The sequence below is a fragment of the Chenopodium quinoa genome, unplaced genomic scaffold, assembly GCF_001683475.1.
Source record: "Chenopodium quinoa cultivar QQ74 unplaced genomic scaffold, ASM168347v1, whole genome shotgun sequence".
Taxonomy (NCBI): domain Eukaryota; kingdom Viridiplantae; phylum Streptophyta; class Magnoliopsida; order Caryophyllales; family Amaranthaceae; genus Chenopodium; species Chenopodium quinoa.
The window spans coordinates 2,898,045-2,970,133 of NW_018744858.1; the positions used below are offsets into that span (position 1 = coordinate 2,898,045).

Consider the following 72,089-nt stretch of genomic DNA (forward strand, 5'->3'; position numbering starts at 1 on the left):
CAACCCCTTCTATCAATATACAATTATACAAAGTAGAGAGGGACATTCCCTTTGCAACATAGGAGCTCATCATTGGATGCCCACATCAACTAATGCCTTGTTTAGTTTATCTTATTTTTACGTATTTTACATCATATTAGAAAAAATAAGTTTAAATTAGATAAAATCAGAAAAAATAAGTTTAATTTAGATCATATCAGAAAACTTTTATGTGTCGTAGCTTTTTATCGCTAAATATTGTATCTGATCTGATCACATCAGATCCGATGAGCAAAAATAAGGTGAACTAAACAAACCCTAAGTTTTAGTCTAGTGGTAAGAGTTTGATTCCATCATCATCATTATTATCGTTATCGTTATCGTAATCATTATCATTATCATTATCATTATCATTATCATTATTTGCTCATGTGACATCTAATCTGTTCTTCTCTCCTTTGTTGACATCTACTCTGCCTGCTGATAACTGTTCTGCTTTGCTCTACTCTGCTCTGCCCTGCTCAGTATTAATTAGTAATTAATTATTAATAATAACGATAACGATAACATCAACTACTACAATATATAACAACAACAATTGCAACAACAATAATATATAATAACAACACAGCTCAAACAAGGCCTTAAAGGTTATGGGATTAAATCTCACTGGATGTTTTGTTAGGGTGAGGATTCCCTAATCATTTCTCCTCACTTGCAATGAGTCTGACTTGCTATGTTGAACTAGTTGCGTCTCCACCCCACTGCAACCCCCCCCAGCAACTGCGTCTCAACCCTTCCCCCTCCTCCATCAGTAGTGTCGACCTAGCCCTCTCCTCGTCGGCTAAGTGTAGCCGAAACTCCCCCCCCCCCCACCCTGACCACAATTCCGATGGCCTTCTCCACCCCGCTCCAACCCCCTTTCCCCTTTCTCTCTTTCCCTCCCACCGCTAGTCCGCCACACCCCTGACCATTCTAGTTTCGAGGTGGATGCGTGTGTGGGTTCCAATGCTAAGATGGGGTTTTGGGATGGATGTGATGGTTTCTAATAGGGTGCAATGGCTAGGGTGTTATGGTTTCTAATAGGGTGCGATGGTTTATTATAGGGTGCGATGGCTAGGGTACAATGGTTTCTAATAGGGTGCATGGGGTTTTGGGGAGGGGGGTGCAGGCCAATGATGGTATAGAGGAGGGAGATAGAGGTTTCAGCAAGCCGGCGCGAGGTGGGGGTTGGTTCTGCACAATCAGCAAGGGAGGGGGTCTAGACTGTGGTGGTTGTTGGTGGAAGGGGTCTGTACAGGGGGGAGGGGGTATTTTCACAAAAAAAATTATTAAATAATTTAATTATTTTTTAAAAGATTCAAACCAATCACAATGTGACACGTGTGTGGTTTAATCTATTTAATAGGTTACCAACTGGTTACATTCTATTTTGGGCAGATGACCGGCTGTCAAAGGTCTTTTTATTTTGGAATGATCAAAAGGTCGTTTTATTTTTGGATGACCGACCAAAGGTCGTATTATTCTTGACAATTTTTCTTTATTATTATTGTTGTTGTTGGTCTTGTTGTTGTTGTTTGCAACAATTTACATAGTATTGTTAGAATGAATAGAATTGAACCGAACTAATCCAATAAACCAAATTGAACAATTGATATGTACTAAACTAATTAATCTGATAAATAACACTAAATAGTTTATTTTTATGGAACTGAACAAAACTTGAATTGAACTAAATCAGGCCTGATACATAAATCCAAAAGGAAGGTCCAATACAATTATCCAACAATTAATTATGGATCATGCATGTCTTTATTTATGATAATACATCTCGTGTAATGTTGATGTTAGGAAATTATGTGCATTAAGGCTCCGTTTTCTTCACCTTATCCAAATAAATTTCAATTAAATAATTTAAGTTCAATGAAAATTAATTTCAGTTTAGTTTAAACAAGTTAAGTTGAGCAAGAATAAGTTTAGTTTATTAAAAATAAGTTTTTAATCAATAAAATCCGGTAATTTTAATAATCATATATAATACGTTATAGATAATTCATCACAACAAGTAAAAATAATTCATTTCTAGATTTCGGTAAAAATAATTCTAAATCAGTAAAAATAGTTTATTTTCATGGAACTGAACTGAACTAGAATCTGGACTGATACATAAATCCAAAAGGAAGGTCTAATACAATTATCCAATAATTAATTATGGATCATGCATGTCTTTATTTATGATAATACATCTCGTGTAATGTTGATGTTAGGAAATTATATGGATTAAGGCCCCGTTCTCTTCACCTTATCCAAATAAATTTCAATTAAATAATTTAAATTCAATGAAATTAATTTCAGTTCAGTTCAAACAAGTAAAGTTGAGCAAGAATAAGTTTAGTTCATTAAAAATAAGTTTTTAATCAATAAAATCCGGTAATTTTAATAAAAATATATTATACGTTATAGATAATTCATCACAACAAGTAAAAATAATTCATTTCTAGATTTTGGTAAAAATAATTTCAAATCAGTAAAAATTTTATTTCAGCAAAATAAGGAGAAGATAATATGACTTACATTATTATCTTCCTCTAAATCCTGTTTGAGAGTTTACTTATTCAATAAGTCTTGTGTAAGGCGGGTGTACGTTAATTTTATATAAAAACGGTCAATTTGAGGGTAACTTTAATTATATTTATGGTAACTTTAACCCCTTAATGGATAACTTAAAATTTGCCGTTGATTTGAATTTTAATTTAATGTGTAATTTCTTATAGATTCATGATTACATACTATAAAAGCTAATATGATTAATCTAATACATTATAATTTTTTTGTAAGATAAAATTTAGTACTAGAAAAAAAATAATTTTTGTAGTATAAAGGGTAACTTCAAATACTTTTAAGATAAGTTTAACCAGTCTTACAATAAATTAACGTGCACCTACCTTTTTGGAGAATTAGTGTTACTTATTGCAATTATCTGATTTAATTTTCACAAATAGTTATCATTATGCTTGTAGTTTGGTTAGCTTCATTTCATATGTGTCTGGTTACACCGTGTGACCGAGGTTACTCGGTTAGGGGTTACTCAGTTGGTCAGGAGTTACTCAGTCAGGGGTTAAATTATTTGCCACATGTTGCATGTTTATTGGCCCAAAAAAATGAAAATAAAATAAATTAATTAAAAAAGACCCAAAAAAAAGAAAAAAAAAACCCAAAAAACCACTAGCCAATAGCCATCCCCTTCCCCGACCGACCATCCCCCTCCTCCGGACCACCCTCTTCGATCCAAACCCCACAATTTCGACCTCCCTCCCTTCCCTCACATCGAAAACATTCCCCGGTCTCACCCCATATTTATTTGCGTTTTTCGGCATATGGAGAGAGAAAGGGAGGGTTTTGGATTTTAGGTGATTTCGGGGGTAGGGAGAATGAGGGGAGGTGGCTTCGGTAGCTGGGGTGTGAGATAAGGGAGGTTTTGCGGGGTAGGGGAGGGGGAGGGGACGGTTTCGGGGTGGGAGTTTTGGTTAATGGTGGCTATGGGGTGGCAGTTTCGGGGACGATGGTTTGATTATGAGTTGTTTCGGGGGTGGGGGAGTGAAGGGGCGATTTCGACAGTGTGGTTGTGGAGGAGGGATGATTCCGGTGGTGCGGCGGGGGAGGGGATGGTTTTGGGGGTGAGCTGGATTCGGGGCTGCTGGTGGTGTGCTGTTTTTTGATTTTTTTTCCTCTCATTTTATTTGTTTTGTTTTTCTCTTTTCGTTTTTTATTTTTTGGACCAATCATGCCTCGACACGTGTTAGGTAACTTAGAATAAGAGGTCGTTGACTTTCGTTGACCGATTTGAGATTGAAGAAAGAAAACGCATGTGAAAGTTGATACTATTGCAGAATAATCGAAAGTTGGGATTATTTAAAGTAAATCGGACACAGTTGGGATTATTAAAGTGTATTTTTTCTTTTATATATATATATATATATATATATATATATATATATATATATATATATATGTATATATAAGAAAAAATATAATTAAATTTATAATATTTTTACAAGTATGATATTGGAAATATTAGTGGTCAAATTAAAGTTGTGTATTATAAACTGCGTAAAATGTAAATGAGAGGATAAAAAAAAGGATGGAATAAGTAATCCCAAAATCAATAAAATTGAACTCATACATAATATGATGTTCGTTTTTCCTTCCATTTCATCAACTCCCGATCCCTTAAAATTATTCTATAATAAATAATGATATCTTTTTTCTCAAAACAAAAATTAAATGAGATCTTGCTTGCTTTGCATTGGATCGTTGCTAGTGATTCAACTTTTAGTATGAAAAGATTTACTCCCTCTCATAATAATTAACACATTTGACTTTTTTTTTCACATTTATGTATTAAGTTTGACAATATTTTTTAAAAATTTTATATTAATGTATTTAAAACAAATTTACCATGAAATATGTTGTTAAATAAGTATTAATAAAAAGTTTGATAACCAACTTTTTAATAATTTTCTCACTAACATTAAATTATATGTATTTAAGATTAAATGTGTGCATTGACATCATTAGCGGATCTACATAGTAATAAGGGGTAACATGTGCTACCCCTGAAATTTGGCATAAAAGTTTTAAAACTACATATTTATACAAATTGTTAACCATTGCTGTAGTGGTAAAAGGAGAATCGCTTAAATAGGGTTTTGCGGCAAGCACATCAGGGGTTCGAACCCCATTGTTTCTATTTTTTCTCTTCTTCCTTTTCTAAGTATTTTTACCCATCTTTCTAAATACTTTAACCTATCCTTGCTCTTTGTTCCAAATCAAATTTTTCCCTATAACCAAATTTTCTAAGTATTTTTACCCATCTTTCTAAGTACTTTAACCCATCTTTTTAAGTATTTCTTTAACTATGCACATGTATAAGAAGAGCATTAATAAGATTAAAAGCAATTTAAAAGTTTCCATTACTCTTAATAAAGATTCTTTTTCGATTTTACAAGTTATTTACGGAGTATGGAGTATTTTATTAACCGTAATGATAATTTAGATATAAAAAGGAGTACAAAATTACTAGCATTAATTATAATAAAATAAAATAAAATAATTTGATACTTCATACTATTATGCAATTATTATTATTATTATTATTATTATTATTATTATGTATAATATATCTTAGTAATTGTTATCGTCAATTAATCCGAATGTACTAACACGTAGCATTGCATCAAAAAAATCACTCGGTTTATTATTTTGCTAATCGTTTTTGGGAATTTTTCAATATGAATTCCTAAAATAAAGTTCGGTTTTAATTTTAGTTTTAAATGTTCTTAAACAACTACGTGCGACTGCACTACCTCTGATTGGAAATTCAGGATCCGCCACTGATTGATATGTCAGCATATGTGCCAAATTTAACAGTGTCAATTATTCTGACAAAGAGAGTACAAGTTTTTTAATGTAGTGAAATAAAAATAAAACCACGTAACAAAGATGTAGCAGGGTTACTAAGGGAGATAAATTGTCCCAAACTTGCTTAACCTCGTTGTGGCCTTCGTCAAGGGATCCTCTCAGAGTATTTGTTTGTCCTTTGCATGGAGGTTTTATTAGCAAAGCCTCGTAGAACAGAGAGGCAGTAATTGTTTCGGGGACTCCGTATCTTGAGAGGAAGTTCTTTTATTTTGATAGAGTATAAAACATAATCATGAGCCTCAACCATCAGCTTAAACTTTTGGTTGAATTGGTCCTTTAACATGATATCACAGCTTTACGTTATTGATTTAGCTTTTGTAATTTTTCTTTATTATTTTTAGAAATTAAATTCTTGTTCACCGTTCCCACTGTGCTGCAATTCTTGCAATTAATTTCTTGGTAATTACATTGAGTTCTAGCCCCCTGTACTTTGACGAAGCTTTTAATCCCCTGATTTTTGTTTCACACCATGACAAAGGACAAAGAAAAAACACCTCCGCCACCACCACCACCTCCACCCTAGGAATACCATCTCACTCTTTCCGTCAGTAACCTCAAGAACGCTATCCCTTTAATCTTTGACCGAGAGAAAGTACAATATTATTCAATTAGGTCGAACTTTTCGAAGTTCATTGCCACGCCTTAAATGTTCTTGACCATATTGACTCATCTATTCCTCGACCTTCCGAGGTTTCCTCATCAATGTGGCTCCGTCTTGATTCCGTTGTCAAGCAATGGATATATGGGACTATTTCAACCGATCTTCTTCACTCTGTCTTGTGCAAGGGTGACTCGGCTTAGGCTTTCTGGAACAAATTGAAGGACCTTTTTCAAGATAATAAAACTACAAGAGCAGTCTATCTTGAGAATCAGTTTAATTCCCTTCACTTGTCCAATTTTTCTGATGTTAACGCATACTGTCAACAATTAAATCAAAGTTCTTGAAGGATCAATTGGCCGTCGTGGATCAACCGGTGTCGGAGCAGAAATTGGTTATTCGTCTTGTCTCGGGGCTCATTAATACGGACTATGACCAGTGGCGGACCCACGTGTAGTCATAGTGGGTCCGCGGACCACCTATTATTTTATAAAAAAAAAAAACACTATGTCTTAAGGATTTAGCTTGCAACCTAGTGGTTTTTTTCCCATCCTACCACTCATGAGACGTGGGTTCAAATCCCATTACTCACAATTTTTTTTTTTTTTTGCTTTAGAATGAAAACATAAGTCAGAACCCCAATTCCCCCAAATTAAAACCCTAAGTCCCAAACTCACCTAAATCGAAATCCCCAAACTTCAGCAACCCCGTCGCCGTTCACCGCCTCACCGGCCGTTTTTCTTGCTCCTTCTCAACTTCTCACCGTCGCGGCGTCCTATTAGCTTTAGTCCGTCACTCCGTCAGGCGTTGAGGCGTAGCATGAGAAGACTGAGAACAGAGGCAGCGTGAGACTTAGTTCAGTCCATTGCCCGCAACCGCAGCAAAACCACTGGCCAGCAACCTCGTCGCCGACCTCGCCAGCAACTTCAGTCGTCTGTCCCGGCGTCCCGCAACCGCAGCAAGGCTCCGCTCAGGCGTGAGTGTGAGGTCTTCATTCCGTACTCCGTGAATTCAATTTTGTTTTGAGGTTAGTTTTAAACTTTTAATTTACATAATTACATTGCAAATGATTAGATTCTATATCAAATCATCAGTTTAAATGTTTAATTATCAAAATTATCAGATTATATGTATATCACGATTCACGAATTTACTGTATGAGTTGTTGTTTTTTTTTTTTTTTGGTGAAATTTCTTGATTTTATTAGAGCTTGATTATTTGTATGACTTTATTAGAGCTTGAATCTTATGACTTGATTATCGTCACTTGATTATCAGTATGATTTTATTAGAGGTTGAATGTTGTGATTTGTGAATGTGAGTTGTGGCCGATATTTGACCATTTGAGCCCTATTATTTTATAGTATTATTTCTGTTTAATTGATAAATGATAATAGTTGTCCAACTTGCTTATTAGCTATTGAGAATGGTGATTGCTAATTTGGAGATTTTGGGTTGAAGGATGGATTGAAATTGAGGTTAATGAGCGTTCTTTTGATAATATTATTAGTTTTAATAACTTTGAGAGAACCCTACCTTCTTGTATGATTTATCTAATTCAACATTTAACTTCAATTTCAGAATGAAAAGAAAAACAACTCGAGATATTTCAAGTTTTTTTACTAAAAAAGTGCGTACTCTAAATCCTCCTCCTCCACAAAATGATACTCCTCCTCCACAAAATGATACTCCTCCTCCACAAAATGATTTACCCTTTCAAGAAAGTGAACCAAGTTCTCCTTTACATCATGCTAGTGAACAACATTCTTCCCCATCTCACAATTTCCCTCAAAATGAAGATGGGCAATCTTTTCCCCAAGGTGGTTCGGATCCTAGTGCTCAAATTGGTGAAGGAAGGTTAAGTGCACTTGATATTATTAATCAAATTGGTGATGGATGATATTGTAAATCGTTATCAAAATATGAAAACTCGTCGAGAGCAATTGTAATAAAATTAATAATTTTTTAGTTGTAATACGAATTTGCATTACTTTATGAAATGAACTTTTTTATGTAATTTTTTTTTGTTCATTATACAAGCTTTGACTTTTTTTTGATACTTTATGCGGTCGATGGACAATGATGGGACCACCTATTAATCAAATCCTGGATCCGCCACTGACTATGATACTGTAGCCACAATTATTCAACAAACGGAACCCCTTCCATCCTTCGAGACTGCACGCTCTTGTCTCCTTTTGGAAGAAACAAGTCGGTCCAATGACCAAGGCACACAAGCTTCATCGTTCGTGGCTCAACAATCCGCCGGTAACAATACCACAACCACTACCGCCCAGCCAATCACAGCAGCAGCAGAGGAATGGTGGCGACGACGACACCAGCAGGGGTGCTGGCCAAGGACGTGGTCGTGGTGGTAGCAACAACAAAGGAAAGGGGAGGGGTCGAGGTCGTGATAGCAATCAGCATCAACAACAATCAAATCCACCCATACTTTTAAAGTGGAATATTTCGCGCTGGTATTAGGGGTCCATGCTACACCACACTTTAAGCCTAACGGGCTCTCGTGTGAGGGGGCGTGATAGAGTATAAAAAATATTCTTGGGCCTCAACCATCAGCTTAAGCTTTTGGTTGAGATGGTCCACTAACATGGTATTGGAGCCAATGTGACATAGAGGTCACCAATTCGAATCTCATCCACCCCTCACCTTTAAGTGGAATATTAAGAGCCGGGTATGAGAAAGTCCCATGATGCATCCACACTTTAAGCCCAACGGGCTCTCGTGTTAGACGACGTGATAGAGTATAAAACATAATCTTGGGCCTCAACCATCAACATCAGCTTAAGCTTTGGTTGAGATGGTCCTTTAACATATTTCTCATCTTTTTTTTTCGAATGATTTGTTGTTATTTTCCAAGTATCTATGAGCTAATTGATCGATAACCAAGCACATGTTAATGCTCTTTTTTTTTTTTTTCTTGTTCAAATCAGAGCCTTTTGTTCATGAATTTTTATTTAATTACTGAATAAGAATAAATTGCTCCGTTTTTTTAAATAATAACCGCAACAAATTTAAGGTAGTAAAAGACATTTTTTTTTCTACTAGTGTTAAACATTTAGCTTTTTAGTAATAACATACACTCAGCTCAAACCACAACAAATTTAAGGTAGCAACTATTTACCAATGCAAACACTTTTATAGAACTCAAACCGCAACGAATTTAAGATAGTAAGTATTTACCAAGCACTTTTATACAACTAGTTATTTACAACCAGCTAGCTAGCTAGCCAAACAAGATATTACAACCAATTAATCAAACCAATTAATATCAATTAATCAAACCAATTAATATAACTACTTATACTCCCTCCATTCCTAAAAGAGGGTTACATTTGCCCTTTTTAGCGTTCCCCTTTAATGGTTACGTTTTGATTATTTCTTAAAATAAAATAATAAATTTTTTTTACACATTTTCCAAATACATACATATTTTTCATATAACTATCCCTATTTATCAAAATATTTACATATTCCCAATATAATTATTCTTATTCTAAAAATATTTACGTACTCTCAATACAAATATTCCTATTTTTAAAGTAAATTTAATGCTTGTTTTCCGTTCATGTATTTTCCTTATTAACCATAAAAAACCACCACACGGAACCTTATTTCGGAACGTGGAGTATCAATAAACTAACAACTAGGGAATTACGGAGTACCAAACAACTAAACATTTAAACAAAGCTTAACTTTACTAGAGTATTGAAAGGAGTAATAAAAATCCACCTTGATACGTGGTAAATTAATTAAAAATTTGTGAAGTTTTTAAGTAGAAGGGGAACAAAGGACCATAAATTTGTGTTACATTGTCGGAAACAATTGGTGGTAGTCATTAGTCAAATCTCATGCTAATCTAACCATGATTTATCTGTTTAGACTTTATATGCTTTTTTCCCATAGAGCCACATTACAACATTTTACATTAACTAAGCAACAACCAATAGTAACACAACACGTGTCCAACCAGTTGCTATCTGGTTGTTGGCGAGTCAGCGGTCTAAGCAATTAATCAGAATCATTTCCCTTCAATTGCGTCATTATTGAGTAGTTACTCTTTTCTAACCTTGGGAAATGTTTTATTTTCTTTCTTGTTATCATCAATTTATTACACTGATTTTCTTCAAAAAGCTTCATGTTATTTGCTTGTTAATTTCTCTTAAAAAATTGAAATCATTGCATGGAATTATATATCCAATTAGTTGAAAATTGTTTATGAAATTATATGGAAAAAGGAAAAGGTGATAAATATTGGCACAGTCACTAAATAAACAAAAGAAAATTGATGAATTTTGTAAACACATATAATTGTAAGTATAGAGTAAATTTCATATGAGATAAACTTTTTGAACTTTTCTAATTAGAAATCAAGAAGAACAAATAGGATTGAAAAGAGTACCCATTAACTAGCTAGATTTAATATATAATATAAATAGTGATAGAGAATATAAACTAATCTTGGATTTTAGCCATCAACATTAGTTTTTTTTTATTGAGATGGTTCTTTAATATAGTATCAGAATCAACGTAACACAAATGTTACGTGTTTAAATATCATCCAACCCCTACTTTCAGAGTGGAATATATTAAGCAATGGGTATGGTGGGGAACATGCCTTATCTACATTTCAAACCCAATGGGGCTCTTAAATGTGATGAGGCGTGATAGAATATATAAACCAATCTTGGATTTTAACCATTAGCTTAAACTTTTAATTGAGATAGTCTTTTGACATATAGGAATATAATATTGCCAAATTTGTGATTTTTAAAAATTTGAGTAGTCATTTTTTCGAAAGTTCTTATTCTATAACATATACTATATGGCCATTTGCACACAAATTTAAGCATAAGGAGAGATAGTGTCTATGTAGCAATTATGTGTAAGAACTAAAACAATGAGTAAGTATTCCCTCAATTCCTTTATTTTTGCCCCATTTAACTTTATGCGGTCTCCAAGACACATGTTAAAACGTGTATATCTCCATTTTCATACGCGTAAAATTTATAAACACTTGATATTAATCAAATTTACAATGAGACGAACCAAACAAGATCCCACATGACTATATTTCCTTTTGTAGAACAACGGGAATTTATGGTCAAAGTTTTCAAAGTTTAACCCATATTTTTGAAATGGGGTGAAAAATTAGGGGCAGAGAGAGTATAAGATAAAAAGTAATGAGTGTGTACACCGGGTTTTCTTACTCATCTTTCTCTTACTTTATTCACCGTTTTAATTATTTTGGTGAGTAAGTGATAAGTCCTATATTATACTTCCTCCGTTTTTTTTACTTGACTCGCTTTGACTTTTACACTATTTACCACTCCTCTTTTGACCGTCTTTTGTGAATAATATATAAGGAAAAACATATTCATGTGGGATATGTTTGAATTCGTCTCAATAAGTACTATCATAATATATAACTTTTATAATTTTTACTTATGGAGAATTAAAGTTATTGATCGTTAAAGTTTTGCATTGACAAGCGTAATAAAAGAAACAGGTCAAGTAAAAAAGAACAGAAGAAGTATGTGTTTCTAAGGTCTTTTTAGCTATTTTCAAGTACGGTTTTATGAAAAACTATTATAATAATAAAAATAAATAAAAATTAAACTTTTTGTTTAATTACAACTGTTAAAAGTAATAACCAGGGGCATCATCTGTGTCATACACTAGTTGGAGATTATAAGGGGATAGAATAATTACTACGAAGAATATCTAAGCTACTATTTTACCATCTTTTTTAAAAAAGGAAAATGATATACATAGCTCTTAGGGCTACATATAAGAAGCTAAAAAAGGAAAAAAAAACAAATGAAAATATAAGATTAATTACACTAATTTGCGCGTAATTTTGTCATGCATTTCTAAATTAATACCAAATAAAAAAGTTATTAAATTCTTATTCATAACCCTAAGAGGTTACATATAGCATTACTCTTTTTTTAAAAAAAACTTTATCTATTTTTTTTATTTTTACACTCACCAAACTCTCTTAGAAAAAAAAGAAAAAAAAAAGGCCCTAAATACAACTTTTAAGATATAACTTTCAATGCTGCAGTATTTATCCAAAAATAGTGTTAATTTTTACTCCTAAGAATTATGAAGTTAATTGAGCTTATCTCAGCTAAATTGAGCCTATACGAAATTTTATGAAATTGGTATGCTAATTAAAATTTGGGGGTGTTTGATTAGTGGCTTTTGAAATGACTTATGATTGTTTTTATTTGGTGAAATAGCCTAATAAAATAATCATGAGTAAACAACCTTTTCATCTTGGAGAAAAATTGGCTTAATAACCACAATAAAAAGAAAAAGTTGTTTGGAGTTGATATTGGCTTTTGGATTATAGGTATAATTAGCTAATTAATTAATTATTAAGAATAAGAAACATTAATTCACTATGAATTCTAATTATTGGTATTGTTAAATATAAATTGACATAGTTATAGGCATAAAGCCAAAAACTAACAATTGAGTTTACCAATTTTTTTTTTTTTTATTTGGTCAAATAGCAATGACAAACTAACAACCAATAGCCAATTATCACATTTTCTAATTATAGTTGTAATTTGAACTAAGTTATACCTTTTTTCTCCTTTACTGTATTTTACTTCACTTATCTACACCGATGAAGTAATTATATAAATTATGATCAAGAAAATTGTATTTAAAACCATTATGTGGAGACACTTCTTTCCACTTTGTTTCGTTTGTAGCTCATCTAAGGGAAAATCAGGTAAAAAGACGACATCCTAAACCATACATGAAACTCATATATTATATAATTTCTTCACTCCAAGAAAATGATTTACTAAGTAATACTTCCTCTATTTTTTTAATACTTGCAACACTTCTCTTTTTACGCTTGTCATTGTACTATTTAAATCGCTAATATCTTTATTTACCAGCATGTAAAATTATAAAAATTTGATATTATGAAAGTATAAATCGAGACGAGTCTAACAAGATTCCACATGACTACATTTTTCCTAACTTATAGATCAGCAAAGCTAGTCAAGATGAATTATGGAAATAATGTAAAGGTCAAATTGTTGCAATTAAAAAAAAAAAAAAAAAAAAAAAGGAAAAACGGACAAAGTAAAAAAGAAGCCGGCTTGATGACCAACATATGGAAAGAATATGCTAAATTGCTAATAATTAAGTTGATGACTGCAAAACCAGGTAAAATAAATTCAACATGATTTTTCCATGTCTGGTAGATGAAAAGAATGGCTTGTCTAAATTTGTTTGGTGTCTACAAATTCAAGCCCAATCAATTCAATATATGACAAACTATTACATATCATCTAAATAATTAGTTTTGGTCAAGTCTTAGAAACATGTTGAGTTGAACTAGTTGAGTGCACTATTGCAAATTGTCAATTTGTTTTCAAAGATATAATTAGTTTTATCTTTTAATGATTAAATGAAGAACAAAATCGAATTGAGAGAATATTTATTTCACAACCAACCTAGAGCGTTTTTCTCTGACAACTAATTGCTTCAATCAATAGTAGCACTATAATGAAACTAAACCCCATCTTTTGAAAAGGTTTTGTAACTTCCACTCATTCACTCAAGTAATGTGCTTTGTAATAGTATCAAGCTACCAACATCACATCAAGAGTTAATATTATCATTACTCCTAATGAGGATTAAACAATAGTTATAAAGTTCATCATATTCGAATAATAAGCTTAAATTTTGGGCAAGTCATTCTTTTAGTAGACCAGCATGTTTTGTAATTAGATAAAATTGATTTTATTAACTGATTTATCTTATTAGTTACATTAAATGTTTTGACGGACTATGTTACACACACATATATATATATATATATATATATATATATATATATATATATATATATATATATATATATATATATATACTAAACATCAAATAATTCAATATAGCTTAAACAATTCTTACAAATTAAAAGTAGAGTGTTGATTTTTTTATTTTTTTATTTTTTTTTCAGATCGGCTTATTAAACTCTAATTAAGCACTTTATATCATCTACTTAAAAAAAAAAAAAAACAAAAAACAAAAACCACCATGGTTTTGTATCGTGGCCAATCCATCTAATTGCACTTAAAATGCTCGGTCTAGTATGATATGTCTATTATTTTATATCTTGTTTTTTACACTTAAGGCATGCTTGGATTGGAGGTAATATATTAAAGGGGGTAATAAAAGTCAAACCTGAAAAAAAATAAGTAATTAGAAGTGTTGTTGTAGGAGACAAGGTGTTTATAAATGAGAAAGATAGTTGTGCCATGAGGAAAAGTGAGAGATGGAGGAATTATTATCTTTTTAATGAGGGTAATAGTTACCCACCCTCCCTAGTGTAACTATTACCCCCAAAATGAGGGTATTAGTTCCTCTTTCTTCACCTCATACTACACCATCACTACATAATTTTCCTTACTATCACATCATCACTATCTCCTCCTCCTCTGCATTCACTTTTATTTTGCTTAGTTTGAATTTTATTACATACCCTAATAATACATCTCCCTCAATCCAAACATGCCTTTAGATTTAAGCGTACATATTGTACCCAAGAGTTTCTTTTGTTAATTTTATTAGCTTTGCTCCTTTAGTAAATTTTTATAGGCAAAAAAAGCTTACAAACCAATTAAATTAATCTCTAAGTGTATCTGAGAATAACTAAGAATTTGTATTTATAGTCCCCTGAAAAATATTATAATAATTCTTACCTTAATAAGTTATACAATGTTTCCTCCTAAATTTAATTTAGAGGCCATATTGGTACAGCAACGTAAATTATATAGATATATATCATGGAATCGACGCATCGAGTGCACTGAAGCTGTTCACCAATCTATTATTATCTGACTAGAGTTTTACCTGATGTTTTGACTTGGTAATCAAAACTGACATAACCCGATATTCAATCATGATGAGTATATATATTGGTATGGTAACGTATATTATACTGGAATATTATGAATTTATGACCAATTTGTATAGACGCTTGAATTGAATAAGTATGTAACATTACATAGTAGGTGGCAATCGGCCGATTGATATATCCATTTCGAGTTAGGGTCAAGTGTTTTTTAGTCTATGGCTGACAAATCTATTGATTCAATTTCTTTCGAGTTCACTTTTAGGTTTGTCACCAATTAGTTTTATTGCGAAATATACACCAATTTTGACCTTATTAAAATATTTTTGGCTCATGTTGGTTGTGGATCATTCAATCAATTTTAGTTCATCTAGTTTTGAGCACAAATCAAATATGTATTCAGAGAATTCAATTTAAATCATTCAAGCTAGGTCAATTTTGTTAAGTTTAATCATTAACATAATCAAAATTCTATTTTCATCTCTATTGTCAAACTTTATTTCCAAGCATCACTACTCTTAATTGTTTCACTAACCAAAACGACATAAAGAGAATAAAAATTGTAAGCACTAAATGACACAAGTAAGATACAGAATCAGCATGTACTTAAATTAATTAAGACTTCAATTATGAAAGAATATGAATGATTTAGTGATTAATAAGTTGCTTAATTATATATATAGTCAACGAACCCCAATGTAACAACGAAATAAAAAATCGTAATTGTGTAAACAATCATTTCATTGGGTAGCTACGTTTGGACAATATGATTGAGCCTTCACCTTGTGATAATAGAGAAATAATAATGAAAAAAAATTTAAGTTATGATAATGCTAGGTTAAAGTTGATAATAAGGTTAGGTTTCTAATATTTTCAGATGATGATGATCAACATCGCATTCCATATGTAGTTATCATTCCCCCATTTGGGCACTAATTTTATGAGTATTGCAATCAATTTGTCCCAACGATGAATGTAATCATGCTGCCTCTAGCCCTCTAGGGGTATATACAGGATCTCATAAACTCCTTTTTCTTGCCTATAGATAGCACCTCTTCATTCTCTATGCTCTATCGGATCTATGTATTTATTACAGAGTACTACTATCGTCAAAGTTATTACTTTCTCCGTATCTAAAAGTTTTTCTTTAGACAATCACTGTTAACATTGAAAATTTTTGTAGAGATCAATGGATATGAAGTAACTATCAATAATTTTCTTGAACATTTCTAAATCAATCATTAGTAATATTTTATTTTGATCAATTGTGAGAAAATAATAATAATTGAAAACAACCCACATTAAAAATAAAATAAATAAATAAATAAATAAATAAATTTAAAGCTATGATACATTACTTATCATCATTTAAAAAAAAAAAAAAAAGTTTACATTAATTAATTAAGTCAAGAATTTTCATCAAATTTTCAAAAAAACTTTGTACTTTGAGACACATTTATGAATGATCATGAGTTCAGATAATTTTTAATAGATGATATTTCCAAAGGTGACTTTGAGTGTTTTGACGTGTATAATGAGATAACTTTTGATGTTGCATGGGAAATTATTGTAAATTTGCTATACATACGACTTGTTGAAATTTCATTTAAGAATTTTATGCAAAACCTTTAACTAAAGATTGTACTTGAACATTCAAATGGCGATTTGTAGGATTCTTAAATTAAATCAGCACGTTTTTCTTTTTTACGTGGCTAGACACACCATGTGGCCGCTTATAAAAAAAACAAAGTAATCTCTATAACATTGACCAAATAATCCCTATTATACAGATAAAGTAACCCTTGTAATACCGAATGAGTAACCTCTATAACACTAATCAAGTAACCTCATGATGGCTGACTACGTCGTGTGGCTAACCACATATAAGAATTTGTGCTTTAATTATATACTAGCAAAAATTTATTTTAAAAAAAAATTAAAGTTCTTTAATCCATTATTTAGTACGATTCAAACTATATTGTCCCATATGAGTAACATAACTATTGTATTTTTATTTTCTTATAAATTGAGAATAATTTAAAAGGTTGTCTCAAATTGTAGATAATTACAAGACTATTCTAAATAAGAACATAAAAAAGAAGCAAAGAGAGTGCATTCTATTTGGTTAATTTAACCTTCAAAGAAGATTATTACGTGTTTATTTTATTGATTGAAATTGGATGATCTTTTTTGTCGCCTTAGTTGCAAAAAGGTGAAGGAAAAGTACAGCTAGGCTAGCATATGTAGGATTGTAGGAAATGTTACGAAGAAAATAAAACTCCTATGACTCTAGATAATACAGTTACTAAAATGTTGATTGAAATGGAATTTTACAAATTACTATTTTTCATCAAACATGCACTCTACTTCGTTCACGTCGTTCCTAAAAGTATCTACTTTGATTTGGAACTTGCGAGTTGTGACTCACAAATTCAAAGTGCTTATCAATTTGGGCAAACTCTAATACGCGACTCCGTATTTCTTTTTCAATGCTAGATGCAATGGGTAAATTAGACGCTATCAATATGAGTCATTTTACACGTTATTAAATAGTTGTATGATAATATATACTTTACCATTATAAGGCATATAGATGATTTTAAAGAATAGCCAGGAAATCACGTTGTGCATTTTGTTACGAAGGAAAACTTTCTCTGATAGTGCCTAAAATTTGTCAATTACCAATCACTCCATATAGCTAAGCTATTCATTCTAGAAGCAAATTCGATTAAGAAATAAAGTGGGATTTTCTCACTTAAAATCATTAGATATTATAGATAATTTTCAACATCTTGAACAAATTCATATTACTAATTAATAGGATGACTTATATTTTCAGATATTTGTATGATATGAAATAATTACATGATCTATTTTGTGTATGAATTCAACGAAGAATAGTCTTCTATTACTCTTTATATTAACAACTAGTACGATTTATCTCATTCTTTCAAGCTTCCAATTATTATTAATCAATAAAAGGATGATAATGATTATTATGTTAACAAATTAAAAAAGTTAATCAATTCTTGATAATATATCTTTATGGAATATAAGCGTTAGGTGCAAGGTTTTTTGTCGTAATTAGCGTTTCTACTACTCATATCGTTGACTTCGGTTCCAAAGAAGGTTTGATAAGACCCTAAATTTTTACTATGAGTGCTAGAAAAAGTGACCAAGTCATACGAAAATAATCTAAGGTCCAAATCATTAGTAAGACTAGATTTTCTGATTGACATAGCCGAACATAACTTGATTCGTTTTTGTTACCTTTAAGCTTTAGGTGAGAGGAAAAGACAACAATGTCTAGTAGTGTATAAGATTGTTCGCTTAGCTATATGTGTATCGGAAAATTTTACGTATGCGTAGGGAATATATACTTGGGGTAGTTAATTTAATGTTTAGTTGGTTCATACGGAAAATAAAAAGGTAAACTAAAGTTTTTAGATTTGTTGGGTTAAATTGAATTTCACTTATTTTGTCTAAACTATGAGCTCATTGTAACAAATGAGACCTTATATTATTGGTTGGTACTAGCACTGTCAAAAACCGAACCGAACTGGTGAAATTGAACTGTTTCAACTAATCCGAATGAGAACCGAACCGATTAAAAATCGATTTTATGAAATCGAAAACCGACCCGAACCGCATGTTAGTAAAACCAAAACCGAACCTATCCGAGTAAACGTTAAACCGTTTAAGAACCGAACCAAATCTAAACCAAACTGAAAGGAAATCAAACCGAAAATGAACCGAACCGTTTCTAACCCGAAACCATTTGAACTGGCATAAAAACCGTTTACACCGAACCGTTAACAAACTGCAACCCGTTTGCACCGAATCGTTTATAAACCGAACTGATTATAAACCGAACCGCTTATAAACTGAATCGATTATGAACCGAATCGCTTATAATTCGAACCGTTTACAAACCACTTCCTACTAGGGGTGGTTATTGGGCGGGACAGTGCGGGTCATTATCTCCTCAATTCATCCCTCGTTATTATGACCTCAGTATGATGTCCACTATTAACTAAATGATCAAATAAGAAGCAAATAATAATCTGATAGTAAAACAATATTACATTAATGCACTAAACTTTTATAATCTAATTCGTAATAAACTAGTAAGATCAGTATGGCTAAACTAGAAACATAACATGATATGTATTTATAAAATTAATGAGAATTTGCATATAATATGATGCCTCAATACGAAGTGATGAAATCTCGGCTTGATATAAAACTTGTTAACGAGCAAAAAGTTAGAAAGTAGTATAAAATTTCAAACCAAAATCGTTTAATTGCCAGAATCCAAACAACTTGATAAAAAATCGATTTTTTGAAATCAAAAACAGACCCGAACCGTAATTTAGTAAACCTGAAATAAAATCGATCCAAATAATGTTAAATCGTAGAAGAACCGAACCCGTTAACGAACCGAACCAGTTATAAACCAAACTAAAATAAAACTGAACCAAAAAAGAATCGAACCGTTTCTAACCCGAAACTGTTTGAAGCGGGATAAAAACCGTTACACCGAACCGTTAACAAACCGCAACCCGTCTGCACCGAACCGTTTACTACCCGAACCATTTACAACCCGAACCGAATTTAAATCGGGATAAAAACCGTTTACACCGAACCGTTAACAAACCACAACCCGTCTGCACCGAACCGTTTACAACCCGAATCGAATTTAAACCGTTCAAGAATAAACCGAAACCGAATCGAATCGATAATTATTTAAACCGAATTGAAACCGACCCGTAAGACATTTGAACCGATTTCAAACTGACCCAATTTCAAACCGAACCGATTTCAAACCGAACCAAAACCGAACTGTAAAACCGTTTTGACAGTACTAATTGGTACTATTGGGCTATGTTGGAACTTATATATTAACCATATCTTAGCTAAACTTAAACTATGTATGTGAACTAATATGAATGAACTAAATAATTGATCCTTTGTCTATTCTTACATGAGCTAAACAAATTTCTAAAATGAACTTAATAAGTAAATAAGCCTAGAAGGTTGCACAAAATGATGGAAATACGTACTACAAATATATATATTCCATAAGAACTTTGACCTCCCACAATTTACCAAACAATTGCAAGTTGCTGCAATATATAAGAAATAGAGAACTTCAAGGGCAAACCAATTTCCATGGAATTGTTATTTTCTACATACATTCAACTAAATTACAACTTAGAGTCTTAGGCTCTGTTTTTCTCACTTTACATGCAACCTAAAATAAAATAAACAAAGGAATAATATAGAAAAAAAAATGAATTTGGGAGTGATTGTATGCATTTTGTGTAAAATACCTACACTATTTTATAATATAATAATGGATGGGAAATCTGAGTACTCATATAAAAATGTTAAGAAAAGCAGTAACTTTTTCACAAATAATATCGGATTATTAATGTGTTATACTTGGTATGGTATGTGTTAGCATTATAAGGCCCTTTTTTTTTAGATTTATTTTTCAAAGTTTCAATTTTTTTTTTAAAAATAAAATTAATTTATAAATAAAAGTCATACGACATCTACAAAGAGATTTTGATCTAACAAATACATATAATTGAATCAAATAAAAACATCTTGTCAGCAAAGCTATGATCGTTATGGAAAATCGTGCATTTTTCATACCCTCTTTCATATCGCTATGATTTACTGCCTTTTTCGGCAAGGGGGTCTATCGATCTGTTATAGCCGTGAAGAAAATTTTCGTCTGATTCGTTAGATTATACTAGAACAATTAACCTCTTTTTCGATCTCGCACAAAATTTTACCCATAAAACAACTCTATAGCAATCCATGAAATAAAAAAAGCAAATCCTCCCTCAAAAGAGAGAAGAAAAATCCAGTCTTTCGAAGGAGCCAAATCCTCCTAAATAAGAAGAAAATCCTTGTCTTTCAAGGGAGAAATGTTCATCCTAGAAGATGAAGAGTTATTATAAACCTAAAACAAGAGAAAAAGCACACAAAAACAACGATTGGGTCTTTCCACCGATAAAAAAACCGATGAAAGCCACTCCAAAATTCAACAATGGAGGCTAGGTTTTTAGAGAGAGGAGAGAGAGGCTAGAAAAAATTGTATAATTTGCTTAGATTAAGTTTCAATTTAATTTAGTTAAGCTCAGCTCCATTTATTTTAGCCACTTAATTCGTCATTATTATTATTATTATTATTATTATTATTATTATTATTATTATTATTATTATATCTCAAAAACAAACAAAGTCATACAGCCTACAATAAATTAGTGGGAAGTCGAAATACAATTTGGGCCCCCACTCCTCTAGCTATAGCAAAGCCTACCCTAGTGAAGATATGAGCTACAACACAAGCGCCAATGTCTTGCGTCGTCGAGAACCTCTGAACCCGTTTCAGCAACACAACAGCCTCCTTCTCTAATTCCCCAAACGAAGAAAAAGAGAAGGGAATGAAACCATATCCAATCAGCCGACAACTAGCTTCATACTTTACCTGCTTCCGATGAGCCGCATATATCAGCCACAACCTGTCCAGGAACAAAGTCAAATAGCCCTGTCTGTGTCAAAGGAGAAGACCCTGTTAAGTCCACACAAACATCGCGACCATGATCCTAGGAATAAAGTAACACATCAGCAGGTCTAAGGGGCCCGCCAATCCCTCCAGACAATCCTATGTCAACCTCCTTTCTTGCTGAAATCCCAGATCTGTAGCAGATATCAACAAGGGTATCCCGGACAACATTATGCCGATGTTTAATACCCACAATACCAACACACGACACCGCGTGATCACCAAAAATATCCCCAGTAAAAACCCAAGACCAACAATGCTAGCATGTTGTAAAAGTTGTGTTTGCAACCTAGCAGACTGTAACCGAAAAACAAGAAAAGCATAATGATGAACATCACCTGCGGAATATACCCCAAGCCCTCCAAACGCAAATAGTAAGGTAGCAAGCCGCCACTGCTAATCGCCAAACCCAGGCCCCGAAGCAGTAACAATACGTTCCAAGGAAGATCGAAGAGCCCCGTCGAATGTACGCTGATCCGTCTCAAAAGTACTAGGGGGACAAGTACGCAATGCAAAGTAGAGTTTAGAAACTCCGGTACAAGCCCTAAGTAACAATAGCTCACACTAAGGATCATCAAGCATGGAAACCTTATCCATAAGCGCAATGGTCTTGGTCACCCTCTGCATCACAAGCTCACCACTAAAACCGGAATCGGAACTAGCGGGACCACCAAGCAACTTAACACCACGCAAAGGTCGAGAAATATTAGGTGGAAAGACACCCACAAGCTTGCTTCGAGGGTCTTCTGTAGGCCAGAAAACTTCAGTTTTTTCCACGTTAAGATGTAATCCAAAATGAGGCCCTTCCTCCATAATCAACTGCAGAACCTTCCCCACCACCAACATGTCACCAATAACAGTGCCGTCATCCAAATACCAGGCCTGAAGACATACATCAAAATTGTCCCTGATTTTACACACCAAGGGTTATTATTATTATTATTATATGGAAAATTACAAGTTGATCTCAGAGACATACATCAAGATTATTATTATTATTATTATTATTATTATTTATGGAAAATTTCAAGTTGATCTCTGAGATAAATCTGTAAATATATCTCCTCTCACAATATAGTGTTTTTCTTTTATTTTTTAAATAATAAAAGTTAAATAATAAAGTGACACATAAATCAATGCATAAAGTTGTGAGAGGAGATAGACTGAAACTGAATTGTTAATCTCATAAATTAACCTGGCTTCCCTTTATTATTATTATTATTATTATTATTATTATTATTATTATTATTATTATTATTATTATTATTATTATTATTATTATATCAAAATTACAACCTATAAAAAATTAGTGGGAAAACGAGATACAATTTGGGCTCTCACTCCTCTAGCTATAGCAAATCCTAGTAAAGATATGGGCAACAACACGTGCCCCAATGTCTTGCGTCTTCGAGAACTTCTAAATCCGCTTTAGTAATGCAACAACCTCCTTCTCTAATTCCCCAAGAGAAGAAAAGGAATAAAGGAAGGAAATCATACCCAATCCACCAACAACATCAGCGATCCTCAATCAGCTTGATTATTAAGTAAGATATTGAACTATGTGAGTATTATTCAGGTCCCTAAGCTAGCTTTATTAAAAAAAAAAGTTACATTTGCAACTTGTTATCATCAAATTTGAAAGATTGGAAGATCGAAATGGGACCGTATGTAAAATAATCACCAAGATTATTATACATACCACATTAGCTTTTTTTTTTTTTTTTTTTTTTTGTTTGACAATACACATTAACTTATTTTATTGTACAATGAATAAATATCTTTCATTTCAAATGCTGGACTTGTAATGCTCCTGCATGCTTATGTATTTAGAGACTGTTTAGTTCACCTGATTTTAGCTGATCTGATCTGATCTAAACTTATTTTTTCTGATCTGAACTTATTTTTTCTGATCTGATCTGATCTGAACTTATTTTTCCTGATCTGATCTTATCTTTTCTGATTTGATCTTATTTTTTCTGATCTGATCTAATCTGAACTTATTTTTTCTGATTTGACCTTATTTTAATTATTTCAATATTCTACTTTTAATGTTAATTAATATTAATGTTTAATTATTATTATTATTATTATTATTATTACTATTATTATTATTATATTATATTATTTATATTATATTATATTATATTTATATTATTATTATTATTATTATATTACTATTATATTATATTATATTCTTATTCTTATTATATTATTATATTATATTATTATTAAAAATAATAATAATATCATTATTGTTAATGGAATTGTTTCTAAAATTTCAAAAGGTGAGGTTGTTTCTGGAAGATGGAGCAAAGGTGGGATTATTAGATTTCATTTTCCTTTTTTTATTTAATCTTTTATATTTAACTTGTTTCGTGTGTTTAAGTGTTTTTTTATTCATTTGTTCCTCTATTGAACCTTTTTTTTTTATATAAAGAAAAAGACTCTACTGAGTCGAAACCTCTCATAGGTTCTTCCGACCCATGTTAGCGTTAGGCTCCTCTATTGAAGCTTGGAAGACATGATTTGGGTCACGCACGAATTATACTCCGTAAGTAAATTAAAAGTGCCAAAAAAATAAAATTTTCCTTTTTTGACAATTTTTTCCATGTACAATGACTATTTTATCCATATTATTATAACATAATGAGCCCACATTTTATTTATAATCATAACTTAAATCAATCAACACAATATAACTATAACTTTATATTCTCAAAACTACATGTTCCCTTAAAAGATTATCCCTTAAAAAATTAAAAAAAGTAAAAAAAAGTAAAGAACAGAAAAATAAATACCAAAAGTGGCGATATTCCCCATGTTCTTACCATCTTCATGTTCTTTAATACCATTCCCATTTCCAGAATGACGGTTTTCAAAGTGAAAAAAAAAAATCAATCCTTACCCAAAATCGTCAACCGGATCTACCTGTTATTATAAAATCCCGTGCGCCGCTAATTTGTTCACGCCGATTTTCAGTGTTCTACTGAATGTTTGAGCTACAGTGAGAGGCAAACAACATTTTAATGAGATAAATTGAAAGAGACGACAATGAAAAGGACGATGATGTTCTTCTTGAAGACCAGCCGTACGGTATGTAATTTCTCAATTTGAATCTTCCTCTTTTAAAGCTTCCACGATCTATCCACCAACATCAGTTTTTCAGATGTGTTAATTTTATTATCCTAAGATTTTGATTTTTATCTGAACTCACATTTTTCTTTTGTTTAATTTATTTATTTTAAATTAATTATTCTGTAATCTGAACTGGGTTTTCTCGGTACTGTATTTTTACTGCCTGTCAATTCTAGAAATCTGAACTGGGTTTTCTCTAATTATCTCATTTTATAATAATTAATCTAATCTGATAACCGACAATTAATGGCGCATTGACTATATCCTAGGAAATGAATACCAGACATGTAATTGCATGGTGCATAGTTGACTATTTTTTCTTTACATATCAAGTATTGTTTTATTCCTGAAAAAGTATTGTTTTATGACTTTATCAGAAATCTGCATAGTTGACTGACAAAAATATTAATTGGGAGTGTTGGTAGTTTGGTACTACGGTTTTTTTGTGTATATATATTTTTTCGTATTGCAATATTTCTTACCTACAACACATCAATCTCTCCCAAATTTTGTCCTTCTGTTGGTCATTGTAGTAGCTTGCTCGTATACAATCTCGTTGATAGGTAAATACCTTAACTCTTTATTGTTTTTTTTATATTATATTTTCATAATTTCGTCTACAATCATCACTTCATCGGGTAATTTACTAGTTACGGAGTATATTATTGTTTCAATTGAATTTTTATCTAAGGAGGAATTATTTAATTTTCAATTTTTATGTTGTGTAGTCAAATTATTAGTCAAATTGATGATTGTATAGTAGGTGATAAGATGATATATCATTTTTTTTTTGAAAATTATCTATCGATTGTCACCTTGTTATTTAACTTTTACAATACTTGTGATTTGTGAATTGTTTACTTTATGGGTTTTATTGTTTAGAGTTGGGTCATGTATTATGCTGGTGGTTATGGGGGTGGGGCCGGTGGCGATGAAGGGGGTGCTCATGGGGAAAACTGGCAAAGGAGGAAAAGAATAGAATTAATCTAATATTGGAAATATTTTACTATACTTGTTATAAATGGTCCATGTTATAATTATTTTGATAACACTTTAATTATTTTGGTAATACGTATAGTGTCTTTTTTTTTTTTGGGTGACCATTTCTATAATGATTGATAATACTTTATTTTGGTTATACGAATAGTGTTAATACAGTAAAAGAAGAGATGAATTAGTAAAGAGCTTGTCCACTTATAATAGCATCAAGTAAAGAACTTATCTATTTGAGATTCAATTATTACCACTACTTTAGCCAAATTCAAGCTACCGCTATTATGTAGACATTAGTGATTTACAAACCCCCCTCCTCTCCCCACACGGCCTCACACACACACCAAGGAAAAAGGAGGATATCGGGGTTGCATGTCTTTTATAAAAGTAAATAAGGAAAATAATTTAAATGGTGGAGTTTGGTTGCGTTGATTTGAGGATAAATACTATATACATAAGAAACGTAGCGTATATATTTATGTACTTATTTTGATTATTTATATCTTTCATGCATGAAACTAATAATTTTAAAGTGCTCTTGATCATAGTGTAATGGCTGGTAGGATAGCATGGTCTGATGACAGCACATAATTTTATTTGGACATATGCTTGGAGATGAAAGCGGGTGGACTATCAAAGGTTAATTGGTATAGAATAGTGAGTACTTTGAACGTTAAAAGTGGGAAGAATTTCAATATTAAACAAGAAAGAAATCATTGGGATGATTTAAGGAAGAGGTTCAAAATTTGGAATGAAATGGAACTCAATTGGACCGGTCTTACATTTGATCCTATTACTGGTTGTCCTGTAGTTGAACAAGATGATAAGTGGAATATATTTGTGAAGGTATGACATTTTTTTTATCCATTTTGTTGCATTATGACCTCTACAATGCTAATATATTTTAAAATTTATTTAATCGAAATTTTGTGATTTATGCAGAAACATAAAGGTATGCCAGCGAGATTCCTAAGGAGACCATTGCCTCATCTAGAGAAGTTACGGGCACTTTTTTCAGGGTCTTTTGCTACTAGCAAATGGAGTTTTTATCCAGGATTAGGTGGGGAACAAATTGGTAAAGAAAATGAGGAAAGGTCTGGGCACAGTGATGAAAATATAGGAGATATGGAAATAAGTAGGGGAATAAATAATTCGGATGATGAACAGAGCATTTCACCTCCTAAAAGTACCTCGTTGGGGAAACGTAAGAGTGAAGGGTGTACTAGTAAACTTAAAAAAACAAGAGTAGTAACATTGACTCTTGTATAGAGTTGTTGAAAATGTCTATTGAAACTAATTTTAAGCAAGGGAGTGGTAATAAGTATAAAGATGTTTCAGACGCTCTATACAATATTGAGGCTATTGTTCAACAAGGAGAAGGATTTATTTACCAATGTATGAATTTTCTTCATCATGGCGATAATGCAAATTTCTTCTTAGGTCTCCGAAGTGATGATCAGAAGATAATGTATTTGAAGACAGCATTTCAAGATCCAACATTGGGTGGTCCTTAATTAGGTTTTTTGGGGTGATGAGTATTTGAAGTTAACTTTGTCTTATGTTTTCCTATGACTTTTTTTGCACTTTCATATGTTCTTTGTTAGTTATTTGATGTTGTTCTAGTTTTAATTAAGGTTCCACATATGAAGCTACTATTTTTTCTGACCTTTAGGTTTAAGTAGCTTCATATGATGTTATTGCTTTTCAGGTGATCTAATTAAGAAGGTTTAGCCTTTATTTTAAAAGTCATTGTTGATTTTATTTTACAAATTGAATAATGTTGGTATTTTGTTGGTTTATGTTGTAGAATGGATAACACACTTTCAATGTGCTTGACAATTATCGCATTAGAAGAGCTAAAGAGACTTCTTACACCAATTGAGAGATTGCCTCTAAGGTTAGGTGGAGAATCTGGTAGCGAATACATAAACAGACTACTACATGCCCATCCTGATTTATGCAAAGAACAATTGAGATTAGATAGAAACACATTTGTGGATCTTGTTACTTGCATGAAAAATAAAAATTTATTATCGGATGGTCGTTACATATCTGTGGCTGAGCAATTAGGAATATTTTTATATATCATGGCTAAAGGCAGTTCTTATCGTGATGCTGCCGGTCGATTTCAGCACTCTATTGCAACAATTGGGTTGTACTTTAAACAAGTACTGGAAGCAATGGTTCATTTGTCTACCGAGATCATAAAATCATACCAAAGTTTGACCGTGGTGCCAAAAAAAATAGGTGACAGCACAAAATATTGGCCATATTTCAAGGTATTAAGAAACATTATTATTATCTTGCATTGTCATTATATTATTTTATGCATATGCAATATATAATCACTTATAAAATGTATCCTAAATGTTAATGAACTATTAGGATTGTGTTGGAGCATTGGATGGGACTCATATAAATGCAGTTGTAAGCGATGATGATGGTGTGGCACATCGAGGGCGTAAAGGAAAATAAAACATGGAATGTTTTGGCTGCCTGTTCCTTTGATAGGCTTTTCACGTTTATCAACGTTGGATTTGAAGGTAGTGCTCATGATATTACTGTATGGAACCATTGCTTAATTGTACCAGAATTTCGATTTCCCCATCCACCTCCAAGTATAATTTTAAATAGTGTATGTTTTTACTCCATACATGACACTATACTAATATGTTGTATAACTTTATTTTGTAACAGGAAAATATTATCTAATAGATTCTGGATATCCGAATACCGTTGGATATTTGAGTCCAATAAAAGAAAAAGATATTAGAACCCATTTGCCTGAATTTCGAAATGGTCTACCAACACAAGGCATGCTTGAACTTTTTAATTATCTTCACTCTTCACTTCAAACAACGATCGAGAGATGTTTTGGACAATTAAAAGGTCGATGGAAAATATTGACAATGATGCCACAAATGGACACTAAACATCAATTGGCAATTATGGTTGCTACATTCACACTTCACAATTTTATTCGATTACATGAGTTGGATATACCCATTGATAGTGGTATAGAAATCGAACCAAGAGCAGATTATGATTTGTTTAACGAGAATCGTAAAGCTGTAATGAAAGAAGTACAACTTAATGTAGCGAAGGAAATTTGGAACGTCTTGTAATGAAAATTATATTTGTAAACGTTTATGATTTGGAGCTTATAATGAAATTTTAATTATTATCGTTTATTGTTTGTGCTATTTAATAACATAGACAATGTTGCTAGTTCAAACAAACGATAAAATCAAATCCGATACATCATAAATCAATAATAATAATAATAATAATAATAATAATAATAATAATAATAATAATAATAATAATAATAATAATTTGATCTGAACTTATTTTTTCTGATATGATCTGATCTGATCTGAACTTATTTTTCCTGATCTGATCTGATCTGAACTTATTTTTCCTGATCTGAACTTATTTTTTCTGATCTGATCTGATCTGAACTTATTTTTTCTAATCTAATCTGATCTGAACTTATTTTTTTTGATCTGATCTGAACTTATTTTTCTGAAATAAGTAAAAATAAGGTGAACTAAACAGGGCCTAAGTATAATAGTAAGTAATAAGTATGTATTAGATGGTCTCATGGTCAAGCTCTTTTTCTCTTCCATCATATTATTATCATCATACTATACTATAAAATATATATGACCAACTTTTCGGTTGTACGTATATCATTTATCAGTAAGGCTCAAGTTTTAAGTTTGGCTTTAAAGAAAAACTATTCGTATTTATATTCCTCGCCGGAGAGGGAAGTAAGATTTTCCACGGTGGTGGACAGAGGTAGGATAATATATCAGAAAAAGAAATTGATGGCTTGTAGAGTTGTAGATCGACATACATGTAGTGGTGCTACACTGCTACCGTGCTAGCTTAGTAATGGATGACATTTCATTTGTTTACATATAATGACTTATAAGCCATAATGATTAATCAAATTATACAAAAACTTAACATATAGCAGCATGCTATGTCAAATGATGAATTCCATTTCAATCAATGAGGTATTGGCCTAGTGATTAAGATTAAGAGCCTGTGTATGATAGGTTATAGGTTTAAATCCCCCCACCCCCTTATATAATTTGTGGTGCCCTTGTAGCTCATTCGCATAAATAATAAAAATAATAATAAATTCGAGTCCAATAAATTTACGTTACCAAATTTTATATGATTTTGTAGATAAAAATGAATTGAGACTAGGTCGGTCCAAGATCGGACAGGATCGAAGATGACCGAAAAATTGAATTTCAAGAACCGAACACCGGACCGTTTAAGCTAGGACCAAACCCGGGCCAGAACGAAAAAATCGGTTCAAAATTCGGATCGCACCGTTTTGGACTGATTTTAGAATTTTCATTAAAAAAATTTCTAAATATTAAATAATTTATGGAAAACTCGTAAAAAGATAAAGGAAAAACAATATTTTGACATCTTTTTTTGTATGTTTAGTACAAAAAAGCTCATACGACTAAAGTTTCCAAACTTGTTAAGGATAATCTTAATCATTATTAAAGGTTTTATGTATAATTTTAAGCAAAAAACCAGTCCGGTCCAAGACCGATTTTTATAGGGTTTTGGACTGGAACGAACCGAAAACCGGAAAAATAAATTTCTCAATTCGAAGACCGGACCGATTAATTTGGTCCGGTCCGATCCATTTCTTAGGTCCAGACCACTTTTTGAACACCCCTAATTGAGATAGTGTATGTGTTTTATTCACCTGATTTCAGTTATCTGAACTTATCTTATTTGAATTAACCTGATGAACTTATTAAACTTTATTGCAGTCGTAATTTGAAATTGGATAACCCTTCTAAAAACTTATTTTTCTTGAACTTGTAACACCTGAAATAGGTAGAAATAAGATAAAAATATTGGTAAAATTAAGACCTATATCGAATCTTGATATGATATCATTTATCCTTTTATTTAATAATCTTTACATCAAGAAAATAAAGAAAATCATTAGACATTTAAATGATTGATATTTGTTAGTGTGAAACTGTGAATGAACACTAGGAAATAAAATCAAATGGTTTAAATAATTTTAAATTATAATAGGATTTATCGGCCAAGATATTAAGACAATAATGTATAATGATTTATTTCCTTATGTATTTGATTGTGTTGAGAAAAATCATATATTGCATATATATATCTGTTTTTTTTTTTCCTTACAAAAATGTGTTTTTGTCAATGATACTCTTACCAATTCTGTAGAATATTGTATTTTATAAAATATATCCTGGAGATATTCACACAAATAATTCCAAGATCTTTGTGCCTAATTGTAATTGGGCTGAAATCAATCTAATTATTGATATTATTATCAATTATAATTATTCCTACACACTGATTATCCTATTCAAACTTATCCGAATTCTAATAGTCTTAAAAATGAAACGATCTTTATGACTACAGAAATTTGAAGAAAATCTTTCTCTGTATTTAGATGTAAAAAAAAAAGGAAAAAAAGAAAAAAAGAAAAAAGAGTACAAGTGTATAAATAATTCACATGTAAGGAATGCTATGATAAGATCTAGTCACTCCAAAACCATGCAATTGAAGTAATAATGTCCCATTAAAAAAATCACTCCCTCCTTAATTAAATTACAAAATTAAATAATTATATTGTACTACTTGTATTAGACAATATGATTACTACCTTAGACTAGAAGTAATTATTCTTAATTAAGAAATAAAATTTATAATAAAAATCAACAACAATAAAATCTAAAAACTAACGTATGAAAACGGTTGTCGTCGTAGAAGTGTATTTATATATATTCACGTGTGTTTGTCAAACAAGATTTGTCGGTCAATCTTTATGATTAAATATTTTCGTACCAAAAATAAAAATTCAATCAATAAATAAAATAAAATCACACTACTCGTATAGTCGTATGTTATAAAAACAATAATAATGTTACTACAAATATAATCATAATTGAATATAATAATAATATTATATTACGTAGTATATAGTTTCCTATATATAAAGCAGACCCCTTTTAGGGGGATTTGGACAAAAAAAAAACATTCAAAGTCTAGTCTTTAATTTTCTCTCTCAACTTTCTCTCTCTCAGAAAAATGGAGTTAGCATTGAGTTTGGGAAACAGGGGTGTAGAGAGTAACAGTGTGGGTTACTGCATGGGATCATCAAGATTAACGGCTGAGAAAGAGGAAGATGATGATCAGAGAGAAATTAACGGTGGAAATTCATCGTCCTCGTCAGATCCATCAAGGCTTCAGCTTGATCTGCTACCTTTGTCACCTGTTCCGCGTTCTATTCAACCACCTCCTCCTCTTCGCTTTCCTTGGCTTACTGATAATTGTAATTTTTCTTCCCTTCCTTTTTTTTTTTTAATTTCTTTCTTTAGGATTTTTTACCTTGGTTTTTATTCATTTTTTAAAATCATTGTTGCCATTTTTTAAAAAAAAACCTTTGGATTCATTTGCATCATTTATACAAATTTCTGCAAATTTTTGATTAATTTCAAAGATTTTTTATTTTTTTAATAAAAAAAGCCAAAGTCAAAATAAGTAGAAATATTCACACCTAAAAAAACTTCATACAATATTTGTTTTTATTCTATTCTCCGTTCATCTATTATTAGTTACATCCGGACGTATAATACGGAGTAATAGAATCTAATTTTGTCTGCCTGATTTTCTTTGCTTTCTTCGTCTCTAAATATTCATCCTGTTTTGACTGCAATTTTTTTTTTTTTTATTATTTTTTTTTAAATTTTTTTACGGGATACAGGGTTTATTAATCACATATGCATAGGAGCATATATTTTTTTGTCCAAAAATTTCTCGGGAAAAAAAAAAATATTTCTATGGTTTTTGTATGCGTTTCCTATTAAATAAATGTTTTAAATCCTAATTCTTTAATTTTGCTATTTGTCAATTTCTTCTTTGGATACCCTTGAATTGAACCACAGTAAAACATTCAAGAAAAATAAATTACATAAGATATAAGAAAATTAAATAACAAGTTATTTATGAGAGTTGACTTGTATATATGCACTTGGTAAAGTTTTTAGTGGGTTTATGAATCGGTAATCCAAAAATTTTGACTTTTAACAAATTTATTTATTTTCATTCCGCAAAAAAAAAAAAAAAAAGAAAAATTTATTTATTTTCATGTGGGACACACAGTGAGTTCTGAACCGGGTTCATCAGACGGACCGGGATCAAAAATCATGGAACCGAACCGGCGGCCCGCGGTGGAGACTACACCGGAGGAAGTGGAGGAACAATCGTCTCCGAACAGCGGAACGTCGTCGTTCATGGAGTTTTCTCTATATACTAGTAATAGTAATAAGAGAGGAAATGAAAATAATAACAATAATTATGGTCAAGAAATGATAGGGGCAACAACGTCAAAGGGAAGTGATGATGAAGAGAATGGATCCACTCGGAAAAAGCTTAGGCTTTCTAAAGAACAATCGGCTTTTCTTGAAGAGAGCTTTAAAGAGCACCATACTTTGAACCCTGTAAGTCAATTTTTTGTCCTTCTCAATTCCGTTTTTATTTTAATTCGATTATAGGAAGAATTTTTAGAGATGGAGAAAGTACTCGTTCTGTGTCATGTAATCTACCAATAATAATTGGGTGTCTTTGTATTACACAAAAATAGTTTTTTTTTTTTTTTGAAAGAACACAAAAATAGTTTTAAAATTATTAATGAAGGTTTGGTCCTATGACCTATTGGAGCCTTTGCACCACTTAAATTGCATGCCTAGTATCATGAGAAGGTGGTATGAGTCCAAATAAATTTTTAATTTTTATTTATTTTGACCAAAAAAAAAAAAAAAAAAAAACATGGAGGTGGTGGTCCAAAATTCTCTACAATCAATAATTGTCAATTACTATATGTTGAAATTTGTGGATCATGCTTTATGGTACAAGCCTATCCTTTGTAATAATTAAGTTGCACCTCCTAGTTTACTTTCAAATTATACAATTTGTATTAGAATTTGTCAATACTTTTTATGTACTCTTTGCCATTTATTTAATTTGGTCAAAAAACATGCAAAGATTTCATTTAATAATGGTCGAGTGTGACATTTTAATATAAATTTATTAAGGTAGTACATACACAATCCTTTGTCTCACTGGTCTACGGGTTTCGTTAATCGTGGTATTGATTTTTAGTTTATTATTAATTATGGCCGCCCACAATAACATTATCGGTATAACATACTTTCTCTTGTTCTTTAATTATGCGTCTAGATAACACTTTTAATCGCGATCGTTATTTTCGCGGCAATTACCTATGTTTTTACAAATGTTACAAATGAATTGCAGAAGCAAAAACTTGCATTGGCTAAGCAACTCAATCTTCGGCCTCGTCAAGTGGAAGTTTGGTTTCAGAACAGACGAGCCAGGTATTTATTTTAACTTTTTAAAAAATATTTTCTTTTTTGGGTAATCCGATAATAATATGAAACATAATCCAACATTATTATTTTATCTAAAAAATGTCACTACAATTCGTCTTTTCTTGTTGTCTTATGTGAATGAAATCTAAAGATGCTACATCCAAAAAAATTTACAGTTATCTTCTGACCCAAAATGTTTTGAGGTTGAGATTAAATTTTTCATCCCAGTAATTTTACAACTCGTATTATTTTATAATTTTGTAAGTTGAACAGTGACACGTGTGATGAATCTTTATTACAAAGTAGGTTGCCAAAATCTAATCTTTATTAAATGTAGGCTGCCAAAATCTTTTTTTTACTGCTTGACCTGTTGAATAGAACGAAAAAGTAAAATAAAAGTCAATTTTTAGATTGTTCACATGCTTTCTCTTGGTTTTTGGTCTTTTTTTTCAATAATTTTATAGATAGAGTAGTTTTAATTAGGTTGCTATTATTTGAAATTATGTAGATGTACTCTTTTTTTTTTTTTTTTCTTTTTTTTTTTATTTAAGTTAGGGCTAGTAAAATTCTTACCTTGAAGGATTGAATGAAAATACTAATAAAATAGTTCTTCCGTTCTTTTTTATTTGACCCGCTTTGACTTTTACACTATTCACCATTTCTCCTTTGATCGTCTTTGACGAATAATATGTAAGGAAAAACATATTTATGTGGGATCTTTTTGAATTCGTCTTAATAAATACTATCATAATATATAACTTTTATAATTTTTACTTATGTCAAATTAAAGTTATTGATCGTTAAAGTTTTACATTGGCAATCGTCATAAAAAAAAACAGGTCAAGTAAAAAAAAAAGAGTAAGTATATATGATATTGAATGTAGAATAGTGTAATTCTCCTTAGTTGGAGTATTCTCATTAATCAATATATATAGGTATTTACAAACCTAATTATGAGAACCTTAATTACACAAAATATATCTTTACAGTATATTAATAAGATAATATTAACCTATTATCTATCATTGAACAAAAATTTCGATTCGTAATTATAGGATAGTACTTTTAAGGGTTTGACCTAATAGAGTCGTTTGAAGTCTTGAACACTAATTTGATCATACATAATTCAAATCAACTCAACCTATTTAAGTGGTCTAATTTGTTAGTACAAGTTGCTTTAAAAAAGAGTGTGCATTTAATTAAAATCTATAATGGGTAGAAATTGAAGTTTATCATGCATTTTTAACTTTTTAAGGGTTAAAAATAGGCAAAAGGTTGGTAATTGAGACTTTGGCATGCAAGATTTATATTTATATTTTATAAAATTTAATTTTTTGTAAGAAAAATAAATGATAAATAGCAAAGGAATTTACCAAAAGAAGAAAAACAATGAAAAACAGTAATGGTTTAACCAATGACATTTTGTTAAATAAATTAGTTAATTTTGAAAGTTTTATTCTTTAATGGTCAAAATACATTCTTCATCTACCAAAAGTCCATCATTGTTTTGTTTATGAATTTGCTTCAATGGCAATTATGAAACATAATATATAGGCCCTACATTTTCTTTTTTGGCCCATCCCAAAATAATTTCTTTTATCAAATTGCTGCTCATTTCTTTTTGTCCATGGGATTGATCACAAAAAAAATTAAGAGTAGTTATATAAAAAAAAAGGGTTATAAATACTTTGTACTAGTATATAATACGAGTGTATGTTATATTAAGAGTTGTATTTTTTTTTTTAATAAATTAAGAGTTGTATTAACATTAATAACGAATTATTTTATAAATATCAATTTTTTTGATATATGCAATTGAGTTGCATACAAACATTAAATATACTTGTATTATATAAAATACAAGTATTAATTAATTGAAAAATGTAATTCTTTTGTGTCATGTTGTTCTTTCCACTTTGACTAAATTTATCTCACAAACAATATGAAACTTTAAGGACTGTGTATCACTCCCTTGTAATGTACTGTAATAATAAAAATGTGTATAGGAGCGTTTTTATTTATTCAAAATTTATTCTACTACCTCCGTTAACAATTATTTGCAACGATTTGACATAAAGTAGAGAGGAAAAATGTCTAATCGTTGCAAATAACTGTTAACGGAGCTAGTAGTATATTTCTCCTATGGTATTTATGTCTGGTTGTAAGGTCAGATCATAAAGTATAGCTGTTGAAAGCAATCCTTTGTGTTATATTCATTGGGATATGATATGATTTACTCTTTACTTTATAATCAGATACAGTAGTCTATACATATTTATTTTCATACATTATTATTATTATTATAATCAAATTTTTTTTTAAAAAAAAAAAAAGCTGTTGGAATGAATGTGGGAATTAAAAATGACACAGGACGAAGCTGAAGCAGACAGAGGTAGATTGCGAGTATTTAAAGAGGTGCTGTGAGACGTTGACAGAAGAGAACAGGAGATTACAAAAGGAGCTTCAGGAATTAAGAGCCTTGAAAACTTCACAGCCTTTCTACATGCAACTTCCTGCTACTACTCTTACTATGTGCCCTTCTTGTGAGCGTGTGGCCCCTACTTCTACTACTACTACGTCCACCGCCACCGTCGCTGCTCCTGCTCCTGCCCCGGCTACCCCTACCTCCGTTGTTGCTAAGCCCACCACTGCTGTTACTGTCACGACTAATAGCACCACCGCTGCTTCGGGGGATAATACTAGTACTAATAATGGTGATGATAATAATGTTACTTTGTCTCTTGGTAAGCCTAAGGTGGCCATGTTGCCCTTTTCTAACGGTAAAGCTCATCAGGCTGCTTCATGAGATCTTGTAGTGGCTATTTTAAGCCTCTTTTTTTCATGTACAAAAAACGAGAGGGTTTTTTTTTTTTTTTTTTTTTTTTTTTTTTTTTTTTTTTCTATCTAGAAATGTTTTTTTGGTTGGATTCTTTTAAATTGTGATGATGATAGCTTCAATATTGTTTGTTGCTTGATTGGTTGGATTGTTAGTTTGTGACCTTGTAGAGAATTTTAGATGCTTTAAAGTTGAAAAAGAAAACAAAAGATTAGTGATATGACAAGGGTGTTCTTAGTCTTACAATATTAACTTTTATTAGGAAATTATATTATCCCTTGGAATTTTGGCTTTTTAGGGGTTTCTTCATCATGATGCTCCCTTTGTAATTTACTCATGATGTTATAGTTACTACGGAGTAATTTCAAATCAAGGCTTTCAGCTTTGGCTATTTTGAAAGCCTTTGAACGATTATGAGTACTAATTAACTACGGAGTAAAATATTAGTTTCGAGATGATTTAAAAATATTGTCTTATGAAAAAACACTAGCTTTGAGATGATTTAAAAATATTGCCTTGTGAAAAAACACTTTATTCGCGTACAAACTCTTAAATAGATTTGGTTCATACTAATTTATTGTGGACCACTAACATCATAGACATTATAGTTGTTTTATTAAAAAAAAAAGGGTCACTATATTAAAATAAAAGTTATGATGTTGAAATAAAAGCCATTTTGTCCACGCAAGTTTTTTTCCCTTTATTCGAATCATTTTGACTAAATGTACTTGCTTATTTCACGATAAAAATTATTATAATCTCGCACTAAATTATTTTCTATCATAAAAATTTACTTGCTTATTTAACGATAAAAATTAGAGATACTTTCAATAAGATTGGTCAAAGTTGGGTCTTTTTCCTTTCCAAACAAAATAAAAAAATAAAAAAAAAGAAAAAAAGGGATCTTTTTAGTTATATAAATTTTCCTAAATTTTGACATTGCTTAGTGATATCTCTTAGAGAATGAAAATAATTTTGTCATACTCTTGAATCGCCAATGTAAGGAGCATGAAGGAGGAAAAAAAATATTAGACATTGTTTTCACAAAAATTGGTGCTTAATAAGGCATGACTGCATGAGTAGATAGCTGAATGAGCAAATAGGTGTTTAAACATTCTTATCAATCATTTACTTCTATATATTAACACATAGTCACATACTATTACACTAATAATTTGTTATAAGAGTTACTCCTTACAGAACGATATAATGTAATTTACAGTAATATTGTATTTTGTATACACAATAAAACTAAAATTAGTGATTATTATTTTTATGTTTAGGAATATGTTGTCTTGATCTTAATATTGTCCTGTGTATCCATAGTACAGTAAATACTTGTAGGATTTTATAATCTCTTCAAATATATTAAAATTTTAAAATCTTACTAATTGTAATTGATACTCACTCTATCCCTATCTTATAGTCACATATGACTTTTGACGGTCTCCAAGACTTATGTTAAAACGTTTATATTTCCATTTTCATACGCGTAAAAATTATATAAAAAAATTGATATTAACAAAATATACATTGAGACGAATTAAACAAAATCTCATTTGACTATATTACCTCTTGTAGAATAACAATAATTAATGGTCAAAGTTTTTAAAGTTTGACCCAAACTTTGACAATGGGGCAAAAAAAAGGACGGAGAGAGTACTAAACAATTAGTATTATTATCTGTATTTCTTATCGGCTGAGATTTAAAATGTAACCAAAGTACAAAAAATTAACATTGTTGTGGAAAATGGGTTTTAAATATCCACAACCTTCAAACATTTTTTATTTATTTTTAATAAGTGAAGATAAATTTCAAATAAAATAAGCTTATGACAATGTAAGTAAAATAAAAGAGAGTTAAAGGCTTTGTTTAGTTTAACTTGTTTCTAAGGAGTCATTTGGATGATAAAATATAATGGAAAGGTGAAGAACTGTGGGAATTAGTATCTTACATATTTGTTTGGTTAGTACAAAAGGCAAAAATGGAGGAAGCTAAGTGGAGAAATTAATGGGAATTTCAACTTCCCACTAAATATAAGAAGTAAATTATCAAGATCCTCCTTGGTCAATTAAAATTTATAAAAATTCAACTTTTCATTGTCAAAATCAAACAACTTAACAAAATTCCAAGAATTTCATTAAGGCATCCTCTCTGTTTCGTAATAATTGCAACACTTTTTTTGTATATCCGTTTATAATAATTGCTACATTTTCTTTTATGGTAAGGACCCACTATTATTTAATTGATTATCTCTCTTACTACCTCCACTTTTACAAATATTTTAATATTTCTCTTTCCTACCAACCCCACTTAGCCCCTGTTACATCACCTTAAAATAATATTTTTCCGTAAAAATCAATATCTTCAAAGAAGAAATATAACAGAAATTCAGTATAAATAATTTTTGTTCAGTAAAATTAATTTCAGTTAAGTAAAAATAATTTTAGTTCGGTAAAAATAATTTAAGTTTAGCAAAAATAATTTCATTTCAGTAAAAATAATTTCAGTTTAGCAAAAATAAAGTAAAGTGAATAGGCCTTACACTACTTTTTATTAGAGTATTTTTCACTCATACTAACCATACTTTATATTATAAATTTTTTTTCCACTTGTATTATTTTATTAAACTCTATAAGCCTACTATATATTTCTCTTAAACTTTATGCGCTCCATACCATAGTGATTATTACGAAATGAAAAAAGTAATAATTTACCATAAATTATAACTTAAAACAGTAATTTAATTTCCATATCAATCAAACGAGTTTTTGTATACTTTGAAGAGCAAAGATTTAAAGGTATGACATTAGAGAATTAAAAATGCTCCAATTTCTTCAATAAGATATCAAAAACATCCTTAAATACGTCCAAAACTACTTAAAAAGTCATTAAAAAAAAAGTGGACGTTATGCGGGAAGGACTAATTTGATGAGATATCTTTGATTGATAATCCTAGACATATTTTTTTGACGTGACATGCATGCAGTGGCGGACCCACGTGTAGTTATAGTGGGTCCGCGGACCACCTATTATTTTATATATAAAAAAAATATGTATTAAGGATTTAGCTTGCAGCCTAGTGGTTTTTTTTCCCATCCTACCACTCATGAGACGTGGGTTCAAATCCCATTACTCACAATTTTTATTTTTATTTTTTTGCTTTAGAATGAAAACATAAGTCAGAACCCCAATTCCCTCAAATTAAAACCCTAAGTCCCAAACTCACCTAAATCGAAATCCCCAAACTCCAGCAACCCCGTCGCCGTTCACCGCCTCACCGGCCGTTTTTCTTGCTCCTTCTCAACTTCTCACCGTCGCGGCGTCCTATTAGCTTCAGTCCGTCACTCCGTCAGGCGTTGAGGCGTAGCGTGAGAAGACTGAGAACAGAGGCAGCGTGAGACTTAGTTCAGTCCACTGCCCGCAACCGCAGCAAAACCACTGGCCAGCAACCCCGTCGCCGACCTCGCCAGCAACTTCAGTCGCCTGTCCCGGCGTCCCGCAACCGCAGCAAGGCTCTGCTCAGGCGTGAGTGTGAGGTCTTCATTCCGTACTCCGTGAATTCAATTTTGTTTTGAGGTTAGTTTTAAACTTTTAATTTACATAATTACATTGCAAATTGATTAGATTCTATATCAAATCATCAGTTTAAATGTTTAATTATCAAAATTATCAGATTATATGTATATCACGATTCACGAATTTACTGTATGAGTTGTTGTTTTTTTTTTTTGGTGAAATTTCTTGATTTTATTAGAGCTTGATTATTTGTATGACTTTATTAGAGCTTGAATCTTATGACTTGATTATCGTCACTTGATTATCAGTATGATTTTATTAGAGGTTGAATGTTGTGATTTGTGAATGTGAGTTGTGGCCGATATTTGACCATTTGAGCCCTATTATTTTATAGTATTATTTCTGTTTAATTGATAAATGATAATAGTTGTCCAACTTGCTTATTAGTTATTGAGAATGGTGATTGCTAATTTGGAGATTTGGGGTTGAAGGATGGATTGAAATTGAGGTTAATGAGCGTTCTTTTGATAATATTATTAGTTTTAATAATTTTGAGAGAACCCTACCTTCTTGTATGATTTATCTAATTCAACATTTAACTTCAATTTTAGAATGAAAAGAAAAACAACTCGAGATATTTCAAGTTTTTTTACTAAAAAAGTGCGTACTCTAAATCCTCCTCCTCCACAAAATGATACTCCTCCTCCACAAAATGATTTACCCTTTCAAGAAAGTGAACCAAGTTCTCCTTTACATCATGCTAGTGAACAACATTCTTCCCCATCTCACAATTTCCCTCAAAATGAAGATGGGCAATCTTTTCCCCAAGGTGGTTCGGACCCTAGTGCTCAAATTGGTGAAGGAAGGTTAAGTGCACTTGATATTATTAATCAAATTGGTGATGGATGATATTGTAAATCGTTATCAAAATATGAAAACTCGTCGAGAGCAATTGTAATAAAATTAATAATTTTTTAGTTGTAATACGAATTTGCATTACTTTATGAAATGAACTTTTTTATGTAATTTTTTTTTGTTCATTATACAAGCTTTGACTTTTTTTTGATACTTTATGCGGTCGATGGACGATAATGGGACCACCTATTAATCAAATCGTGGATCCGCCACTGCATGCATGCATGATCCTAGATTCCTACTCAATTAGTCAATTGTGAGGTAGTGAGAGAATAGAACTCAACGTGTCAACTTTCAGTTGGACTAATGATACATTATTACTAGAAAAAGGAGTTTGGACTTTGGAGCACAATGAAATTCCATCCTAAATTATGAGCCTTTTCATTACTGTATTTTCAAAGTGTTTCTCGTTAATTACAAGCTTTTCAAAGATAATATCTTCATAAAATTCATATTAGCTTAGTCATATTTCATATATGATCATATTAGTTGTATACTGTTGTATTTTCTAATCAATACCCGTATACGTATATTGAACTTTCTAAATTAATTAGCATATCGCCATGGAGCTTTAATTGTGTACAAAATTTATTAAACGATATTCTTAACCTACATATATAAATAAAGAAATATAGGAAATTATTAGGTATAACTACAAGCGATCCGAGTTGTTATCAGATTTGTAAAGCTCTATAGAAAATTCCTCCTACCATGACGGGTTTTTTTTTATAGGGGTAATGAGTTATCATTACTAGCTATAAAATTTGACATAATTTTTTAATTTGTAAAAATATACATGGGACAAAATACAATTAAATAAACATCGTTCTTTAGAGTTTTCATCTTAATTTATACGAAGTAATACATATAATTATACTACCTCTATTTCATATTATTTGCAATTTTTGTCAAAAATGAATGCTACACATTTTTTCTTTTCTCTTTAGGTTGTCATTTCTCTCTATCTCTCTCCTCATCACATGCATCCATATGTTTTTCTCTCCAATTTACACCAACAAACAAATTTTGTTTAAGAGTCCGTGTAACCTCAAAAGCTGTAAATAATATGAAATGGAGGTAGTATGATGCATGTATAGAAGTATTAGAACAATAGTCTAAATGTGTGAGGCATTAATAAAATGAATGGCGTCATTAGTTGATAAAAGTCCAAGCAATGGTGCACCAATAATGAGGTGCAAATGATGCAAGAAGTAGATTGTGACATTAATTGGTACAAACCAATAAATTGTTGCCCAAAAGGGAGTATATATTTAATGACAATGATCTCCTACCAATTGTATCATAAAAACGGTATGTGCGTGACCAGGATCACAAGCATTGGAGGTTGACATATATTGTTGTTCATTACCAACTTGTTAATTTTGGATATCATATCATTACTATGTATCTAACTTAATTGAATAATTTCACACATCAAGTACATGTTATTGTACGTGGGAAATTAACCTTCGAACGTATGTGTTGCATGTAACGACATGGTTGATTCAATCATCCTATATATATTACAGTATAAATAAAAATCAACTTTGTCAAGTTTGTTTAGTGAAATATGAAATACGTGTTGTGTAATCCTTCATATTGAAATGGTCTATAACAACATTATTTCTTTCCTAGTGTTCTTTAATGTGCAAATTAAATTGGCTAACGTTATATAATTATTAAGTTAATATCATTAATTTTAACCCAAAAAATACCCTAATAATTTTGAAAATTAAACAAAATTAAATTGAAATAAATCTCACAAAATATTTTGTAATACTAATTGCAAGAATTTAATTAATTGCAACATATTTAATTTCTTCAATGGATTCTAATACAAAATAAATTTGGCCATCACGCCATTAAAACCTTTAATTATGTACATATAATTAAAGATCAATAAAGTTAATAATGTTGAATACATATTGAAACACATGATATCACATATTCACATAATTATAGTTTATTTAAAACATTTGAATGGATCATACAGTCAAAAATTGTAAGTAAAACTACAAAAAGACATGTTTCAATAGAAAAGAGCAGAGAAATTCAATTAAAGTAATGTTCTTTATACAATGATTTAATAATTACAATCAAAGTTTACGAAATTCAAAAGCAAAAATTACACATATTTTTTAAACTCAAATGGAGTATATAGAAATCTCCAAAAACAAATCCCATGAATAATATAGGAAACTTTATGCTTACATATTCAAACATAATTATCATATCCACCTCAAAAAAATACTACATTATTTATAAAAAAAAACTACAAAAAAATCATAAGCATCAGTACTATTGATCACACGCATGCCCTATCATTATACATGCTCTATCATTATACGTGCTCATGATGAGCACGTAATTTTGCAGTTAAAAAGTATTGTTATTTTCTCCCAAAATCTTTCCTTTTCTTCTTATAATTAAAAAGATACTTATAATAATTATAACTATAATATATGGTCTGATTGTCGTATAGTTGTTGATCATATTATAGGATAATTAATTAATTAATGAGTCGGCTATTTCAACATGACTAAGCTAATGCATGCTTGTGTATAATATATATGCTCTTCACCAATTAATTGTTTCCTAAAGAGACGACAAGATCGTTCTATGTGTCTCTCTCTCCCTTTTTCATTATTTGATTTACATTATTTTTATTTTTGAAGAATATTGTGAATTTTGTTTAACCTACTCTCTTTTGATTTGTTTAACCAAAAGAGAAGTTAGCTACTACTTCTTGACAATCTAGCTATGAGCTAGGTTTGGGTGGTCAATTTTTGTTTTTTTCTAGGTTAGGAAATGGGATTATTGTTTGATTGCATCTTTAAAATTGGACAAAATTATTAAAATACATCGTGTAAAAGTTTGTTAACAAAATCGGTACTTTTTCTTTGTGACTGATCATACCGTGTTGAAAATTTTAAGGCACAGGCGTCTGTACTATGCTTGGTACAGACAAAAAACGCGAAAAGAACATGTACCTGTTTTGTAATGAACATACAACTGTTTTGTAAAGAATATATAGCTGTTTTGTAAAAAATATCCAGATTTATGTTTTTTTTTTTAATATCTAAAGAACATGATTATATTATGTAATGAACACTTGAATTCAAACAAATTCGAATTCTTAACTCTCTACGACGCCTAGGAGATAAAAGATTTTCGGGAGGAAACAAATCAAAATTGTTTTTGTCTCTTTTACCTAAAATTTTTTTATCACCATTCTCACTGTATCGTTTTTTATTATTGTGGTGTTTACTCTTATGAACTAACGAAATCCCTATGGTTTGATATAGAAGAAATTGCCCGTTGCCTTTTATAGCCAGACGAATCGGTTCAATAATCAATACCCCGTTTTTTAGCAAATTTGAACGAGTTAAATCTTTCCGATCCAGCATTATATCCATACTCAGTTCTTTTCTTTCTATCGAGGATAGAAGAATTTCTATTGGATTTATCAATCGAAGCACAAGACAATATACTTTGATATTATTTATATATACCCACCATAATTTAAATACAAAATTCAAAGAACATTTCACTATAAGCAATGAACATTATGTCACAAACAAAAGTACATTACACTAACAATCAAAGAACATGGACATATGTTCTTTTTACTCTTTTTTGGTGCAAATATGTTCTTTTCACTCTAGGTATATGTTCATTACATTTTAATAGTATGTTCTTTCCGCTTTTTTTTACAGAACGTATGTACGATGCGCATCGTACATACGCCTGTAGGAACCACGCACTGACACCGTGTATGATCAGGGTTACTTATTTAGGAGTTACTCAATCGGTCAAGGGCTACTTATTCTGGGCTACTCAGTCAGTTAGCGCATTTTCGTCGGGGTTACTACTTACTCAGGGGTTACTCAGTCGGTCAAGGGTTACTTATTCAGGGGTTGCTCAGTTGGTTAGTGTGTTTTTTGTGTGAGAGTAATCCCTGACCGACTGAGTAACCCCTGACCGACTGAGTAACCCCATGAATAAGTAATCCTAGCCACACGGTATGGCCAACCACCTGTGATGCACGGACACGTCACCTGACAGGCGTGTTCGAGTCGACACGCGTGTTAGACACGGACACGCATGGGACACGGGGCGATACGTGTCCGACACACAAAAATCCGTGTCCCTTTTTTTATTAAAAATTTCGATGCTTGGACACGGACCGAGTCACCCCAAGACACGGTCCGTTTTGTAGTGCACACGCGAAATATGTATTCCGGTATTCCCTCAAACCCTCATTGCTCTGCCTCTCTCAATCCTCTTATTCTCTCAAAACAACTAAAACCCTAACCGTCGCTCGTCGCCGACTCACCCTCACCGTCGCTCGTCACTGTCAGTCGTCACCGTCAGTGTCCCTCTCGAGTCAGGTCTCAATCCTCTCATTCTCGATTTCAACTGAAATCCTCTCTTAATCCTCAGCCGTCGCTCGTCGCCGACTCACCCTCATCGTCGCTCGTCACCGTCAGTCGTCACCTCCGGTGTCGCTCTCAAGTCAAGTCTCAATCCTCTCATTCTCGATTTCTCTGAAATTTGATTGTGTTGTTTGCTACGTGCTCTCAGTCCTCTCACCGTTGCTGTTTAGGGTTGCTGGTCACCGTTGTCGCCGTCGCTCGTTCTCACCTGTCTCCCATTGGCCGTCGCGCCGTTCAGGTATGTACACATACTCGTTAGTTTCTTGTGATTCCCACATTCCTTGTTCACTTACTGACTTTACTGTTGCTCTTCCATGATTTTTCATTTGTTGTTGTTCTGTTGTTTGGTGCTGTAAACGTGAACTAAAATCTGCTATTCTGGCATTCTACTTGCTAAACTTGCTGTTGGGCTTGTTACTTGCTACTTGCTAAACTTGTTTAATTTGAATTGATATGAGATGTTGGGATTTGGGAATGAAGAACAAAAATTTGCAGGAATGTCTTCTAGTATCACTACAAGAAAATAGCTAGATACCGACGGAAATATTCCGTCGGAAACATCGAAAAATCCATCGGAAGATGTCTGTCGCAATACACCTTGTAGGAAAATCGACGTTTTCTGAGGAAAATTTCGTCGGAAGGCCAATTTCCGACGGAATCTCCAACGGATTTCGTTCTGTCGGATCTGGATCTGACTTTAAACCAGAGTCCGTCACAATCTTTTGACGAAAAATAATCCGTCGGAAATTATAAGCTTTCGACGGAATTTTTCGTTGGAATGGTATAAGCTTTCGACGGATTTTTTTGTCGGAACATATACTATTCCGACGGAAATTTCCGTCGGAAGCTTATAATATTCCGACGAAAATGTCCGTCGGAAGCTTGTAACATTCCGACGAAAAATTCTGTCGGAAGCTTATACTATTCCGACGAAAAATTCTGTCGGAAGCTTATACACAGATACACATATGAAAAGGTGCACACAGATGTAAGTTAAAATCAAAATTCTGAACAAAATACAACAAATTGAGGGCTATACGACCTATTCTTTGCCCATTATATACATTTTTTATCAAATGAACCATTTCTGCATCATAACATGGCTATTATAGGTTGTTTTAGGTGCACATACCTTGAAATCACAAAAAAAACCAACTCCCTAAGTTTTATGAACGATTTGGACCCAAATAGAACCAACTGAGGTCTATATGACCTATTCCTTGCCTATTTTCTACATTTCTAACCAAAAGAACATGCCTATTGTACATGTACGCTGTTTTAGGTGCACATGCCTATTGTACATGTACACTGTTTAATTTGATTGTGTTGTTTGATCTGAACTGAAAATGTACATTGTACACTGTTTATTTACTTGTTTAAACAAAATTGTGTGTTTTGATGCTAATTATTTAGTGTTTTATTGAATAGGTTGTCAAATTCTCGTTTTTTTTGATATATTATATGCCTTGTTACATGCCGTACCCGTGTCCCCTATTTCAGGATTGTCGTTTTCTCGTGGTCGTGCCCGTGTCGGTATCCATGCAACATAGCTAGCCACGTATAAAAATTTGTGTTAACAATTATTGTTATTGTTATTATTATTATCTTTATCATTGATGTTTTTAGCATAATTCTAATTCTTAAATTTAAGTATTTTATATTTTCCTAATAATGAATAAGAGTCAATTGGAGTGAATAACACATGAGATATTTTGAGGAATGAGATTAACTTAATAACAATTATAGGCCTTATTTGACATAGCGTTACAAGGAATGCAGTATGTAGCCACGAATCGCAAAATGAGTCGCGCGTATCGGGATGCGGAACAAATGCGACTTGGGTCGCTGGGGTTCGCGATCTGGATCGCTGAAGGAGGCGACTCTGGTAGCACCTAAGCGGTTATTCTTCCTATGCAACATTCATTAGTTTCTTTTTGATATTTCCAATGCATTTTCTCACTCTTCTGATTTTATATCTTAGGAGTAGTTTTTTCTCTTTCCCCTCTCCTGTTTTACGCAGTAGTACTAGACTACTAGTAAGTCTATAATGCTATTTTTATTTATGTTTATTATTTATTTATTTGTACTACATAGGTTAGCACTTAGGGTTTTATTTCAAATGGGCTTAAATCTTCATCACTAACTTTGGGCTTTTTATTATATATATTATGTAATCTATTTTCTTCTGCAATCCACCAACCCTCATAAAATCAAGCTAGGATGCAACTACGTTTTATATTATTTTATCAAAATCTTATTAATAAAAATCACCCATATATTTTATTTATTTTGTACCTGTAAGGAATTTTTCAAACTCAACCTTTAGCCTCACTGTAATCATGCTTTTAGGCATGGTGGCATCCAAAGGGAAGGAAGCTAGAGATAAAAGTGTTGCCAACAAGTTTTAGGAACTTGTAATCCATTCACGGGTGTGAAGGTTACACCCCATTCACTATCATGGAGATTGCTAACTCCATAGTGGTCCGTAACCATGACTGGATTTGGGGATGATGGTACAAATCCAACCTAAAATAGATTGAACCCGTCCTAAATCGGCCTCTACTTAATTCTTATATCTTCATGTACGCTTTTCTATCAACATACATACATCAATTTAGCCCTAAACCTGTTTAATTTATGTTGGTTGATTATTAATGCACAATCAAATCTATTATTGGTGATCACTTGAATTAAAATCATATTAGCCTAAAACAAATTATTAATTATCTTATTAGGCGTGATTTTAAGTACAAATTCCCTTTAAACTTGCAAGAAGGGGCGTGATCAAGCAATAACAATAAATCATGAATAATAAAGCAACATATAATAATTGACACAACAATCGTCATCGTAATCAAAACATCACCAAAACATTATTAAAACATGATCAATAGCAAGATCCTAGGCGTGATACTAAATGGATTAATAACAAACCTTAGCATGTCACTGTAGGTGTCATTCAAAGCGCGCCTACGTAAGCATGTTGTGAATATGCTTGGCACTCATAGGAAGTGGGATTTGACATACGATTAGGGACATGATTAGGGATAAGGAAAGTAGGGAGCTGCCAACAAGTTTTTAAGGAACTTGAAACCGTTTACGAATCATTTTAAGGCAACCACGATTAAAGGACAACGAAAGGCAACAACGATTGACCCGTAAAGGTTACACCCCATTCATAATCCATGAGATTACTAACTCCATATGGTTCGGAACCACGAAAGGAGGATCGGGGATGATGGTACGAAGTAAGTCATGGAGTCGCATTTGCCCGTATTGGCCTCTACTCAATTCTTATTGTGAAAATTGATTCCTACAATCTCAAAGGCATGCAAACAAAGATTCAATTTGCTCCAAACTAATATTAAGCTAAATTGGTTTAATGTTAATGCAACATATAATTCTAAAATATCGTGATCACTTCTATTAAACAACAAGATTAAAAAGGAACTTAAACCACTTGTCCAAATTATCTTGTTAGGCGTGATATTCAATTACATATTCCCTTTAAACATGAAATATGATGATCAATAAATATAATAGAATTAACATCAACATTGGAAGCAATTTAACCATAATAACGTTAGCCAAATCAAATATTGATAAACCTAATCATGATACTAGCAACAGGAATTATAAAAAGAGTAATTAAATGAATTAACTACTCACGTTCCGTGTTTCCTTGAATTGCTACATCATGAATAAACTGTTAGTAACTTCAATAAATAATAAATCAAATTGAATTAAATTGAATGAAAAGTAGAGTTGATATGGTCCAAACCCTTAGTTAATTCTACCTTTCATGCCTTGGTTTAAGTATAGAACTTCGGGTCAAGTATGGACTCCTTGGAGTGCTTAGGGGAAGTATTATGAGAGAATAGGGTGGCTAGTGTTTAGGCTAAAGAGAGAAGAGAATGATTGTTGGTGCTGGGAGAAAGAGAATGATTGTTGATAACGGGAGAAAGAGAATGATTGTTGGTGCCCTGAAACTGGAGAAATCAAGTTCGTATTTATAGAGAAAATGTGAGGGGTGAAGCACGGAACCCTAGAAGTGAAAAGGCGCCTTGGAGAAACCCTAGAAATGCCGCGTCACGGCATGTGTGCCGTGACACGGCGCAGAATACTGTGACACGATGCGGAATACCGTGACGCGATGTGTCTGCCGTGACATGGTGCATATATTTTCCTGAAAACAATCCAGATTCATTTATTCCTTGTTTAATGACTAAGAACGTGATATATTATGCGCCGTTTCAGCTATTTCGGATTAATTTCAGGCCTAGGGTTTTTTTTTATTATTTATTAATCAGGTTTATTTAATAAATAACACGAAATGAATTAAAAGGGTTTAGGCCAGGATATGAGTTGGAATGAGTTTGAATAAATGGCCTGACTGATTTTTTGACTAAATATGTTTGACTGAACATGGATTTTAAGCACTCATGAGATTAAATACTCGACCCGACCAATAATGGTGGTGAAAGGTTGTTCATCATCGGGTTTGGTTTTGGGGAGACATTTTCAGGTGTCTACAGTCAGTATTAAAAATCATAATCAAAGCGTTAACCTAAACTTGATACTAGGAACATGATATTAGAAATCAAAATAAACATTCTAATATGATACCATAATTCAAAATAAACATCTTAACATGATTTCTCTATCAAAAGAATAATTAAGTAATCGAATTACTTACTTTGATGCCTCGTATCTCTTTCTATCAAAATAATACACACGTTAGTAACTTCAAGAAGGAATAAATCAAATAAGAATTAAAATACAGATTTGAGACCAAACTCTCAGAAATATCAACCTTCCACATCGAGGTCGAAGTCAACTTCGAGGATAGCTAGGAGTATTCAAAGCTCGTGAAGGAGGTATGAAGTTTGATTAGGGATAAGTATCAAAGATGTGTATTAGGACGTGTTTAGGCTAGGCTAAGAAAAGAATCAAGAGAGACAGAAAAAGTATTAGAGAAGTGTAGACACCTGATTGTGTCTCCCTATAAACCAAACCCAGTGATGAGTACCTTTCACGTCTTTGATTATCGAGTTAGGTGAAGAGTCGAAGAGTCTCGTGAATTCCCTATATCCTTGACCATTTTTAACCCTTTCCTTAAATGTTTTTAGCCAAAATCATTCATTTCGTGTCTTTGAAAATCATTCATTTTGTGTCCACTTTGTAAAAATGTCCAAACCAGTTTATTTTGGTCCATAATCCTGGTCCAATAATTGTGTATTTGGATGAGGATTGAAAAGATCTTTCCAATGATATATTATAAGCCCAAATCCGACTTATAACGAATAAGTTAAGGCTAAAATACTAAACGAGCCTTACATGCGACCCAATGACCATGTGGACGGTCCATTAACCTTTACACCATTCCTAAATCCCTTAGGATATATTATTAGCTTCTAGAATTCTCTAGAAGGTTCTAATTTATACTTTTTTTTAAAAGATAAAAATTTAAAAATTTTACTTCGGATAAAACACTTGTTTTGCAATAGATTTAATTATGATAAAACCAGAATACGTACAAAAATACGATTAACTCAATTTGATTGGAAGTCGGATTTCGTACGGATTCTATCTTTCAAAAGTATCGCTGAACGATGCTAATATCGCGCTGCGATACCAATATAGCGCAGCGATATAAGTTTCGCGCCGCGATATAGTTGTCGTTTCGCGATACAATCAGTTTTACTCCGAATCATATTCTGACTCTTTTCTGATCTTTTACCTCGTTTTTCTCTATAAATAGAGTTCGTTTTCCCCTGTTTTCATTCACCAATAATCATCATCTATTTTCATTCACCAGCTATAAGCTTTTCTCTCTGTCTTTCTTAGCCTTAGCCTAAACACATCACACAACACACGTCCTTTGCGAGACTTGAATACTCCAAGCCCTTCTCGTAGTTGCCTTCGACCTCGACGTGAAAGGTTGATAGTTCTGAGGGTTTAGTCCCAAATCTATATTTTAATTCTTATTTGATTTATTTCTTTCTAGAATTTACTAACTCGAGTATTGTTTTGGTAGAAAGAGGTACGAGCTATCAACGTGAGTAAATTTACTATCTTTATTCCTTGCTTTTGATATAGAAATCATGCTTAGAATATTATTTTAATTCCTAGTATCATGTTTAGGATGTTTTTATTAATTCCTAGTATCATGTAAGGATGTTTTTATGATTTCTAGTATCATGATAGGATGCTTTTGTGACTTCTAGTATCATGTTTATGCTAAAGCTTTGATCTTTATTGTTAATGACATGTTAGGGTTTGTTATTAATCCGTTTAGTATCATGCTTAGGATATTGCTAATCATGTTTTAATAATGTTATAATTATTATGATGATTGTTGTGTCAATTATTATTATTATGTTGCTTGATTGTTCATTATTTATTGTTATTACTTGATCACGCCCCTTCTTGCAGGGTTAAAGGGAATTTGTGCTTGAAATTATGCCTAATGAGGTAATTAACAATTTGATTAAGGTTAATATTATTTTAATTTATGTGATCGCCAATAATAGATTTATTTGTGCATTAATAATTAACTGACATAGTTTAAACATGTTTAGGGTTAACTTGTTGGATGTATGTTGATCGGAAAGCGCACATGAATAACATAAGAATTAAGTAGAGGCCGATTTAGGGTAGGTTCAATTTCTTTTAGGTTGAATTTGTACCATCATCCCCGAATATCTAGTCATGGTTCCGGACCACTATGGAGTTAGCGATCTCCGTGATCATGAATGGGGTGTAACCTTCACACCCGTGGACGGTTTGCAAGTTCCTAAAACTTGTTGGCGACTCTTTTATCTCTAGTTTCTTTCCCTTTGGATGCCATCATGCTTAAATTCATGACCACAGTGGGGCTCAAAGTTGATGTTTGAAATATTCCCTACAGTTTTTTGGCGACTCCACCGGGGAGGATTTCTAATTTTGATTCCTAAAATTTATTTTTGCAATTAACTTTAGAATGAGTGGATGAGACTTGAAACGTTCTAGATATTCATGCGAGTAATTTTAATTAACATTGTGGCATAAGCATAAAAATGTCCGCATTGGAAAGACCATCGAAAATGCTTAAAAAACATAGGATTTTTACACGTAGGCAAAGTCGAAATTATCTTTCACAACTAGGATCGAAAAAATACTACGAAAATAGGAAAATCCGAAGAACACAAAAAACTGCCTCGAAGCGTAGGAACTATTGCGAGGCGACATGATCCATCGCCATGCGACAGTCATATCACGACACGATATTGTTTTTGCTGTACGATGGCTCTTGTTTTCTCGCGCCGAATTATTCCGACATCGCGCCAGGAGTCTGCCTTCTTGTTTTGACCGATCCTAGTACAATTTCGCCAATTCTACTTCCTGATTCAGTTTTTCCTTCTTTTGTGAACCCATATGTATTCTACATATGGTTTTAGCCCTCGGGAATTCACGCTCCATCTACCCAATCGAACACTCTGTGCAACGAAAAATACATCCGAGTTTGTGAGTTCATTAAACCATGGAAGCAAGTCTAACTTGCGGGGTCCCATCCGTACGGGCCAACCCTTCCAAAGGTAAGGCTTCCGATCGATTCATCTGGACTCATAACCATGGACCCTCTTTGACCACCATAATTCTTGAACTTCAGAGAACTAGAGATATGGTTAGGTTGCAAACTCATTGCATCATAATTATGACTATTTGACTAGTTGTGAATTCCTTACTTTAGCATATCTTGCTTGTGAGTAAACTAACCTTTTGTGTTGACTTGTGTTTAGAAAGCCTTAATAAACTAATTAATGACTATAAAGGACTTTACTTAATTGAATAATTAATTTATTTGGATTAATAAAGTCTAAACATACTTGACCTACTAAGACTATAGGCTTCCATTTTGAAGGAATTACCGAAAACAAGTTAAACTGTTGTTCCAGTTTTGGCGTGAAAGTTTGGCTTGCAGTGCAGGACATTAGTTCTATCATGACACGATATTTATATCGCGCTGCGATAGAACCAACACAATGCGTTAGTTCTATTGTTTCGCGATGGTTTGGTTTTCCTTTTTGAGTCTTCGCGTCGAGTCTAAACTTATTTGATTAATTAATTAAATAACCAAGGTCTTAATTTGATTCTTGATTGTGTCTAATGACATATCTAGTCACATGGTCATTACACGAGTCTTGAACATATCACTTCCACTCACAAGTCTTAGCACACACTTTGGACATACCTTTTTCACACCATGACCATGTTTTAGGTCCATGCATGAGTCGTCCTTTCCGTCATTTGAGTTGAGGGTCCATTCTATTCCCAAATTTTTTCACTTCTTTCCACAAATACATTCTTTCCTTTTACACCCTCACATACCTTACACTTTCCACATTCTCTCATCTTTCACACATTCCCCATATATATCATTCACCTCATACATCTATGCATGTTGAAACGAGTTCGAGTCATGTGATTGACAATAAGTGTCCATGGTTTCCCTTTCCACAGCGTTTGGTCAAGGAGAGAAGGGCGTTTAATCAAGGAAAACATCTTCGTTCAAGTACTACTCTTCGATAGACCGATTCGACGTAGGAAAAAGTTCGTAATAATGGCCAGTTATGAAGAAGTTGACCAACTTAAAGAAACTTTGAATGGACTTGTCGAGATGCTCAAGGGGATCACTAATCAAGTCAACGACCCTAACAAGAAAGTACCCATTGAAACCATCAAGCGAATGGAAGATAGCTTGAGTCAAATCTCCAATGACTATAAGTACCTTGGAATTAGTTCCAAAGGGGTCTCAGTGGACAAAGAACTTCTTTCGCAGAATTTCTCTGTCGATGACATCCCTAAATTCAAAGCTATTGACAACCCTTACTTCCACTTGAGGAATTTGAGACAATCATGGAGATCAAGAGGATTGACAAGAAGGTTTTTCCCTTGCTCTTCCCACTTTCTCTTGAATTAGTACGCCAACAATGGTTTTTCTCCATGAGCCCCGAGAAGATTGCCCTTTGGGAGACTATTACACATACTTTCATTGATAGGTACAAATGTAATATTCAAGTAGAAACTGATCATAGGGAACTTGAATTTCTTACACAAAAAGAGAGTGAAGGTTTATTTCACCGATTTTAAAAATAGGTGGAAGGAAAGTTCCGCTAAAATGATTGAAGTTCCAAGTGAAAAAAAGTCTGTGAGGATGTTCATTAAGAATCTCCAAGAGAAATACCAAAAGCAACTTGAATATTTTCAAAGTTGTTTATAACATAGGCAGAAATTGAGGATAACCTTATGAAATCAAAAGCTGCTAACAATTGTAACAATAGTGGCTGGAAAGGAAAAAAGAACGAAAATCCTTCTTCTTCCGAAAACACCTACTCTAGTAACGATGTTAGTACCTTTAATCTAAATGATGTCTTCGCAATGGATAATCAAGGACCAAGAAGGAAGCCATGAAGAGAGTTCACCCCTATTGAGATGAGTTATGACACCGCCTTCGATCGACTCCATGCTAAGGGACTCATCACTCCCATTGGACCTCTTTAAGATCCAGCACCCGAAAATAGATCGTCCAACTGGAATTCTAATGCACTGTGCAAGTGCCATCAAGGTAAAGGTCATACTACCGAGAGTTGTTGGAAGCTAAAAGAGGCCATCCAACATTTAATTGATAATAACAAGCTTCTCGTTCCCCCTGCCGGCAAGAAGACCGAGTGATAATTTGACAAGGCACAAGACGCTACATCTTTAAGATTTTCATGATTTTCTTTCTTATTTTTGATTTTCCTTTCCCCCAATAAAGTCCAGAATAGGCACCCCCTATCACCTTCCACCATTTACTTCATGGGTTTGTATTACTTTTTCCATTTAAAGAACATGAGCATTTATTACTTTGCATATGATCATTGCATTGCATTTTACCTAAAAAAAAATCCACATTGGACTAAGCACAAGGTATATGAATGATTTGAGACACCCCTTGTAGCCAAATCATATCACCTTTACCCCTTTCGAATATACAATCTTTTCCTGATAAACCACTTTGAGCTTTGTCTAACGATAGACCTTTCTTTTTTCAACCCACATCTATATAACCTTGAGATGGGATGGTGTGCAACTTATGCAAATTTTCAAAGAAAAATCTTGTGTGATTTTTACCAAGATTTCAAAAGTTCAAAAAAAAAAAAAGGTAAAAGTGTGCAAAAGGGAAAGTGTTCCAATGTCTTTGATATGAACATGTCTCGGATTGCGTCTCTTACCGAGTAAGAGGTATTGTGCCTGAGAAACATGAATGCCAAGTGAGTGATAGACCGTATGGTCGGGATTGCCCACACTTATCAAAAGAAGATTCGAATATAAATCTCAAATGCAAAAACAAATATTTTTTTTAACAAAAGAGAGTTCAAAAGTGAGAAGTCTCAAGCATACAAGTACGAAGATTCAAATGCAAGGTTCACTAGACGAAAAAGCCCAATCGCCATCGGTTCAAACCATACATTCCCCACTGGTTTTGAACCGGTTTTGATTTGGGGGGTGCGAAATCCCAAAAGATTTCCCACCGATTCAAAACCAGTGGCAAAAATAATTTTTCCCACCGGTTTTGAAGTGAACCGGTGGCAAAAGTATCTGAATTATGTTATAGTTAAGCACTTTTTCCATCGGTTTTGGGGTGAACCGGTGGCAAAACCTTGACTTTTCGCAGCGGTTTACACATTGAACCAGTGGGAAAACTTAGCCCGCCAGTTTTGATAATTGTTTTGCCACCGGTTCAATGTGTAAACCGGTGGGAAAACCTGTTTTTTTTTTAAATTTTTTTAATAATTAAAAATAATTAAATACCTGCATATCCTGTATTAATTCTGCCATTAATATATATTATAATAACAGTAATAATAATAATAATTATTATTACCCGTATTATTATTATAATATTATTATTAAAAATACTAATAATATAATAATTTTACATTGAATTGGAATAATAACAACAATACATAAATATTACTTAATAATCGTAAATGCGATACAATGAAATGTCATATAGCTTTTACAACTCATTCATTAAAAGGTGTTATATTTACAAACTATACTAATAATTAATGTATAAGTTAACAAGTTCAAATTAAATTATATGTGATGAAAGACGCTAACATGTCTCGAACTTCATTCAGCTCTTTGCTTGTCAATGGACCTCCTTTCTGTACCTTGCAAAAATTGATTAAACAAAAATGATATTAGCTATAATTAATTACTTACGTTATGTATGTAAAAATACATTTACAATTTAAGTTAGGCAAAAATTTAATACATAGTACTATATGATCACTACTTGTATGCCTATTTTCTATATTTTTAATCAAATTAGCTCATTCTCCCTCTTAACATGTCATTTTTACATAGTTAGAAGTAGCTAAAGCTTGAAATCACATGAAAAGAGCATTTGAATGGTTTTTGGACGCAATTTCATTCAAAATGGCCGAAATAAGGCCTATATCACTACTTGGATGCCTATTTTCTATATTTTTAAAAAAATTACCTCATTCTTCCTCTTAAAATGTCATTCTTACCTAGTTAGAGGCAGCTAAGGCTTGAAATCACATTAAAAGAGCATTTGAGTGGTTTCTGGACGCAATTTCATTCAAAATGGTCCGAATAAGGCCTATATCACTACTTGTATGCCTATTTTCTACATTTTTAATCAAATTAGCTCATTCTTCCTTTAAACATGTCATTATTACCTAATTAGAGGCATCTAAGGCTTGAAATTACATTAAAAGAGCATTTAAAGTGTTTTAAGACGCATTTTCATTCAAAATGGTCTGAATAAGGCCTATATCACTACTTGTATGCCTATTTTCTATATTTTTAATCAAATTACCTCATTCTTCCTCTTAACATGTCATTATAACCTAGTTAGAGGAAGATAAGGCTTGAAATCACATTAAAAGAGCATTTGAGTGGTTTTGGGACGCAATTTCATTCAAAATGGATCGAATAAGGCCTATATCACTCCTTGTATGCCTATTTTCTATATTTTGAATCAAATTACCTCATTCTTCATGTTAATATGTCATTCTTACCTAGTTAGAGGCAGATAAGGCTTGAAATCACATTAAAAGAGCATTTGAGTGGTTTTTGGACGCAATTTCATTCAAAATGGATCGAATAAGGCCTATATCACTCCTTGTATGCCTATTTTCTATATTTTGAATCAAATTACCTCATTCTTCTTGTTAACATGTTATTATTACCTAGTTATAGGCAGAGAAGGCTTGAAATTACATTAAAAGAGCATTTGAAGTGTTTTAAGACGCATTTTCAACCTAAATAGATCGAATAAGGCCTATATCACTCCTTGTATGCCTATTTTCTATATTTTGAATCCAATTACTTCATTCCTCCTCTTAACATGTCATTCTTACCTAGTTAGAGGCAGCTAAGGCTTGAAATCACATTAAAAGATCATTTGAGTGGTTTTTGGACGCAATTTCATTCAAAATGGCCCGAATAAGGCCTATATCACTACTTGTATGCCTATTTTCTACATTTTTAATCAAATTAGCTCATTCTTCCTTTAAACATGTCATTATTACCTATTTAGAGGCAGCTAAGGCTTGAAATTACATTAAAAGAGCATTTGAAGTGTTTTAAGGCGCATTTTCATTCAAAATGGCCCGAATAAGGCCTATATCACTACTTGTATGCCTATTTTCTACATTTTTAATCAAATTAGCTTATTCTTCCTTTAAACATGTCATTATTACCTAGTTATAGGCAGAGAAGGCTTGAAATTACATTAAAAGAGCATTTGAAGTGTTTTAAGACGCATTTTCAACCTAAATGGCCCGAATAAGGCCTATATCACTACTTGTATGCCTATTTTCTATATTTTGAATCAAATTACCTCATTCTTCCTCTTAACATGTCATTTTTACCTAGTTACAAGCGGCTAAGGCTTGAAATCACATTAAAAGAACAATTCAAGGGTTTTAAGACGCAGTTCAAGGGTTTTCTCCTATCAAAACACACCACAAAATCAAATTAACTAAGTCAATGGCATACCTCATCAAGCTGTTGTAAGTCTGTACAATGACTGATTATGTCCAACATGAATCTCATCACGTATAGTCCGCAATCAACTCCGTTATCTTGTTGTGCGCACTAGCATAGGAACACAGCAAATGAATCAAACATGCATAACAAATTAGCAATATCTTAAGCATTGTTTATTATAAAAATCACAAAATCATGTAGCATTACCATCGGTGATTTCCATGTAGGACCTTGAGGAGCTCGGCAATTTATCTTCTTCATAGCACTATAGAAAAGTAAGTTCAAACTTGATTAGTACGACTAATATAATAAATGAGTTAAGTAAGGATAATCAACACTAGATAGCTATATTTACTTTCGCAGTATAGACTTCACGAGGAGCTTTTTCGGATGAGGCAATCGAGCTGAATAAAAAAGGAAGATGGTGTTACTGGGAACACAAATCACCAGCAGGGTCCAATGTGCACTACAGAAATGGACAATACACAAACAAGTGAACAATTAGCCGTGTAAAACATATAATTAGGGGAAACAAATGAATTTGACATGGTCAAATGTACTCCTCAAAACATGGGGCGAATATGAACTTGTCACCCGCACGCAATGATTCCTTGATACCCCGTTCAACATAGTACAACACGTCAGGGTAGTTGCCTAAGATTCTCGTAGTGGAGATTTGCTCGGGGCACAACCACCCTACTTGACACGGAGAATCAATCTCAAGTAAGTGCTCCTGTAGTGCTATGCATGCATGGTAACAAAATATTAATGGGAAATTAAATGACAAGAAATCACCGAGCATCTGAATAACATAATCGTGTCTGGCATTAAATTACCTCATGAATGTTTGAACGAGGGAGATGTTAAGCATTGAATTTTTCTTTCACATCTTCTTTGCTACGCCATGCAACTGCATCCTCATCAAAGTGGAACATTGCCTTAGGTAGTGGAACTTGAATGGGAGTGTCACTAGGCAACATGCTAACACGGTTGTGTAGAAATGTTAAATCCTTAGATAGCGTTTGAAGGACCGTGTCAGCAACAAGTGGAGTAGCTTGCAAAGCTGAACCTCTCGAAGAGTTCTTCTTCAAACCTTTTTCACTCTCCGACCTTTGTTCACTCCTCTTCTTTGGCACCGGTTGATCAACGCTTATTGGTTGTTCCACCCTCCTCTTTGAAGTTTGTCTTTTTTTCGAAATCTAATACAACAAATCACGCAATTGGTTAGAAAAGACAAATCCATCTAACTCTTGTGAAAACAACCGGGCATAAAGTACCGAACGAACCCAAAATCTTAATTACCTGGTTCATCAACCTTACCCAAGCACACGACCACTGCACAAAACTACCTTTTGCCGCCCAAAGTGTAGTAAACTCCTCCTCCTCTACGGACACCGGTATTAGGATGTCCTCGAACCCGGTAATAACAGAATTGATCCCAACCGAGCAATGTTGTGGCCTAAGCGGTCGCAAATGGATCGTACCTTGTTCGGCCGGTTGTGCACTACCATATGCAACCACATGCAAAGCTCCAGATTCGTCCGGGTGTAGAAGTGCACAACGGATCTCTTCCTACACCAATTTGAAAGATCAGTTATTAGAACCAAACATATCACAAGGGGTCGTTTCCTACACAATTGATAATGTGCCCATATTCACTAAGATTGATAATGTGCCCATATTCACTAAGATAGAACTAAACAAAATCACCTGTAAATCTGGAAAATGATGAGGTGCTGGATTATCGAGCTCCCTCGAGTCCGAATGTGTAGGCGTACCACCCTGCAACAAGAAATTAATGACTGCCACCTTAGATCCTACATAACTCAATATGCCAAAACTAAAAGTTTTAAAACTACCTCATTTGCATCATCGTCTCCATGTACATCATCTTCCCCTTGTCCTTTTGGGTGACTACATGAGTCGACGGGTGTATTCGAGGGGAAAGGCAAGCTCGGTAGGTTCATTTGCTTCGCCCAAGCATTAAATTCACTTACGAGCTCGTTGCGGACTTGTTCCTTAATCGATTCCACCGTGGAAACCAAGTCATGAGGTGAGTTCACACTTGCTCGGGCTCTTCCTGATTTGGTATACTCTGGATCCATCACCTTTTCCCACCCTAGAAATGACCCTCCTGCACCTACTACCCGTCCTGGATGGTAGGGCTTTCCCAAAGCCAAGGTGAAAGGGTCTTTTTCTACACTTGGGACGAGCTTGCCTTCAACCATTTCTTCAGTGTGTTCAATCTGTAGCAAAAAAAAAAAAAAACAGAAACCAATAGCATCCATAAGTGATATTTATGCAAAGAATTCATAGATTTCTCAAGTTCATAGTTGCTTACGAGCTTATCAGCCATTTCTTTGGTTTCCGGAGCCTTGATGGCCCATTTTCCGGTCTCCTTGTCACGCGCATGCAGTGAACAGAAGAAATCATCGGCACGACTCACCAGCGTAGTGATCGTGGAAGAAGAGGGTCCTTCGGACGACCCTAGTAGAGAAGTGGGGTATACACCTTCGTTGACCCACGTTTCCCTCCATTCACCAAATGTCTTACACCCCATACGTTGGGTGTATTGCTTCATCTTTGCATTTTTGGAATTTTGCTCCCTCATTTCCTACGTAATTAGAATTGTTGGTATTATTACTTCAAAAAGAGATAATATATTATACAATTGTAATCAAATTTACTTAAACTTACAATTGCTTCCTTTGTACTTTGTTGAATAACAAAAGCTTCCCAATCATCCTTCGATATGTTTGGCCATTTTTACCATGGGAGTAGCTCTTCACTGATGACTTCATCATCATTGCCTTTCTTCTTCTTTGGTTTTTTCACAACAGTCTTTGTGACCCAACCACGAACTAATTCGCTCTTGAAGCCTCTGAATCTTTTCGCTAGCAAAGATTCAAACACCCTTCGCTTGGCGGCATCATTAGAAATATTAAACAGACTCTGCAAACACAAATAAAGTCGATTATTAGTTTCCCCTTTTACATAACATTAAAGTAAAGGTATTTATAATTGTATAAATATGCAAATAAAACACTTGCCCTTGTATCATTCCAAAATGTGTCAATCAAGCCTGGAGGTACTTCCCGCATACGAAGTGTAATCGGGTTTTTACGCGCACAAATGCCAACGTGAATAGCATATGGACGACAGAATTTTCCTACAGGTTGGCCCGCCTTGTCGTACTCCATGACCATGGGACCGACGGGTTTCTTGAAACTTGTCGTCGGACCCCTCACCTTTTTCTTAGCCGGTGCCCTCACCCCTCCTCCACTTTGTCCTTGGCTTTGATTGTGGGAAGTAGCGTTCTCACCAACCATCTCAGAAACTGCATTTTCAATAGGAGGCGCTTGTTCAGCCTCCATTTCAAATGCATCCAGCCTACGCTCCAACTCATCCTGAGCCTGATCTTCTGCCTCACCCAAATCAGGCTCCTTGTTTACATCATACAACTCATCACCATCCTCAGATAAGTCATCATCATCATCCTCTACATCCTCGACACAAACACGGTCCTGATCGTCCGCCATGAGACGTAATCACCTGCCATAACAATCATAACACGTTAGTAGTTGTATTGTAAATACATTTGTAAGGTACAGTTATAAAATCAAATATAAATTGCCTAATTATAATACTTATGACAATTAATTAATTCATTTTCGGCTAACCTGTCATTTTATAATACTTTCAACACCTAAAATTGCAAAATTGTTGTGAAATAGTACCTCATTCTAATATTCCTTCGTTGTAGTCTAATCGCACATAATTGGTTTGTTCGTCTACGTCATTTGGTACAACAGGTCTAGGAACAGTGAAAGGTGCTGAGTCATCAAACGCATCATATTCTTCCTCATCCTCGACATCTCCAATGCCTAGGATTCTTCTTTTGCCGGCTAACACAATAGACCATTTCATATCTGCTGGGTCAGTTACATAAAACACTAGCTTAGCTTGAGATGCAAGGATGAATGGTTCCGCACTGTCATTTAGGTGGCTAAGATCTACAAGAGTGAAGTCATCATATTTGACGTTACGCCTGATATTATCAACCCATTTACACCGGAAAAGAGCAATCGTGAAGCTACAATAATCAAGCTCCCAAATTTCTTGAATTCGACCATAGTATGATAACTCTGCATCAACGGGTGATTTGTACTTAGCACTTGCAAAATCCCTTGAAGATGCCACAAGCGTTACACCACTGTTTTGGGTCGAGGAATATTTCAAATCCTGACGCTCAGTCCAAAAAGTGTACCCATTTATGTCATATCCCTCAAATGAGCGAACATCATCCCTAGGACCATAAGCAAGCCACCTTACTGTATCAGTGACACTCTCATCCATTCTACCCATCACTCGATCACGAAACCAACTCACAAACCTCTTATTATGCATCTGCATCAATGCCCTTTCACCTTTCGATGGAAATTCATCACGCAAACTAGCCATGTGCTCATCTAAGTATGGGTGAACATCTGCAACATGGTGCAACACATATAGGTGTGCTTGTAAAAACTTATCTCGGTCAGGTGACATTCGTTTCGACTCGATTGTGCCGTGACCATCAAGTCTCCCTTCATGTCGAGAATTAGGAAGACCAATAGGTTCAGCAACAGCTATATAGTCGGCCACAAAATTACCAATCTCCTCACCCACGATCCCTTGAATCATACTTCCTTCCGGGTGAGCCCGATTCCTTACCTTGTTTTGCAATGTACCCACGTGTCTTTCAAAAGGGTAGCACCACCTCATGAACACTGGACCGCACAACTTAATTTCACGCACCAAATGAAGAATAAGATGCACCATTATGTCAAAGAATGAGGGTGGGTAGTACATCTCAAATTTTCACAAAGTCGCAACCACATCCACCTGCAAAGCATCAAGTGAACAAGGATCAAGCACTTTGCTGCATATTGTATTGAAAAAAGAACAGAGGATTGTAATAGCTTCCCTCACTTGCTTCGGTAAAATACCACGTATTGCAATTGGTAGGAATACTTGCATAAAAACATGACAATCATGGGATTTCATACTTGTTAGCTTCAATTCTCCATTTAAGGATACAAATCTTTTCATGTTAGATCCATACCCTGATGGAACCTTAATGCCGTACAGACATGCACAAAACATCCGTTTTTCTACCCTTGACAATGTGTAGCAAGCCGGAGGTAAGTAAGCCTTGGCATCCTTTGCTTTTCCATCATAATTCTTCTTCAACGCATCTGTGGACTTTCCTTTTCCCTTGCTCTTCCCCTTTCCTTGATTCGAACTCGTTTCATCTCTCTTTTCCTGTTCCTTTCCCTTTCTAACCTTTTCATGAGCTCACAATTCTGGACGAATCCCCATCTTTTCCAAATCTAACCGTGCACCCTTTCCATTCTTTGTTTTGCTTTGAATATTCATCAGCGTTCCCACAAGAGCATCACACACATTCTTCTCTATATGCATTACATCAAGACAGTGCCTAACATCATGTTCTTTCCAGTACGGAAGCTTCCAAAAGATTGATTCTTTTTTAAAGAGAGCAGTTGAGTCCACAGCTTTTTCTGTTTTCCCAAACACTGTTCGTATAGCCTTAACTCGATCATAAACCTCCTCACCAGTCAATGGCCTAGGCGCAGTCCCCTCTTCCGCTTTCCCATCGAAAGCCTTTTTCTGCCTACGGTACAGGTGATCGCGCCTTAGCAACCTTCGAGTCCGCAGATACACCTCTTTGTGACAACTGTCAAGGTGTATGCTTGGAGTGTCATCAATACAAATGGGGAATGCTTTTTTTTCCTTGTTCTTGTACCCAGACAAGTTGCCATATGCAGGAAAATCATTAACGGTCCACATAAGAGCTGCACGCAAGGTGAACATCTCATTATTATGAGCATCAAACACGGAAACCCCTTCATCCCACATCTTTCTCAAATCGTCAACAAGTGGCGCAAGATAAACATCTATGTCGTTTCCAGGTTTCCTTGGCCCAGTTATTAGTAGTGAAAGCATTACGTACTTACGTTTCATGCACAACCAAGGAGGCAAATTGTAGATCACTAAAAGTACCGGCCATGTGCTGTGCTGGGTACTAAGAGTGCCAAATGGATTCATCCCGTCCGTGCACAACCCAAGCCTTAAATTTCTGACTTCATCACCAAATTCACCAAACTTCATATCAATGTTCTTCCCTCTGCATGCCACCTCAAGTTTTTTGCATCTTTTGGTGTTGAGAAAAGACGCTTAAACCTTGGAATGATGGGAAGATACCACAACACCTTTGCAGGAGGTCCCTTCGTACCATCATTGCAACTCATGCGCTTGTAGCGCGACTTCTTGCATCATGGGCACTCCTCCAATTGTTCATATTCATTTCGATAAAGAATACAATCATTAGGACATGCATGTATCTTCTTATACTCCAAACCAAATGGACACATGAGCTTCTTTGCATAATAGTATGACTTAGGAATTTCATTCCCGTCAGGCAACATCTCACTTAACACGGTCAACAAAGACGTAAAACTGTTGTCCGTCCACCCATGCTTCGACTTAATGTTAAACAGTGTTAGCACAGCTGATAGTTTGGAGTAGTTTTTGCACTCAGGATACAAACGCTTTTTAGAAGCCTCCGATAACGACTCAAACACGTCACCTTCAACACCACGCATCATTTCATTCACCCCTTCATCCTCCACCTCATCCACCTGATCATCATCAAATCCATCCTCATCACCATTATCAGCAATAAATTCATCATTCTTGTATTCCTCGTCCACACGAATATCATTGCTTCTATCATCATGCACATCATTCCCAATAACATCCCCATTGTACTCTCCTTCTTCACCGTGCCAAATCCACACATGGTACTTAAGCCTAAACCCACGACAAACTACATGATCTCTAATGATATCAACACTATTAACCACCTTCACGTTATTACAATAACACAAGGACAATAGAGGCAATGAAAACCCATTCTGCGCTGATTAGATGAAGCCCTCTCACAAAACTCTTGAACCCCATCAAAGAATTCCAAAGTATCACGTCTACCATACATCCAGCCGCGATCCTTCTCCATTAAGTAAATTGTCTCTAAACATGGCAACATATTACGAATAATGTATAATTGCTACATCTATTATATATATAAATCAAATTCAAACACACAACATGAATATAACATTCATATAGATACAAAAATGCATATATGCTTCCAAAGGGTCCTTATCACTCCAACCTAACCCATCCTTGAACGTTTACTCTCACTAGTGAATGTATATCAGATTTCCAATTTTAAGGAAAATTCGGCAGCATTTCCCCCCCAGTTCTCCAAGTACACGACGTAGGTAACTACTTACCCACATATGTACCTAGAGAACATGGTGATCGAGGAAATGCTAAGCCAAGATGTTCCTTAAAATCGAAAAAACTGACATACATTCACCACCTAAGTGAGAGTAAACGTTCAAGAACAGTCTCAACCGGGGACTATTCAAGACTTTCTCCTAATGAGAAAGCCTTAAACGGGTATCTAGGCATATGATGATACAAGCATTTATATATTGTTTCATTAATTTGTCATTAAACAATACACAAGTTGTAATAGCATGAGAAAACTTTCATCATGAATCAAGAAAAAGAAACATAGACTAAGTTTATAATTCATACCACAATTGAGCTAAATTTGTAGTCTTCAAGCTAAACTTGTGCTTCAATTCACATATGAATCTATAAAAAAATTAAACAGAAAAAACAAAAGTTAGTAAGTAATTAATACATACATACATTGCTAAATAATAACACATCATTAATCAAACCAACATTAATGATAGTAATTGCTCTAATTTGAATGAAATTGCGTCCAAAAACCCTTTAGTTACTCTTTTAATGTGATTTAAAGCCTTAGCTGCCTCTCACTATGTAATAATGACATGTTAAAAGAATGAATGAGTTGATTTGATAAGAAGTGTAGAAAATAGGCATACAAGTAGTGATATAGGCCTTATTCGGGCCATTTAGGTTAAAAATGCGTCTTAAAACACTTCAAATGCTCTTTTAATGTAATTTCAAGCCTTAGCTGCCTCTCACTAGGTAATAATGACATGTTAAAAGGGAGAATGAGCTAATTTCATTAAAAATGTAGGAAATAGGCATACAAGTAGTGATATAGGCCTTATTCGGGCCATTTAGGTTGAAAATGCGTCTTAAAACACTTCAAATGCTCTTTTAATGTAATTTCAAGCCTTAGCTGCCTCTAACTAGGTAATAATGACATGTTTAAAGGAAGAATGAGGTAACTTGATTAAAAATATAGAAAATAGGCATACAAGTAGTGATATAGGCCTTATTCGTGCCATTTTGAATGAAATTGCGTCCAAAAACCATTCAAATGCTCTTTGTTTACAATCACTTAGTTTCATGAGGTTTCAAGTCAAACATTAATGTAAAAGGTGTTATGACTATTAATTGCATGTTTTACTTAGGTTTAGAGTCTTATATTGTGAATTGATGAGTTATTGTATATAAATTCAACATTATTGTGACTGGTTTTTTCTGTGTTAATTAATTTCACAAGGATGTTGAATACAGGTAGTAATTATAGTAAAAGGCGTGGGCGTGAGCCTTTGATACAAGGATCTTCATCGATGATGATTGAGGCAAATGCTTGGGCGAATACTATGTCAGCTAGCTTTGAAGGGGCATATTTTCATTTTGTATTTTCTAAATCCTATCATTCACAGGGAATTATTGTATGTCTTGTTTGTACACCTTTTCACAAATCTTTTTTTAAAACCCAAACCCAGGATTAAAGAAATAAAAAAATAATTATCCAAACTGAGCAAAGCCAAAATCAGTAAAGAGCTCAAAACCAATACGGAAACAAAAAAGTATCACACCACACAGAAAGCAAGAATATGTACCTCTAGCAGCGTAGGGAAGACACCAACAAAACAATAAAGGCCAAAAACTACTGCAAAGTAACCTGAACAAAGTCCAAACACAGCATGAGTACACCAACCAAAATACTACTCACAAAACCATAGAACCTTGCAACTCAATAAAAAGAAAACAATAACAGCTCCATTGGAAATACTACATTGGCCTCTTCTATTCCCCAACAGCATGCAAAAACATACATCATGAACACCAACATTCAAACCTTCTTTTTTTCAAACACACAACATCAAACCAATTCAAGATACTAAGTTCAAAAATCCAACATCAAAAAACCAACTACTTTCAACCAACTCCCTTGTTAACATACAACATAACATTGATTCATTTATTCAACATAACACACCCTCTACACCCCTGCTTCAATTCAATCCCTACCACCATCAACAACCACCAACAGCAGCCACCATCACATATAATAATAATAATAATAATAATAATAATAATAATAATAAATAAATAAAATAAAAATAAAAAACCGAAAATGAAAATTGTTTTTGTCTCTTTTACCTAAAATTTTTTATCACCATATCTACTCCATGTAAAATATACATCTCAATGCATCTTTTTGCCACACCTATGTCAATCAAATCCCTTACCTCCGAGTCATTATACACCCTTCTAAGCCCGTTAGCTAATGACAGCCCTGGAACGAGGTATTACACACCTTCAATATAACTGTTTAGAACAACTTCATTTAACTACCAGTCTCAAATTGTGTTTCTAAATAGTTTAATTATCCTGCTACATTTGTTTGCTTAGTGCTGTAGCGCAAACTATGTTTACTGCTTTGTCAGTTTATCTAATTTGTTTTCAAGTGTTTAAAGTTTGTTATATTTTTGTGTGTTCAATTTATTATTTTTCTAATTGATAACCATGCTTAAGTAAATCATGTGTATAACCTAGGCTGGAAATTAAATTTGTCGTGGGTATGAAATTAAAGAAGGAAAGACAATAGATGAGACTAGAAGTATATCGATTTAGATAATGACTAATTTGCCTGAGGATGTAGCAGATCAAACTTCTGAAATCTGGAACCTTTAAACTTCCCCTGCTAATAAACATTTCATATGGCAAGTAGCCTGGGACAGAGTGCCTACATCATCGCTCCAAACTGCCGTTTCTGTCCCTCTCATGCTGAGATATCTTTCCTTAGTCATATTAATGCTAAAACCTATCCTCCTTCAATATCTATACCTGACAATTATCACTCAGGCTTTACTGTCTATGTGGATTCTTTCTTTAGGGAGGCCACATTATCAGCAGGCATTGCTTACATCTGTGAAGCCAAAACCAACATAACTCATCATCAAGGTCAACTTCAAATGTCTTCCCCTGCCCTCCCAAATACACTAAGCTTGTAGAATCTTGCTTAAAGAACCCGCCAGAACTTTAAGGTAATTTCATCATCCATTCCAGCAATCTATACACTAACCCCAATCCAAAAAAAGTTATTATAAATAAAATTAAAATACGAATTTTAAATTTTAAAACTTATATTAACTACAATTACAAATAATCCCACAAAAATACCAACATAATATGCATTTTGTTTCAAAAATCTCATCAAAGGGACCAAGCTTTCATCAATTATGCAAACATACAGTAAAAATACCAAGCAATTCCAATTATACATCAAACGTCAATTGAATAAACAAAGAATTCAAATATGAAATTGAAAATAAATCAACGAATAACCCTAGAATGCGAAGGATTAAGATGGAGATACCACAAACATTACCTCGACGCTGCTTCAATGGAGGTGAGAAAACTCAAATTCGGCTTCAATGGAGGCGAGGAAGCTCAGATTTAGCTTCAATGGAGGCGGAGATGCTGCTTCAATGGAGTGCGAAGGCGAAGGTGTTTCATGCTTCAATGGAGTGAGAAGGCAAAGGTGCTGCTTCAATGGAGTGAGAAAGCTAGGGCAAAGACGAAAGAAAGAAAGAATAGAACAGGGAAAAGGAGAGGGAAAATTAGAATGGAATGGAACAGGGAAAACACGAAAGAAAGAAAGAAGGAAAAAAATACCGGGTTTTTTTTAAAAAAAATTTCCACCGGTTTGAACCGGTTCGAAAAAAACATTCCCCACCGGTTTGGTCTGAAACCGGTGCGAAATCCATACCACCGCTTTTTTTTTTTTTTTTTTTTTTTTTTTTTAATTCAGTAATTCCCACCGGTTTGAACCGGTGCGAAATATATGATTTAGCAACGGTTCAACAGGAACCGGTGGGAAAAGTATTTTCCACCATCCCACACATATCTTTTCCCACCGGTTTTCAAGAACCGGTGGGAAAAGTGCGCTGCAGAATTCATTTTTTCTACTAGTGGTTGCACACCTTGGGGCTTATTTTGGGTCTTGAACCTTTAGCCTAACCCCGTTAAAACCCTTGAAAGACCTCCTTATGGTATACATACACTTGTGCGAGGTTTGGCTTGAGCTACGTTCAGCCAGATTCCTAACGGATATGTAGGCAACCTCACATTGGGGTGCGGTCGTAATAAAAATGCATTCATTCACATTCCCATTCACATTCATCATACATTCATGCATGATCATATCAAGGGATCTCCAATGTTCATCCCTATCCATTTAGAGCTAGACTAGGGGGCTTGATCCCTACTTCATTGGCCTACCTAGCCTAAGAGTCACCATCATCTGACTCTTCTCAAAATATTTCTCCGCACCCTTAGCCTTTGCAGCTTAACCTTAGTGTTACTTTTACACACGTCACAAATACATAGCCAAATAATCTTTCCCTTAGGAACCCTTTGTGATGAAATCTTTACACAACCTTGAAGCATGCTTTGTCATCTCACTACTAGAAATAGGCTGATTTCCGACGGACTCTTATTTCCGTCAGAAAAATCAGAATTTTCGACGGATATTTTATTCCGTTGGAAACTTCCGACAGAATATAAATCCGTCGGAAAATATAAGATTTCCGGCGGTTCCGTCGGAACAGCAAATTTCCAACGGAAATAAAATCCGTCGGAACATTAAATTTCCAATGGAAATAAAATCCCTTGGAAGTTTCCGACGGAATATTCGTCGGAACATTAAATTTCCAACGGAAATAAAATCCGTCGGAAAATTCCGACGAAATATTCCATCGGAATAAATTAATACAAAAAGAAACCTAACAATGGGCGAAATCCCCCCTTCATTTCATTTTCTCTAGCCGCCCCAAATTCTTTCTCCTCCTCCCTTCTTTCTTTTCTTTCCTCTTCTCTTTGTTCTTCTTCTCCTTCTCTTGCCCTCTTCGTTCTCCTTCTCTCTCCTCTACTTCTTCTCGTTCTCCTTTTCTTCTTCTCACCTGTTCCTGTTTCTTCTTTGTCCTCTTCTATCTCCTTCTTCTCGTTCCCCTCTCTGCAACAACACCACCGTTCTCCTCTCCGCAACAACACCAATGTAGGTAAATCAAGGTTTTCAGGTCAAATTCGACCATGAAAACTCTAGATCTAGAGTTTTCATGGTCGAATTTGACCTTGTTAACCCAATTTCGATGTTTTGTTTGGTCAAATCAAGGTATGTTTTTTCGGTTTTTTTTTTATTTTAATTAAATTTCTATTTTTTGGTTTTTTTTTTATTTTAAATATATTACTGTTTTTCGATTTTATTTTTTTGAAAATTTATGGTGGTGGTGGTGGATGTTAGAGTTCGGATTGTGGTGGTTGTGGTCGGATTTTTTGATGTTTTTTTGGGTTGCGGTGTCGTGGTGGTAGAGTGGGTGGGTAGGTTTTTTGGTGGTGGTTTTGGGTGGTTTCGGTGAAGCACGTGGGTGTTGTGGTGGGTGGGGGTGGTCTGGGTGGGTGTGCTGCTGGGTTTGGTTAGTGGTACGTGAGTTTAGTTTAGGGGGGCTGGTGGTGGGTCAAGTACATGGGTTTTTTGGTGGTGATTTTGGGTGGTGGGTCAAGTACGTGGGTTTAGTTTAGGGGGGCTGGTGGTGGGGGCTTTTTTTTTATCTTTTTTATTGACGTTTTCGACGGAAATTTTCGTCGGAAGGAAGCAAATTCCGACGGAATATTCCGTCAGAAAAGGTACATTCCAATGGAATTTTCTGTCGAAAAATTGCGACGGACTCTTGATTAAAGTCAAAAACAGCCTGATAGAAATAAATCCGTCGGAAATTCTGTCGGAAAACGGTCTTCCGACGGAAATTCCGTCGAAAAAGGTCAAATTCCCTACAAAGGGTTTTGCGACAAACTGATTCCAATAGAATTCCGTCGGAAGACCGTTTTCCGAAGGATTTTCCGGTGTTTCCAACGAATTTTTTCCGTCGGAATCAAGCTTATTTCTTGTAG

The 72,089-nt window shown here is 33.4% G+C and overlaps 2 protein-coding genes and 1 pseudogene across 2 annotated transcripts; all 3 read left to right on the forward strand.

Annotated features, from left to right (window-relative positions):
- Positions 1-26,269: 26,269 nt before the first annotated feature.
- On the forward strand, positions 26,270-28,239 carry LOC110704825 (annotated as a pseudogene).
- On the forward strand, positions 27,476-28,792 carry LOC110704682. Its single transcript, XM_021882499.1, has 4 exons — positions 27,476-27,946; positions 28,053-28,128; positions 28,211-28,285; positions 28,365-28,792. The coding sequence occupies exons 1-4, from the start codon at positions 27,476-27,478 to the stop codon at positions 28,790-28,792; spliced, it is 1,050 nt and encodes a 349-aa protein (XP_021738191.1).
- A 2,891-nt stretch (positions 28,793-31,683) lies between these two features.
- LOC110704826 (homeobox-leucine zipper protein HOX11-like) lies at positions 31,684-37,050 on the forward strand. Its single transcript, XM_021882642.1, has 4 exons — positions 31,684-32,019; positions 32,850-33,187; positions 34,002-34,081; positions 36,446-37,050. The coding sequence occupies exons 1-4, from the start codon at positions 31,776-31,778 to the stop codon at positions 36,879-36,881; spliced, it is 1,098 nt and encodes a 365-aa protein (XP_021738334.1). The 5' UTR covers positions 31,684-31,775; the 3' UTR covers positions 36,882-37,050.
- Positions 37,051-72,089: the final 35,039 nt, after the last annotated feature.

Bases quoted from the DNA above. Each gene is read 5' to 3' on its own strand.
- LOC110704682 (XM_021882499.1), top strand. From the start codon at position 27,476: ATGGATAACACACTTTCAATGTGCTTGACAATTATCGCATTAGAAGAG. The intron at 27,947-28,052 runs GTATTAAGAAAC...ATGAACTATTAG, and splicing joins AATATTGGCCATATTTCAAG to GATTGTGTTGGAGCATTGGA. The intron at 28,286-28,364 runs GTATAATTTTAA...ATTTTGTAACAG, and splicing joins ATTTCCCCATCCACCTCCAA to GAAAATATTATCTAATAGAT.
- LOC110704826 (XM_021882642.1), top strand. From the start codon at position 31,776: ATGGAGTTAGCATTGAGTTTGGGAAACAGGGGTGTAGAGAGTAACAGT. The intron at 32,020-32,849 runs GTAATTTTTCTT...TGGGACACACAG, and splicing joins TCCTTGGCTTACTGATAATT to TGAGTTCTGAACCGGGTTCA. The intron at 33,188-34,001 runs GTAAGTCAATTT...AATGAATTGCAG, and splicing joins AGCACCATACTTTGAACCCT to AAGCAAAAACTTGCATTGGC.